We start from the raw sequence: 71,662 nt of genomic DNA on the forward strand, positions 1-71,662 counted from the left end.
TCAAGGGTTATGGAGATAAGGCAGGAACAGGATACTGATTAAGGATGATCAGCCATGATCATATTGAATGGTGGTGCAGGCTGGAAGGGCAGAATGGCCAACTCCTGCACCTATTGTCTATTGTCCGCCTTTCCTGACTGCCACCCGCAGACAGCGTGCAGCCCCAATCCCTTTCTTTCCGCCTTTCTTGCTGATTTTGGCAGCGCTCCGCTCTCCTCCCCTCCGTGTCTCGTGCCTGCAGGAGACTGATGCCAGGCACAGCAGCAGCAGCAAAAATAACCTGCCGCTCCATTGCCTGGCACAAGACAAGTGCAGAGGGGTGACTTGAGCAGCCACTGCTGGCGGAAAAAGCCTACGGCACCTGGTATTCCCAGGCGGTCTCCCATCCAAGTACTAACCAGGCCTGAGTCTGCTTAGCTTCCGAGATCAGACGAGATCGGGCGTTTTCAGACTAGTATGGCCGTAGGCGCTGGCCCCTGCCTTTTCTCCCTACTTCAAGGCGTGCTGGCCAGCCACATTTTCTTTCTTGCTCTTTCTCTTTATCCCCTTTGGCTTTTTTTTCTCTTTTCTCTTTGCTCTTCCTCCTCCGTGCGTGCTTCCCTCCCTCCGTCCCTCCAGCTGCCTTTCAGCCAGCCCTTGCCCACCAGGCTCCTGTAGTCTCCCACATCCCCACACAGGCCAACTGCAAGCCCTCCCCCTGCTTCATAGGGCCGCAGCCTGCATTCTCTCATCCTTCCACACTCCTCCACCCCTCCATTTCGGAATGCCGGGCACTGACCAGTGGGGTACCGCACGGAACAGTACTGGGACCGCAGCTTTTTACAATCTATCTTCAGGATATACAAGATGGTATTAGCAATAACATTCGCAAATTTCATCAGCTGGGTGGCAGGGTGAAATGTGATGAGGATCTTAGGAGATTACAGGGTGACCTGGACAAGTTAGGTGAGTGCTCAGATGCATGGCAGATGCACTTTCACGTGGATAAATGGATCCTTATCCACTTTGGTGGCAAGAACAGGAAGGCAGATTACCACCTAAGTGGAATCAATTTAGGTAAAGGGGCAGTACAGAGAGATCTGGGGGTTCTTGTACACCACTCAATGAAGGTAAGCATGCAGGTACAGCAGGTAGTGAAGAAGGCTAATAGCATGCTGGCCTTCATAACAAGAGGGATTGAGTATAGAAGCAAAGAGGTCCTTCTGCAGCTGTACAGGGCCCTGGTGAGACCACACCTGGAGTACTGTGTGCAGTTCTGGTCTCCAAATTTGAGGAGAGACATTCTGGCTATTGAGGGAATGCAGCGTAGGTTCACGAGGTCAATTCCTGGAATGGCGGGATTACCTTACACTGAAAGACTGGAGCGACTGGGCTTGTGTACCCTTGAGTTTAGAAGACTGAGAGGGGATCTGGTTGAGTAATATAAGATGATCAAAGGATTGGACACTCTGGCGGCAGGCAACATGTTTCCGCTGCGGGGTGAGTGCCGAAACAGAGGACACAGCTTAAAAATACGGGGTAGACCATTTAGGACAGAGATGAGGAGAAACTTCTTCACCCAGAGAGTGGTGGCTGTGTGGAATGCTCTGCCCCAGAGGGCAGTGGAGGCCCAGTCTCTGGATTCATTTAAGAAAGAGTTGGATAGAGCTCTCAAGGATAGTGGAATCAAGGGTTATGGAGATAAGGCAGGAACAGGATACTGATTAAGGATGATCAGCCATGATCATATTGAATGGTGGTGCAGGCTGGAAGGGCAGAATGGCCAACTCCTGCACCTATTGTCTATTGTCCGCCTTTCCTGCCTGCCACCCGCAGACAGCGTGCAGCCCCAATCCCTTTCTTTCCGCCTTTCTTGCTGATTTTGGCAGCGCTCCGCTCTCCTCCCCTCCGTGTCTCGTGCCTGCAGGAGACTGATGCCAGGCACAGCAGCAGCAGCAAAAATAACCTGCTGCTCCATTGCCTGGCACAAGACAAGTGCAGAGGGGTGACATGAGCAGCCACTGCTGGCGGAAAAAGCCTACTGCACCTGGTATTCCCAGGCGGTCTCCCATCCAAGTACTAACCAGGCCTGAGTCTGCTTAGCTTCCGAGATCAGACGTTTTCAGCCTAGTATGGCCGTAGGCGCTGGCCCCTGCTTTTGCTCCCTACTTCAAGGCGTGCTGGCTAGCCACATTTTCTTTGTTGCTCTTTCTCTTTATCCCCTTTGGCTTTTTTTTCTCTTTTCTCTTTGCTCTTCCTCCTCCGTGCGTGCTTCCCTCCCTCCGTCCCTCCAGCTGCCTTTCAGCCAGCCCTTGCCCACCAGGCTCCTGTAGTCTCCCACATCCCCACACAGGCCAACTGCAAGCCCTCCCCCTGCTTCATAGGGCCGCAGCCTGCATTCTCTCATCCTTCCACACTCCTCCACCCCTCCATTTCGGAATGCCAGGCACTGACCAGTGGGGTACCGCACGGATCAGTACTGGGACCGCAGCTTTTTACAATCTATCTTCAGGATATACAAGATGGTATTAGCAATAACATTCGCAAATTTCATCAGCTGGGTGGCAGGGTGAAATGTGATGAGGATCTTAGGAGATTACAGGGTGACCTGGACAAGTTAGGTGAGTGCTCAGATGCATGGCAGATGCACTTTCACGTGGATAAATGGATCCTTATCCACTTTGGTGGCAAGAACAGGAAGGCAGATTACCACCTAAGTGGAATCAATTTAGGTAAAGGGGCAGTACAGAGAGATCTGGGGGTTCTTGTACACCACTCACTGAAGGTAAGCATGCAGGTACAGCAGGTAGTGAAGAAGGCTAATAGCATGCTGGCCTTCATAACAAGAGGGATTGAGTATAGAAGCAAAGAGGTCCTTCTGCAGCTGTACAGGGCCCTGGTGAGACCACACCTGGAGTACTGTGTGCAGTTCTGGTCTCCAAATTTGAGGAGAGACATTCTGGCTATTGAGGGAATGCAGCGTAGGTTCACGAGGTCAATTCCTGGAATGGCGGGATTACCTTACACTGAAAGACTGGAGCGACTGGGCTTGTGTACCCTTGAGTTTAGAAGACTGAGAGGGGATCTGGTTGAGACATATAAGATGATCAAAGGATTGGACACTCTGGCGGCAGGCAACATGTTTCCGCTGCGGGGTGAGTGCCGAAACAGAGGACACAGCTTAAAAATACGGGGTAGACCATTTAGGACAGAGATGAGGAGAAACTTCTTCACCCAGAGAGTGGTGGCTGTGTGGAATGCTCTGCCCCAGAGGGCAGTGGAGGCCCAGTCTCTGGATTCATTTAAGAAAGAGTTGGATAGAGCTCTCAAGGATAGTGGAATCAAGGGTTATGGAGATAAGGCAGGAACAGGATACTGATTAAGGATGATCAGCCATGATCATATTGAATGGTGGTGCAGGCTGGAAGGGCAGAATGGCCAACTCCTGCACCTATTGTCTATTGTCCGCCTTTCCTGACTGCCACCCGCAGACAGCGTGCAGCCCCAATCCCTTTCTTTCCGCCTTTCTTGCTGATTTTGGCAGCGCTCCGCTCTCCTCCCCTCCGTGTCTCGTGCCTGCAGGAGACTGATGCCAGGCACAGCAGCAGCAGCAAAAATAACCTGCCGCTCCATTGCCTGGCACAAGACAAGTGCAGAGGGGTGACTTGAGCAGCCACTGCTGGCGGAAAAAGCCTACTGCACCTGGTATTGCCAGGCTGTCTCCCATCCAAGTACTAACCAGGCCTGAGTCTGCTTAGCTTCCGAGATCAGACGAGATCGGGCGTTTTCAGACTAGTATGGCCGTAGGCGCTGGCCCCTGCCTTTTCTCCCTACTTCAAAGCGTGCTGGCCAGCCACATTTTCTTTGTTGCTCTTTCTCTTTATCCCCTTTGGCTTTTTTTTCTCTTTTCTCTTTGCTCTTCCTCCTCCGTGCGTGCTTCCCTCCCTCCGTCCCTCCAGCTGCCTTTCAGGCCAGCCCTTGCCCACCAGGCTCCTGTAGTCTCCCACATCCCCACACAGGCCAACTGCAAGCCCTCCCCCTGCTTCATAGGGCCGCAGCCTGCATTCTCTCATCCTTCCACACTCCTCCACCCCTCCATTTCGGAATGCCAGGCACTGACCAGTGGGGTACCGCACGGATCAGTACTGGGACCGCAGCTTTTTGCAATCTATCTTCAGGATATACAAGATGGTATTAGCAATAACATTCGCAAATTTCATCAGCTGGGTGGCAGGGTGAAATGTGATGAGGATGTTAGGAGATTACAGGGTGACCTGGACAAGTTAGGTGAGTGCTCAGATGCATGGCAGATGCACTTTCACGTGGATAAATGGATCCTTATCCACTTTGGTGGCAAGAACAGGAAGGCAGATTACCACCTAAGTGGAATCAATTTAGGTAAAGGGGCAGTACAGAGAGATCTGGGGGTTCTTGTAGGGAAGCATGCAGGTACAGCAGGTAGTGAAGAAGGCTAATAGCATGCTGGCCTTCATAACAAGAGGGATTGAGTATAGAAGCAAAGAGGTCCTTCTGCAGCTGTACAGGGCCCTGGTGAGACCACACCTGGAGTACTGTGTGCAGTTCTGGTCTCCAAATTTGAGGAGAGACATTCTGGCTATTGAGGGAATGCAGCGTAGGTTCACGAGGTCAATTCCTGGAATGGCGGGATTACCTTACACTGAAAGACTGGAGCGACTGGGCTTGTGTACCCTTGAGTTTAGAAGACTGAGAGGGGATCTGGTTGAGACATATAAGATGATCAAAGGATTGGACACTCTGGCGGCAGGCAACATGTTTCCGCTGCGGGGTGAGTGCCGAAACAGAGGACACAGCTTAAAAATACGGGGTAGACCATTTAGGACAGAGATGAGGAGAAACTTCTTCACCCAGAGAGTGGTGGCTGTGTGGAATGCTCTGCCCCAGAGGGCAGTGGAGGCCCAGTCTCTGGATTCATTTAAGAAAGAGTTGGATAGAGCTCTCAAGGATAGTGGAATCAAGGGTTATGGAGATAAGGCAGGAACAGGATACTGATTAAGGATGATCAGCCATGATCATATTGAATGGTGGTGCAGGCTGGAAGGGCAGAATGGCCAACTCCTGCACCTATTGTCTATTGTCCGCCTTTCCTGACTGCCACCCGCAGACAGCGTGCAGCCCCAATCCCTTTCTTTCCGCCTTTCTTGCTGATTTTGGCAGCGCTCCGCTCTCCTCCCCTCCGTGTCTCGTGCCTGCAGGAGACTGATGCCAGGCACAGCAGCAGCAGCAAAAATAACCTGCCGCTCCATTGCCTGGCACAAGACAAGTGCAGAGGGGTGACTTGAGCAGCCACTGCTGGCGGAAAAAGCCTACTGCACCTGGTATTCCCAGGCGGTCTCCCATCCAAGTACTAACCAGGCCTGAGTCTGCTTAGCTTCCGAGATCAGACGAGATCGGGCGTTTTCAGACTAGTATGGCCGTAGGCGCTGGCCCCTGCCTTTTCTCCCTACTTCAAGGCGTGCTGGCCAGCCACATTTTCTTTCTTGCTCTTTCTCTTTATCCCCTTTGGCTTTTTTTTCTCTTTTCTCTTTGCTCTTCCTCCTCCATGCGTGCTTCCCTCCCTCCGTCCCTCCAGCTGCCTTTCAGCCAGCCCTTGCCCACCAGGCTCCTGTAGTCTCCCACATCCCCACACAGGCCAACTGCAAGCCCTCCCCCTGCTTCATAGGGCCGCAGCCTGCATTCTCTCATCCTTCCACACTCCTCCACCCCTCCATTTCGGAATGCCAGGCACTGACCAGTGGGGTACCGCACGGATCAGTACTGGGACCGCAGCTTTTTACAATCTATCTTCAGGATATACAAGATGGTATTAGCAATAACATTCGCAAATTTCATCAGCTGGGTGGCAGGGTGAAATGTGATGAGGATGTTAGGAGATTACAGGGTGACCTGGACAAGTTAGGTGAGTGCTCAGATGCATGGCAGATGCATTTTCACGTGGATAAATGGATCCTTATCCACTTTGGTGGCAAGAACAGGAAGGCAGATTACCACCTAAGTGGAATCAATTTAGGTAAAGGGGCAGTACAGAGAGATCTGGGGGTTCTTGTACACCACTCAATGAAGGTAAGCATGCAGGTACAGCAGGTAGTGAAGAAGGCTAATAGCATGCTGGCCTTCATAACAAGAGGGATTGAGTATAGAAGCAAAGAGGTCCTTCTGCAGCTGTACAGGGCCCTGGTGAGACCACACCTGGAGTACTGTGTGCAGTTCTGGTCTCCAAATTTGAGGAGAGACATTCTGGCTATTGAGGGAATGCAGCGTAGGTTCACGAGGTCAATTCCTGGAATGGCGGGATTACCTTACACTGAAAGACTGGAGCGACTGGGCTTGTGTACCCTTGAGTTTAGAAGACTGAGAGGGGATCTGGTTGAGACATATAAGATGATCAAAGGATTGGACACTCTGGCGGCAGGCAACATGTTTCCGCTGCGGGGTGAGTGCCGAAACAGAGGACACAGCTTAAAAATACGGGGTAGACCATTTAGGACAGAGATGAGGAGAAACTTCTTCACCCAGAGAGTGGTGGCTGTGTGGAATGCTCTGCCCCAGAGGGCAGTGGAGGCCCAGTCTCTGGATTCATTTAAGAAAGAGTTGGATAGAGCTCTCAAGGATAGTGGAATCAAGGGTTATGGAGATAAGGCAGGAACAGGATACTGATTAAGGATGATCAGCCATGATCATATTGAATGGTGGTGCAGGCTGGAAGGGCAGAATGGCCAACTCCTGCACCTATTGTCTATTGTCCGCCTTTCCTGACTGCCACCCGCAGACAGCGTGCAGCCCCAATCCCTTTCTTTCCGCCTTTCTTGCTGATTTTGGCAGCGCTCCGCTCTCCTCCCCTCCGTGTCTCGTGCCTGCAGGAGACTGATGCCAGGCACAGCAGCAGCAGCAAAAATAACCTGCCGCTCCATTGCCTGGCACAAGACAAGTGCAGAGGGGTGACTCGAGCAGCCACTGCTGGCGGAAAAAGCCTACTGCACCTGGTATTCCCAGGCGGTCTCCCATCCAAGTACTAACCAGGCCTGAGTCTGCTTAGCTTTCGAGATCAGACAAGATCGGGCGTTTTCAGGCTAGTATGGCCGTAGGCGCTGGCCCCTGCCTTTTCTCCTTACTTCAAGGCGTGCTGGCCAGCCACATTTTCTTTCTTGCTCTTTCTCTTTATCCCCTTTGGCTTTTTTTTCTCTTTTCTCTTTGCTCTTCCTCCTCCGCGCGTGCTTCCCTCCCTCCGTCCCTCCAGCTGCCTTTCAGCCAGCCCTTGCCCACCAGGCTCCTGTAGTCTCCCACATCCCCACACAGGCCAACTGCAAGCCCTCCCCCTGCTTCATAGGGCCGCAGCCTGCATTCTCTCATCCTTCCACACTCCTCCACCCCTCCATTTCGGAATGCCGGGCACTGACCAGTGGGGTACCGCACGGATCAGTACTGGGACCGCAGCTTTTTACAATCTATCTTCAGGATATACAAGATGGTATTAGCAATAACATTCGCAAATTTCATCAGCTGGGTGGCAGGGTGAAATGTGATGAGGATGTTAGGAGATTACAGGGTGACCTGGACAAGTTAGGTGAGTGCTCAGATGCATGGCAGATGCACTTTCACGTGGATAAATGGATCCTTATCCACTTTGGTGGCAAGAACAGGAAGGCAGATTACCACCTAAGTGGAATCAATTTAGGTAAAGGGGCAGTACAGAGAGATCTGGGGGTTCTTGTACACCACTCAATGAAGGTAAGCATGCAGGTACAGCAGGTAGTGAAGAAGGCTAATAGCATGCTGGCCTTCATAACAAGAGGGATTGAGTATAGAAGCAAAGAGGTCCTTCTGCAGCTTGACAGGGCCCTGGTGAGACCACACCTGGAGTACTGTGTGCAGTTCTGGTCTCCAAATTTGAGGAGAGACATTCTGGCTATTGAGGGAATGCAGCGTAGGTTCACGAGGTCAATTCCTGGAATGGCGGGATTACCTTACACTGAAAGACTGGAGCGACTGGGCTTGTGTACCCTTGAGTTTAGAAGACTGAGAGGGGATCTGGTTGAGACATATAAGATGATCAAAGGATTGGACACTCTGGCGGCAGGCAACATGTTTCCGCTGCGGGGTGAGTGCCGAAACAGAGGACACAGCTTAAAAATACGGGGTAGACCATTTAGGACAGAGATGAGGAGAAACTTCTTCACCCAGAGAGTGGTGGCTGTGTGGAATGCTCTGCCCCAGAGGGCAGTGGAGGCCCAGTCTCTGGATTCATTTAAGAAAGAGTTGGATAGAGCTCTCAAGGATAGTGGAATCAAGGGTTATGGAGATAAGGCAGGAACAGGATACTGATTAAGGATGATCAGCCATGATCATATTGAATGGTGGTGCAGGCTGGAAGGGCAGAATGGCCAACTCCTGCACCTATTGTCTATTGTCCGCCTTTCCTGCCTGCCACCCGCAGACAGCGTGCAGCCCCAATCCCTTTCTTTCCGCCTTTCTTGCTGATTTTGGCAGCGCTCCGCTCTCCTCCCCTCCGTGTCTCGTGCCTGCAGGAGACTGATGCCAGGCACAGCAGCAGCAGCAAAAATAACCTGCCGCTCCATTGCCTGGCACAAGACAAGTGCAGAGGGGTGACTTGAGCAGCCACTGCTGGCGGAAAAAGCCTACTGCACCTGGTATTCCCAGGCGGTCTCCCATCCAAGTACTAAACAGGCCTGAGTCTGCTTAGCTTCCGAGATCAGACGAGATCGGGCGTTTTCAGACTAGTATGGCCGTAGGCGCTGGCCCCTTCCTTTTCTCCCTACTTCAAGGCGTGCTGGCCAGCCACATTTTCTTTCTTGCTCTTTCTCTTTTTCCCCTTTGGCTTTTTTTTCTCTTTTCTCTTTGCTCTTCCTCCTCCGTGCGTGCTTCCCTCCCTCCGTCCCTCCAGCTGCCTTTCAGCCAGCCCTTGCCCACCAGGCTCCTGTACTCTCCCACATCCCCACACAGGCCAACTGCAAGCCCTCCCCCTGCTTCATAGGGCCGCAGCCTGCATTCTCTCATCCTTCCACACTCCTCCACCCCTCCATTTCGGAATGCCGGGCACTGACCAGTGGGGTACCGCACGGATCAGTACTGGGACCGCAGCTTTTTACAATGTATCTTCAGGATATACAAGATGGTATTAGCAATAACATTCGCAAATTTCATCAGCTGGGTGGCAGGGTGAAATGTGATGAGGATGTTAGGAGATTACAGGGTGACCTGGACAAGTTAGGTGAGTGCTCAGATGCATGGCAGATGCACTTTCACGTGGATAAATGGATCCTTATCCACTTTGGTGGCAAGAACAGGAAGGCAGATTACCACCTAAGTGGAATCAATTTAGGTAAAGGGGCAGTACAGAGAGATCTGGGGGTTCTTGTTGTGGCATATAAATGAATTAATGTTATTTCTGCAAGTATAAATTCTGATACAGAATAGGAATGAGAAAATACATATTCAGCAAAAAGAAAGCATGAGACATGAATACTGAACAATGGTGGATATATGGGCAAACAGGAAAGCATCTGTTTCCCCTCCTCAAGACACAGGAACTAACCCTAATCAAAGAGGTCAAAGTGGCCTCTGGATGGAAATAGATGCTGATAGAAGAAAAGATATGCCTAATCAATAATCTATAATAGACTGACGTTAAACACCCTTATGGGAGTCAGAGATAAGAGTTTGTCACGGACAAAACAGGATAAACAGAAGTTGTGGGATAAGTCTTAAGGAAATGAGTGATGTAAGCGAAGCAGGGAACAGTCAATGGAATGAGGAAAACATATGGTATAAATTGCGAGGGTTTTTTGGATATAGTGTGCATTTTGTCATTACCTTACCAGGTAGTTAGACAAAGCACCCATCTATAGGTGTACAAATAAATGGCTGATCAGAAATTAGTCTCGGACTGAAATTATTAAAGTGAGTGAGCTTTTGTTTCTCACAATTGGGGGCTCGTCCGGGATTTTCTTCCATCCCCGGGGGGAGTGGCTGGCCTTGGACACTGGGAAGACGCGTCCCGTTCCCCATTGAGGAGCGGTCTCGTGTCCCGGTTTGGTCTGCTCCCTTGGGTGACTGATGTGAATCCTATAAGAGAGACATCTGAATCAGACAGTGATAGGAGCTCGATAGAAAATACGGTGACAAAAGGGGCCAGGCAACTCTGTGCACAGACCAAGGTAAGAAAATTGACTTTTAAGTATTGCCTTGGTGGCCGGGATTGAGTTTTAGTAGTTAATAAGGGACTAACGAAGGAACTCAATATGGCTTGTGCTTTGGGTAAGGAAAAAGCCTCTGGGGAAACAAAGTAAGGACACGGCAATGGAAATGGAGGCGGGGTCCCTTACAACATTCCTCCGGAAAGTCCTTTGGGCAGGATGTTGTGGAAATTGGCAAAATAATACTTGTACAAGGGAGAAAGATGATTAAATATTGTTGCTTTGTATGGACTCAGGACTCCATTCTTCGTCCCGCTGTCTTCTGGCCAAAGTACAGATCGGACGAAGACTGGGTTTGTGAATATCTGAATTTATATGTCAATGTGCGAGAGACAGAGAGAGAGAGAGAGAGAGAATGTAAAGAGCTGTACAGCTGGTAGGAAGTTTAACCCTTTGTGATTTGGTTTGAGTGAACATTTGTTTGTTGGTGATTGAATGTTTGTGTTTTATTCCCGGGAGCTTGTGTTCCAGGACTGTTTTGAATCTGATTTTGTTATGGAAACTTAACATGATTTCTTTTAAGGTTAAGGATTCTATTGTGATTATGAAGAAAAAAAAAAGGAATGATAACTCCTGTTCTTTTTACAGATCATGACTGCCTTACTATCAGTTTCTAACTAATCTCTTTTATCTTTACATCACAGCGATTTATGGAGGACAGTTGAAGTTTCAGTTCAACATTAGATTGTGGTAAAAGCAAAATTCTATGGTTAATATCTGTGACCTTGGATTCAGCCATTGTTCATGCATTAGAAGTTTTTTTTTAAAAAACTTGAGTAGACGAGTTCTTTTAAGGCAAGCTCTGATTATTTTACGACTTATAGTATTGTAATTGAGCAATGATTGGTTAGGACTATTTAAGAAAACTAATTTTGGATCTAAATTAAAGGACTAAAACTGGGTAATTACAGTGAATTGCAAAATTGGGAACTGTATGCATTTTGCATTTTGACTATTAAACACTGAAGAAATGAACGTAAATATATATAAATATATTTATAAGTTAGGAACAGGCTTTGAAGGTTAGTCAAGCATGAATTGATGAATTGGTGTTTGAAGTTATGGGGAGCTAGAAATATTGCAATATTTCTTTAAAAAAAAGATAAAGGGGAAAAGACGTAACGACTTATCCCCTTTGGGAGGTACCCATAGGGGACAAAGAGATTGGGTTTGTAAGTGCCCCCCTCACCAGTGGGGAGGTCAGAACATTTAAAAAGGAAATGAAGGTCCTGGTTGAGGATCCGGTGGGGTTGTCTGAACAAATTGATCAATTTTTGGGGCCCAGTCTGTATGCCTGGGCTGAATTAATGTCTATTTTGAATATATTATTTACTGGGGAGGAAAGGGGACTTGTACGAGGAACTGCCATTAAAATATGGGACAGGGAACACCCGATTGGAGATGGGGATGCTGGACAGGGAGAGGTGAAGTTTCCCCTCAGAGACCCCCAGTGGGAAAACCAAAACCCGGAGCATAGAGAAGAAATGAGGGAATTGAAAGACCTGATTCTAAAAGGAATAAGGGAGGCAGTTCCGAAGTCACAGAATTTGATTAAAGCCTTTGAAATTAGACAGGAGAAAGATGAGACTCCCTCAGCTTTCTTGCAAAGATTAAGGGACTCAATGCGGAAATACTCTGGAATGAACCCTGAGGACCCAGTGGCACAGGGTCTTTTGAAAGTACATTTTGTGACAAGAGCATGGCCAGACATACAGAGAAAGATACAGAAGATAGAAGGATGGAGTGAAAAACCATTAGATGAATTGTCGAGAGAGGCACAGAAAGTGTTTGTAAAGAGGGAGAGGACAAGGGGGAACATTTGATAGAGGGTTTGAGTGACAGGGGCAGAGATGGAAGTCGCTACAGGCAGGATGCTATTATTGTGGAAAGATAGGGCATTTTAAGCGGGAGTGTCCTGATCTACAAAGGGAAGAAAAGGCAATTCCGCTTATGAATTATGATGAAGAATAGGGGTGTCAGGGGTTCCTACCCTCGGGGGCCCACCAGGAACCCTTGATAAACTTGAAGGTGGGACCGTGTAGGGAGGAGGTAATCTCCCTAGTAGATACGGGGGCAGCACGGTCATCGCTGAATTTTAAACCAAAGAAAGTAGAAATGTTAACACGGTCAATTACTGTTTCGGGGGTGAAAGGGGAAGGATTTACTGTTCCAGTATTTGAACCTATGATGATAGAAGGTCCTAAAGGTAGGGTTACAGGGGAACTGCTGTATATCCCTGATATAGGAAGTAACTTACTGGGGAGAGACCTAATTATCCTTTTAGGACTGGAGATTGGAATTCAGGAAAAAGAATTAGTTGTACAACTGGCGATGTTGACAGAGGATGCTGAGAGAAAGATAGACCCCATTGTATGGGCTAGAGAAGGGAATCGTGGAAAACTACAGATCCCTCCCCTTTGAATAAATTTAAATCGGAAAGGGGACATTGTCTGTGAACGACAATATCCTATTTCCATAGAAGGTAAACGGGGACTGCAGCCAGTAATTGAGGGACTGATTAGAGATGGTTTGTTGGAGCCATGTATGTCTCCTTATAATACCCCAATTCTACCAGTGCGGAAATCTGATGGAACTTATCGATTGGTGCAGGATTTGAGAACATTAAATCGGATGGTACAGGTCAGGCACCCAGTGGTGCCAAACCCCTACACGTTATTAAGTAAGATCCCTCATGATCACAAATGGTTTAGTGTGATAGATTTAAAGGATGCCTTTTGGGCTTGTCCCTTGGCGGAGGAAAGATTTGGGACTATCCCCCTATGAAATCTTATTTGAATTACCTTATCTGGGAACGCAGGGAGAATTGCCAATTCCCGAAACTAAAGATTTGTTTTTAAAGAAGTATATACTGGGCTTGTCCTCCTCTTTATCTTTCCTCAGAAAACAGGGTCTATTGGCACAGACTCCGCCCCTTGAATTTGCTGTTCATCCCATCCGGCCAGGAGATTGAGTCTTAAAATCATGGACAGAGACTAAGCTGCAGCCAGACTGGGAAGGGCCGTGTCAGGCTCTTTTGACTACCGAAATGGCAATAAGGACGGCGGAGAAAGGCTGGACTCATTATACTTGGATCAAAGGGCCAGTGGACCCTCCAGTTGAGGAAGAAGTCTGGACGCAATCAACGCAAGACCCGCTGAAACTCAGACTAAAGAGACTTTGAGTAATTGACTATACAGTGGCGACGCGAGCGCGGGATTATTTCTGTAAGATTGTATATTAAGCCTTTTTGTGTTTTAGCATAATGATCAGAATACTGGGAATGCTTAGAGTTATGATGCTAGCCCTCTTCGTATAGGGATTTTGTTACATATCATTTTCATATGTATTATTAATGGTTCCTGAGTCTGATAATCCACAAGTAATAGACACTGATATATGTAGCTTAGTAAATTGTGGGAATGTAGCTAATCAGAGACAATACCGCAACTCAGAGATACATCTTAAGTCCTATGGGGATGGCCTCGGGGATGGTACCTGGTATAATGGTCTTGTCACAATACACCGGGCCCCCTTCCGACCAGCACGCGATTGTCCCGATAAAAAGTGTAACCCCATATATTTAACGATAAGAAAAACCACATGGCACGAAGCAGTTTTGGGAGGTGGCACTTATGAGGTACAATTAAATGAAACATTTGGGATTGAAATGAAAGCAAATGGGAAGGAGTTTGTGGGCTGTTGTTTTCGAATTAGCATAGGACAGGGAAAAATGGGTAGAATTACTGGGTAATGAGATACAACCTTTCACCACTCCCGATGATCCTAAAGTAGTTTAAAATATAGAGGTAAAGGATTTGAAACAGACCATCGAGATAGAGACTGGGTACGGGGATACAAATGCCTGGGTTGAATGGGTAAAGTATACTGTAAAAAGTCTGAACAACAGCAATTGCTATGCATGTGCCTCCGGTAGGCCAGTGGCCCAGGTGGTTCCCTTTCCGCTCGGGTGGAAGCGAGACAGGAAGGGCATGAAATGTATGATAGCCCTGTACCAGGATGAGACTGCATGGAATGATAGGAATTGTACCTCCCTATCTCTGATGTTCCCTCCCTTGGAGGAGAAAGATGCAAAAGTTCCCCCTACATTTTCCGCCGCAGTTGGAAATCACACGTCATGTGTGCACAGGCGAGGTACGAGTCGGTCGATACATTTGGGGGAGCTGAAATTATGTACAGAGATTAAGAATGTTACCGAAACGGAGAAGGGAGGGAACTACTCAGCATTAAAGGTTCCCCGAGCGGATCTGTGGTGGTACTGTGGAGGAAAAATATTGAGACCCACCCTACCTCCGGATTGGAAAGGGATATGCGCAATTGTACAATTGGCAATTCCATTTACCCTGGCATTTGAGAAGGAAAAGATAGTAGGGAAAAAGGGAAGGGGTAAGAGATTACTGTTAGATACTTCTTTTGATGACAGGATTTATCTCGATTCGGTCGGAGTCCCTAGGGGAGTACCTGAATTCAAAGCTCGTAACCAGATTGCAGCAGGCTTTGAGTCAGCTCTCTTTTGGTGGGTAACAATTAATAAAAATGTAGACTGGATAAATTACATTTTTTATAATCAACAGCGATTTATAAATTATACAAGAGATGCGGTTAAAGGAATATCAGAACAGCTTGATGCGACGAGTAGGATGGCATTGGAAAATAGAATAGCCCTTGATATGATTTTAGCAGAGAAAGGGGGTGTATGTGTGATGTTAGGAGGAAGCTGTTGTACCTTTATTCCTAATAACACTGCGCCTGATGGTTCGATTACTCGGGCCTTACGGGGATTGACTACCTTAGCAGAGGAACTGGCTGAGAATTCAGGAGTAGACACATCTCTCACAGGGTGGCTTGAATCCTGGTTTGGAAAATGGAAGGGGGGTGGTGGTTTCTATCCTTACTTCCCTGATAGTAGTAGTCGGGGTATTGGTGGCCAGTGGCTGTTGTATCATGCCCTGTATACGAGGGCTCACCCAGAGGCTGAGTGAAACAGCTTTGATGAAACGAATGCCCCTGAGGGGAATCAGACAGAGGAACTTTATCAACTAAATAATAAGGAGATGAGTGAGACTAAGATGGATGAAATCTCTGAAATGATGCTTGCGAATTTTGTAAACAATGTTAAGAAAAAAAAGGAGACAAAAATGCAGAAGTTAACAGATAGTAATGAAAAGAAAAAGGGGAAATTGTGGGATATAAATGAATTAATGTTATTTCTGCAAGTATAAATTCTGATACAGAATAGGAATGAGAAAATACATATTCAGCAAAAAGAAATCATGAGACATGAATACAGAACAATGGTGGATATATGGGCAAACAGGAAAGCATCTGTTTCCCCTCCTCAAGACACAGGAACTAACCCTAATCAAAGAGGTCAAAGTGGCCTCTGGATGGAAATAGATGCTGATAGAAGAAAAGATATGCCTAATCAATAATCTATAATAGACTGACGTCAAACACCCTTATGGGAGTCAGAGATAAGAGTTTGTCACGGACAAAACAGGATAAACAGAAGTTGTGGGATACGTCTTAAGAAAATGAGTGACGTAAGCGAAGCAGGGAACAGACAATGGAATAAGGAAAACATATGGGATAAATTGCGAAGGTTTTTTGGATATAGTGTGCATTTTGTCATTACCTTACCAGGTAGTTAGACAAAGCACCCATCTATAGGTGTACAAATAAATGGCTGATCAGAAATTAGTCTCGGACTGAAATTATTAAAGTGAGGGAGCTTTTGTTTCTCACATTGTACACCACTCAATGAAGGTAAGCATGCAGGTACAGCAGGTAGTGAAGAAGGCTAATAGCATGCTGGCCTTCATAACAAGAGGGATTGAGTATAGAAGCAAAGAGGTTCTTCTGCAGCTGTACAGGGCCCTGGTGAGACCACACCTGGAGTACTGTGTGCAGTTCTGGTCTCCAAATTTGAGGAGAGACATTCTGGCTATTGAGGGAATGCAGCGTCGGTTCACGAGGTCAATTCCTGGAATGGTGGGATTACCTTACACTGAAAGACTGGAGCGTCTGGGCTTGTGTACCCTTGAGTTTAGAAGACTGAGAGGGGATCTGGTTGAGACATATAAGATGATCAAAGGATTGGACACTCTGGCGGCAGGCAACATGTTTCCGCTGATGGGTGAGTGCCGAAACAGAGGACACAGCTTAAAAATACAGGGTAGACCATTTAGGACAGAGATGAGGAGAAACCTCTTCACCCAGAGAGTGGTGGCTGTGTGGAATGCTCTGCCCCAGAGGGCAGTGGAGGCCCAGTCTCTGGATTCATTTAAGAAAGAGTTGGATAGAGCTCTCAAGGATAGTGGAATCAAGGGTTATGGAGATAAGGCAGGAACAGGATACTGATTAAGGATGATCAGCCATGATCATATTGAATGGTGGTGCAGGCTTGAAGGGCAGAATGGCCTACGCCTGCACCTATTGTCTATTGACCAACACTTTTTAACTTACAAAGTGGATAACCCAACATTGTACTCCATCTGTCAGACCGTTGCCCACTCAACCAATCTAAATCTTAGCAGACCCTCAATCCTCTGCACAGTTTGCCTTTCCACTCAATTTATTGTCATCAGCAAACCTGGATACGTTACCATCTCCTCTTCCAAATTCTTTATATCTATCCTCATCACCCACCCCTGACAGCTCACCACTGATCTCCATCCTGAGAAACAACCATTTATCCTGACTCGCTGCTTTCTGTTGGTTAACCAGTCCTCTATCCATGCTAGTACATTCCACACAACTCCATGCATTCTAATGGATGAATCCAAGGTGTGGCACTTTATTGAATGCCTTCTGGAAATCCAAGTATACAGCATCCACTGGTTCTCTTTAAACACCCCCCACCCCCCCCCCCTTTCCCCCCCGATCACTGTGCTTGTTAAATCCTCAAAACTTCAATGTGTTTGTCAAACACAACCTTCCCTTCTTGAATCCAAGCTGCATCCACCTGATAGGAACCTTTCCGTCCAGATGTTTCACTATTTCTTCTTTCTTGATAGTCTCCAGCATTTTCCCAAGTACAGATGCCAACACCCTTTTTTAAACAGCGGTGTGACATTTGCTGTCTTCAGGTCCACCAGGACCTGCCCAGAATCCAATGAATTTTGATAAATTATCACTAACACATCTTCTAAACTTCTGTCATTTCGTTCAGCATCCAGGGATGTATTCAGTCAGGACCAGGGGACTTATTTACCTTTAGACCCTCAGGTTTGCTCAACCCTACCCTTTAGTGATAACAATTGAATTGAGGTCCTCACCTCCCAATGTATCCTTAACCTCATTCCTTGGCATGATAAGACATATCTTCCACTGTGAAGACTGAGACAAATAGTTATTCAAGGCCTTGATCGTTTCAGCATTACCCAATGTTAATTTCTCTTTCGCATCCTGCAAGAGACTTTAGTCCACTTTAGCCCCACTTTTCCATTTTATATGCATGTATTTATAAAAACTTTTCCTCCCTGATTTTATATTCTGTGCTAGTTTGCTTTCATAATATATCTTTCCTTTCTTTATCCAAGGCTGGCTCTTCCTACCCTTGCTATTCTTGGTTTTCACTAGAATATATTTGCCTTGAGCTCTGGGAAAAATCTCTTTGAAAGGCTTCTACTGTTCCACCATATAACTTGTGTTCCCAGTCTAATTTAGCCAACTCCTTCCAAATCCTATTACAGTCTCCCTTGTTTAAGCATAACACCTTGGTTTTTGATTATATTTTTTCATCCTCCATTTGTATCCAAAATTCGATCATACTGTGATCACTCTGAGAGGATCCCTAACTACGTAATTGTTAATTTTACATGTCTCATACACAGGACCAGATCTAAGATTGCATGCTCCCTTGTGGGTTCAGTGACATGCTATTCAAGAAATTTATCACAGATGATTTCTGTGAGCCCCTGTTCAAGACTGCCTCTACTGACTTGATTCAGCCAATCAATATGCATGTTAAAGCCCCCCCCATAACTACTGCCATTTCATTCTTACGTGCATCAGAAGTTTCTTGATCGCCTGTGCCACTGTAGCACTATTGTTGGGTGGCCGATAGACACTCCTACCAATGACTTCTTCCCCTCATTATTCCTGATGTCCACCCAAATGGATTCAACATTTTGCTCCTTAGATCCTATATTGTGTCTCTCGATAGCCATAATCTCATCGTTATGTAAAAGCGTGACCCCATGTCCCTTACCCTCTTATCCTTCCTAATTATCTGATATCCTTGGATATTTAATTCAGTCATAACCACCCTGCAACCACATTTTTGTAATGACAGCTAAATCATACCCATTTGTACTGATTTACACAATAAGTTCATCGACTTTCTTTTGAATACTTCAGGCATTGGAATAAAGTGCCCTTATGCTCATTGTCCCTTTAGCATTTAGCAATCTCCCTGTCTTCGCATATGATTCTGGCATCCAATTTTACTTTTTTCTAACTTTTGCTCTGGTCTCTGCATTGTTTCCTCCTGCCTTTCTGTCTGTACTCCCATCCACTTGCCATTTAGGCTACCCTTCATCTCACACTCTGCTTCTTGCATCTACCTTTATGCCAACTACTGGCATCTTCTGACCTGACACTCTGGTTCCCACCCAGTTTAAAGCTTCCCCAACAGCTATAGCAAGTCTGTCCGCAAGGATATTGGTCCCCCTGGAGTTCAGTTGTAACTTGTCCATTTTGTGGTCCTACCTTTCCCAGAAGAGAACCCAGTGATCCACAAATCTGGAACCCTGCACCAACTCTTCAGCCACTGGTTTGTCTGCCATATCTTCTTATTCTGCCCTCACTAGCATGTGGCGCAGGCAGCAACCCAGAGACCCTTGAGGACCTTCTTTTTAGCTTCCTTCCTAACTCTCAAAATTTACCTTTTATGACCACATCCCTTTTCTTAGCTTTGTCATTGATACCAACGTGTACCACAACTTCTGGCTGCCTACCCTCCCCTTTAAGAATGCAGTAGACTCGATCCAAGACATCCCTAATGCTGGCAGCCAGGAGGCATCATACCAGCGGGGAGTCTCATTCTTGTCCACAGAGTCTCCTGTCTGTTCCCCTGAACCACAGGGCTAGACTCAATGCCAGAGCCCTGGCTGCTCTGGCTTTCCCCTGGGAGGTTATTCTCCCGCCTTCCCCCAAAAGTATCCAAAACAGTTTTTGTTATTGAGGGGTGCAGGCACAGGGGACCCCTACACGACTGCCTACTCCCTACTCCCTTTCCCTCTCCTGATGGTCACCCAGCTACTTTCATCTTGTAACCGAGGTATGATTACCTTCCAGTGTCTCCTCTATCAACCCCTCAGCCTTCCAAATGGTCCAGAGTTCATTCAGCTCCCTAATGCAGTCTGTGCGGAGCTAAAGCTGGCAGCACTTGCAGGTAAAGTCAGCAAGGACGCTGGTAGTGACCCTGACCTTTTATATCCTACAAGACGAGCATGCAACTGCTCTAGCTTCTATCCCCACTGCTCTTTTTAAAAAGAGGAAAAGAAACTTATCTGAGCTTCACCGTAGCCCTCTCTCACCTCTCTCCATCTCTGATGGTGAAATGTTCCTTCAGTCCTGAAGTCAGCCTTAGTTCTAAGCACTCAAATCGTGACATGAGGCTTGTGCAAACAATTGGGACCTAGCTCGTTCTGATCAATTTAGGATCTGTTGATCCAGGCGATCAAAAAAGGGCAAGTCCTGGGATGTGATAGAAAGCGAATAAGATTGAATGTCGGAAATGTCATGGAATAAAAGGCAAAGAGAATGGTATTGGTTGTAATAAACAAAACATTTATCCAGAGTGAATATGAATATTAGAATAAGCAGCTCATGAAAAACAAGTTTCAGGCCATCACATGGCAAAAAAACTGATTAAAATCAATATTGAGTCCAGAATACAGTAAAGTGCTCAATAAGATTAGATAATGTTCTACTTGCATTGAGTTTCATTGAACACTGCAGCAGACCGAGGACATGCATGAGCGTGTGAGCAAGGTTGAGAGTTTTTTTAAAAAAAAACTGGGGACTTGGCATCAAAGTGTGGAATGATGAGGTTTTCTAGATCTCCCCAAATTGTCTGGCCTGTCCACACAACTGAATTCTTTTTTTTTTCTGATGGCAATCTGAATTTCTCTGGGACCTCCCTGAAGTTTTGTTCTTTTTAAACCTATTTTGCCACCAAATATAGTTGTGACCATCTATGTAATATATTGCACACTTCGGGAAATGCTTTTTGACTGTCCAAATATGCATCAGCCATACTATCCTCACCAATTATATCCATTAACGAATTGAATAAAAATTGGTGCTAGCTTTCATTAGTTAGCCAGAAGCACTAATTATTTTAGTCCTTTTTATTGTTTCTAAATGTCTCACTGACCTTTGGCAGGTTATATATCCTAGGTCTATTCCCTGAACCCTGTGCCCAAAAAAACACCTGACCCATTCAGTGAAGTCATGTGCTTCTACTCCACTTTTCCACCCTCCCATCTTCAACTCGGAGATCAAAAATCAGTAGGTCAACCTTGAAGACACACTCTGGGGCATTCACAATCTCTCAGGTAGAGAATTAGAAAAACATTTATCCCTTTTGAGTAAATGTATTTTTCCTTCTTAGTCTGAAACGATTAGTCCCTTATCCTTATGCTGTACTCCTGTATTCTAGATTCCTCAGCCAGAGGAAACATCTGCCTACTTTGTCAGACTCCTTCAGGTTTTTGTCTGTCTCAATGACTTCACCTCTTACTCTAAATTCCAGAGATAATGGACCCAGTTTCCTCCTCCTGTCAATGGAGAGCAACTTGTTTAACTCGGCCTCGTTTGATTGATCCCTTTGCAGTCCTACCTTCATTGCAAGTATCTTCTTCCTTCGATCTAGATTTTTTGTTGATTGCCTTATGACTCCAGTTTTGCTCGACCTCCTTACATCACACTCTGTCAAATGCTGCCCTGATGTCAAGTGCTGTCACTGTCACCTCACCTCTGGAGCTCAGCTCTTGTCCTTGTTCAGTCCAAGGCTGTGATGAGATCAGGAGTTGCGAACAGATTATTGCAAATCAACTACTGTTTGATTGCACTGACTTCATACGGCACTTGACTGATTGAAAATAAACTGATGAAACAATAATTGATTGGGTTGTATTTGTACTGTTTTCTATGTACAGAACATATTTGGGCAATTTTCTACTTTGCCAAGTAAATGCCACAGATGTGGCTCTACTGGAACAGCTTGATGAGGAACGCAGCTAGTTTTGGAGCACAGGTTTTCAGTACTAATGTTTGAATGTTGTCTGGTCCCAGAGCTTTTGCTGTTATCTTAAGAATGAAAGGTGCTTTGTCAATCTACTTCAATATGTTGCTATATTTTTTAAAAAGATGATTGTTGTGCAAAGATTAAATTTTGAGATAAGTTGTCACTTTTGGAGTCTTTGCAAGACTAATGACAGTTTTTCCTTTTTTTTTGTAGGTTTGAGTGGGACAAGCTATTGGAAAATGTGCATTGTTTGATCATAAGTGTGACAAAGACAGACAGGCAGGAAGCCTATATACTCAGGTATATGAATGTTTTGTATTTTTTATGAACCTAGTTAGAATTGAGCAAGATATGGGTTAGATTCCTAACAGCTGCTTGTTGCAAGAACAATGTTTAGAATGAGGAAAAGCATCAAGAGCTGTAAACCTCTGGTTTCAATGCTTAACTATGATAATTGTATCTGTTTCGAAATTTTAGCTCAATTGGTTATGCTACCGATCAGAGATAAGGGTTTTTTTATGAGACTGAGTTACTGTTGGGATAGTTAAAATAGTCCAAGAGAAAATAACAGTTTGAGTGCATTTCACAAGAGCTCAGAATTGTTAGGGTGCATAAGGAAACCATTTGGTCAGCTGGCTCTATTACCTAGTGCCAAATTCATGTCTTTTCTCCCATATCCATGAACACCACTTCATAGTCTTACAACATGGAAACAGGCTCTTTGGTCTAGTTAGTCCATGCCAACCATATTCTCAAGCCAAACTAATCCCACTTGCCTGCACTTGGCCCATATCCCTCCAAACACTTCCTAATCATGTACTTATCCAAATGTCTTTTAAATGTAACTATACCTGCATCCACCACTTCCTCTAGCAGTTCATTCCGATTATGAACCACTGTTTTTATTTTTTTAAAAATGCACCTCATCCTTTTTAAATCATTCTCCTCTCACATTTAAAAATATGCTCCCGGTTTTGAACTTCCCCACCTTGGGGACAAGAGCTTTGCTATTCATATTGCCTATGCCCCTCATGATTTTCTAAACCTCTATAAGATCACCCCTTAACTTGATATGCTCCAGTGGAAAGTTGCCCCAATCAGTCTTTATGCATAAGCCTTCTATTCCTGGCAACATCCTGGTAAATCTTTTGAGTCCTCTCAAATTTAATGATCTTCCTATAATGGCAACCTGAACAGACTTCACAACCATCCTATACAACCTCAGCACGGCATCCCAACCCCATACTCAAAGGTCTGAACAATGCAGGCAAGTGTGCTGAATGCAGCCTGCCTATCTGTGAAACAAGTTTCAAAGGATTATGTATCTTAACCCTTGGTTCTCTGTCCTATAACATTACCCAGAGCCCTACTATTAATTGTGGAAGTCCTGCCCTTGTTTGTTTCACCAAAATGTAATATCTCACGTTTATCCAAATTAAACTCCATCTGCCACCCCTCAACCTGTTCACCTCTTCCGATGCCCACTTGCTTGCCACAACTGAACCTGCCTCCATTTTCCAATCAGTACATTCCAGGCCCTAACTACTTGCTGTTTGAAAATGTATTTTCTCACGTCATCCACGTTTGGACATCACTTTTGGATTTTTTCCCCTTTTGAGCAAGAAACTGGTTCCAATCTACTCTATTCAGCCCATACATGATTTTGAAAGCTTCGATCAAATCCCCTCTCTCCCTTACGAGAGGAGAACAGTCCCAACATATTCAGTTTATTTGCAAAACTGAAGTTTCTCATACCTTGACCCATTCTTGTAAATTGTTCTGCGTAGTCTCCAATGCCTTCACATCTTTCCTATAATGGGCCCACAAGTGTATAAAGAAACTCGAGATGACATCTAGCAAATGTCGTGTACAAGTTCCACATCACCCCCAGTTCTTGTGCTTTGCTTCTTGTAATAAGGTCGAGAGCACTGTGCTTTAACTGCTGTCTCCCCCTTCCTACCACCTTCAATGATTTGTGCATAGATACACCCACGTCCCTCCGTTCCTGCACCCCCTTTACAATTATATCCCCTGTTTTGTTTTAGTTTGATATTCTTCCAACCAAAGTACATTATCTCACAATTCTTTGTCATCTACCCACATACTCCTCCACTTGGTCATTGTGTGTTTCGAATTCCGCACTATCCTTTTCCACAGTTTACAATTCTTACAAGCTCCATGTCATCTGCAACTGTGAAATTGTCCGTTGCACACCAAGCTCCAAATCATTCATATATATCAGGAGAAGCAAGGATCCCAAATCTCAACCCTGGGGAGAACCTTCACTTGACTGTAAAATATCCATTGACCACCGCTGTTTCCTGTTATCGAGCCAATTTTGTATCCATGTTGTTACTGTCCCTTTCATACCGTGACCTGTAACATTCCTAGAGTCTGTTAGGCACTGTATCAAACAGAAATCATGTATTGCTTTCTTTAACAGTGTTACCCTCATCGAGCCTTTCTAACAACTTCAAAAAACCTCCTAGTTAGTTAAACATGGCTTCCTCTTTAGAATTTTGAGCTGACTTTCCAATCACCCATTAAACTCCCATCTTTTCCACATGATTATTTATTCTACCTATAATAATTGTTTATCGATCCTTAATAATTGTTTGTAATTTGATTCATTCTGAAAATTAAGCTGTGATCATATCAATAATTGCAATTTTAGATTGTGGTTTTAGGATTGAATAAAATGAAATGCGGGAAAGTAAGTTAGAGACATAGTTTCTAGGGACTCTGGAGCACTTATTCTTTAGCTTGAATCATGTTGGTCATTTTAGCTGCACGTGTTCCATGGATTTTTCAGCCTTCAATTCAAACTCAAATTCTATTTTATCTGCCGTAGCTGAGTAAGAACTGGGTTATAAAAATTCTCAGCAGATGTACCTTATCTGAGAAGTCGTCTTGATTGATCCCTTTGTTTCTAACCCTTCTCTTTGAGCATTCAAGATGTGAACTTTGTTTTAAGTCAGCTCTGGCTATTTCTTTCAGTAAAATGAGTTGACAGCTGTATTGCTTCAGCATGTGAAGTCTGCTTGTTCAATTTGATACTGCATAAAGTAGTATACTTAAGTCTAATTTCAAATGTGTTCACGATGGTTGAGTCAATTAGACTCCTGGCTGATATCATATCTTTTAGGCAGAGCTTATTGCATGGTGGTTATAATGTTGAAGATGCATGATGTTATTTAGATCCTGGGTTCTAAAATGGAGGAACCATATGTTGATATGCTATTGATTTGTATTTCTATATTCTGCATGCTGCAAAAGGTAGGTTCAGTTGAGTTTTAGATTTGTTTGGAGTTTGGTGATGAGCAGTCTGAAGTATAGTGATACATGCATTTTTAATAAGTTCAACGTTGGCATAGAGCTTGAGGCAAGCAGTTGACGATGCATTAGAAACAAGGGTAGAAGGAATAACTATCACACCCTAGCAACAGGACGCTGATCCCCCTCAAAGTTAGAACTGTTCAGAAGGTTAAGCAATGCATGCAGGTTCAGTGAAAGTGAAAAGGTGTTGTTAATGGCTATGGAAAAATTCCTGAGTGGTTTATTAGAAAAATATCCAGGGAACAGAAAGCTGCAAGAAGCTGAGGGTGTTCCCTCTGCTCCCTACAGTTGCATGGGCCTCCAAGTTCCATGCTCAACAGCACGTTACCAAACTAGAGGTCATTGCACTTACAAGCCCATCATATGCAAATCTTATGAGCAGCTGTGCAGCTTACCAAGGACATCGTTCTTGAGAATGTTCCATATCTGTTCACATAATGAGCAAATAGGCGATGCATTTTTGTACCATCCAGCTAGCTTTCACTGTCATTTATCCAATGTTTCCAATAGGTGGGAGAGAAGATGTGATCTGAGAAATCAAAATTCATTGAACTTGAGGGGTCTATGAATCTTTTAAAAATGACTGGACCCCAACATAGCTGTATTGGAAGTGAGATCAAGGGCACATAAGATCGCATTATATGCAAATGATTTCTTCTGTTATCATCGAACCTGGCAGTTTCTGCACCCCTTTTAATACAATGTGTTATTTTATTTGGCTCTTTTTCAGGGTATAGGATTAATACCCTGCTTAAGGGTCTTAAGGGAATACCTGATATTGAAGGTGAATTACGATTCCCCTTTAAATGGTTGCAGGGGGCTTTCTTTACTTCGGTATTTTTGTTAGTCCCACCTTTGATCATTTATTTAAGGCTAAGTTTGCTCACTTGACAAGATTAGAGAAGATCTTCAAAGATAGGAGAACATTCCAATATCCTGGTTAGGTCGAATAGCCCTTATCAAAATTAATGTCCTTCCTTGTTTGGTGTATCCCATGTGAATGCCCCCTGTGTTTCCCAAGCAAACATTGTGGAGACTCATTGGTTGGCTTAGTTCTTTTATTTGGCATAACAGGCAGCTCCTCATTAAGCTTGCCAAATTGCAGCTACCCAAAGGGTTTGGGGAGTAGCCTTTCCAGATATTAAGATATCAATGAAGTTCCCTTCTGTCCTTTGTGGGTGACTGGGCTTTTGAGGACCCGAGATCCATATAGTTGAATATTGAGGCCTCCCAGGCAAAGTGCCCCCTTATTGTTTATGGGTAAGATGAGGGCAGTTATGGATTACTGTCTGAATCCAATCGTTATTATTTCAGTCAAAGCGTGGAGAGCAATGTGACAGAGCAAGGACAGATAATCTAAAACCTTCTTTCTTACCCTATAGTTGGTGCGCCCAGATTTCAGCCAGGGATGATGGACCAGAGATTCAAACTTTGGGCAGCTTGGGGTTCCTGTTTGGGAGACTTGGTCCTTCGACCAAATGAGCTGCAAGTATGGTTCGCCCAGCAGAGACCTCTTTCCTTCCTTTCAGTTTAGGGGCTTTATCCAAACAAAAAGACTATGCTTTTTTACCAACCCCTTTGGGTCTGACAGAAGAGAATGCTTCATGCCACAAGCACATACTTGGTTAGTACTGTCTACCACTTACTGGGGTGCGGTGCCTTGAACGATATTGAGCGACTATGTGAGATCTGGGAGCAAGAGTTGGAAGTAATAGAGGGTCCTGGAGACCAACGTTAAGGTAGACACTGTCTCTCTTCTCGGGGGCTTGCCAAATTTATCTCCTTTAGATGCACGTGGGAAAAAGCTATTTAATGTTCTCGCTTTGCGAGGAAGAGCATTCAGATGAGCTGGGTGTCTGAGAACTCTCTGGGCCTGTTGGGGTGGGGTATGCTAATTGTGGAACACAGCCCTTTGGCTTTCCTCTCAAACATGTTGCACCATAAAGCAGAACGATTTTATAAGACATGACAGCCCTTGAATTACCTGGAAGCAGGTACTTTCCTGTCCTTTCCCTGAAACACCTGATTCCCTTACTGATCAGCAATCTATCCATCTTGGCCTCAAGTATACATAAGGACTGTGCACGCACAGCTCTCTGGCAGTGAGTTCCAAAGACTCATAAGCCTCAGAAATATTACCCGTGATCTCAGTCTTAAATTGGTGCCTCTTAATTCTGAGAGGATGTTCTCTGGCACTGGACTCTCCTTTAAGGGGAAACATTTTCAGCATTTATCCTGCGAAGCCATTTAAATACTATGTATTTCAATGAGATCACCTCTCATTCTAAATTCCAATGAGTATTTGTTTTAAACTTTGCTCATAAGACAATTCTTTCATACTGGGGATTAACCTACTGAATCATCTCTAAGCTAATAATGAAGTAAATTGTGTCTACTGTTCTTGCAATTTTTTGTGCCTTTTGCAGTGAGGGTAGTTTTTTTTTAAAACATGCTCCATCTCCAGTATTGCCTTGTTTCCCCACCATTAATTCCCCAGTTTCACCTTCCAAGGATCAACACTCACTTCAGATACTCTTCTTTTTCTATATACATTAAAGTTGCTTGTTGTAATGTTTTCAGCATGTATAAATGCTGGGGCAGAAAGTAGCTTGTGAAGTGCCGTAAGGATTAGACCTCAACTACAATATTTGCGATCTGGGTGAAGGACTGATTGCATTGTTGTCAAAATCATAAAAATAAAATAAGCTTTGAAAAAGCCAGGATATAAAAAGGGGTGTAGATATCTTAATTGAGTATGCAATTTTTTTGCCATTTTGTGTGAGAAATTACAAGTTGTTCCCTTTGTCAGGAATAATAGATAAGCATAATTTAAATGGAGACTGCAGAATGCTGTGATACTGAGAGATCTGGGTGTCATTGTACTCATAAAAGGTTAGAAAGGCAAATGGGAAGTTTGCTGTTATTGCAAGTTGTTGGAATATGAAAGTAGGGAAACCTTTTTACAACTGTACACTGCATTAGACAGACTTCAGCCAAACTCTTGTGGGAAATTATGGTTAACATATTTAAAGAGGCAATAAAATTGCGGTGAGGTCTGCGTGCAAACTTGAGGCTAACCAAAGTGACCCTGTGCAACCCAGTTTGCCTGAAAATACATTCTATCAAAAAATGAAAACTGATGCAGTAAATATATCTAAAACTGTCCACTTTTCCCAATTTGTTCATACTTGACAATGGCCTGACCTTATGCAGGAAACAGCATTAAAATATTGGGAATATGCTCTTCTAATTCTTTTTCTACCTAATGTGCTGTCTTCAACCACTGCATTCAAACAACTTTGTCATGTATTGTGCTGCACTGCAATATCCCAGAGCACCTTGTGGTCTGAACTAAGGAATGAGGCAGGCAAATGACCTTTTCAGGTTTAATGCACATACCTGCAGCTTCCTTAAAGTTTCAGGCAGACAATAGAGCAGAGCACGGACACAAGACATAAAGATTACATAGAATTCACTATCTTTTAAGCTAGTATTCCTAATTCTACTAGTTTAATTGTAATTCAATGAGAAATTAAGTACTGTAAATGATGAGTGAAAATGTGATTGTAGAATGATACTGCATGGCAATTTCAAAGAGCATCGGGATCAGTGGTGCTGGAAGAGCACAGCAATTCAGGCAGCATCTGAGGACAGGCAAAATCGACGTTTTGGGCAAAAAGCCATTCATCAGGAATAAAGGCAGAGAGCCTGAAGCGTGGCGAGATAAGCTAGAGGAGGGTGGGGGTGAGGATAGAGTAGCATAGAATACAATAGGTCAGTGGGGGAGGAGATGAAGGTGATAGGTCAGGGAGGAGAAGGTGGAGTGGATAGGTGGAAAAGGAGCTGAGCAGGTCGGACAAGTCCGGACAAGCCAGGGGATCGTGTTGCTGGAGGTTAGAAACTAGGATGAGGTGGGGGAAGGGGAAATGAGGAAGCTGTTGAAGTCCACATTGATGCCCTGGGGTTGAAGTGTTCCGAGGCGGAAGATGAGGCGTTCTTCTTCCATGCGTCTGGTGGTGAGGGAGCGGCGGTGGAGGAGGCCCAGCACCTCCATATCCTCGGCAGAGTGGGAGGGGGAGTTGAAATGTTGAGCCACGGGCGACTTGGTTGATTGGTGCGGGTGTCTCGGAGATGTTCCCTAAAGCGCTCTGCTAGGAGGCGCCCAGTCTCCCCAATGTAGAGGAGACCGCATCGGGAGCAACGGATACAATAAATGATATTAGTGGATGTGCAGGTAAAACTTTGGATGTGGAAGGCTCCTTTCGGGCCTTGGATAGAGGTGAGGGAGGAGGTGTGGGCACAGGTTTTACAGTTCCTGTGGTGGCAGGGGAAAGTGCCAGGATGGGAGGGTGGGTCGTAGGGGGGCGTGGACCTGACCAGGTAGTCACGGAGGGAACGGTCTTTGCGGAAGGCGGAGAGGGGTGGGGAGGGAAATATATCCCCGGTGGTGGGGTCTGTTTGGAGGTGGCGGAAATGTCGGCGGATGATTTGGTTTATGCGAAGGTTGGTAGGGTGGAAGGTGAGCACCAGGGGCGTTCTGTCCTTGTTGCAGTTGGAGGGGTTGGGTCTGAGGGCGGAGGTGCGGGATGTGGACGAGATGCGTTGGAGGGCATCTTTAACCAGGTGGGAAGGGAAATTGCAGTCTCTAAAGGAGGCCATCTGGTGTGTTCTATGGTGGAACTGCTCCTCCTGGGAGCAGATACGGCGGAGGCGGAGGAATTGGGAATTCGAGATGGCATTTTTGCAAGAGGTAGGGTGGGAAGAGGTGTAATCCAGATAGCTGTGGGAGTCGGTGGGTTTGTAGAAAATGTCAGTGTCAAGTCGGTTGTCACTGATGGAGATGGAGAACCCCAGGAAGGGGAGGGAGGTGTCAGAGATGGTCCAGGTAAATTTAAGGTCAGGGTGGAAGGTGTTGGTGAAGTTGATGAATTGCTCAACCTCCTCGCGGGAGCACGAGGTGGCGCCAATGCAGTCATCAATGTAGCGGAGGAAGAGGTGGGGAGTGGTGCCGGTGTAATTACGGAAGATCAACTGCTCTACGTAGCCAACAAAGAGACAGGCATAGCTGGGGCCCATACGTGTGCCCATGGCTACCCCTTTGGTTTGGGGGAAGTGGGAGGATTCAAAGGAGAAATTGTTAAGGCTGAGGACCAGTTCGGCCAAACGAATGAGAGTGTCGGTGGAGGGGTACTGTTGGGAACGTCTGGAGAGGAAAAAACGGAGGGCTTGGAGGCCCTGGTCATGGCGGATGGAAGTGTAGAGGGATTGGATATCCATGGTGAAGATGAGGCGTTGGGGGCCTTCCGTTTCCCCGGCCCCCAACGCCTCATCTTCACCATGGATATCCAATCCCTCTACACCTCCATCCGCCATGACCAGGGCCTCCAAGCCCTCCGTTTTTTTCCTCTCCAGACGTTCCCAACAGTACCCCTCCACCGACACTCTCATTCATTTGGCCGAACTGGTCCTCACCCTTAACAATTTCTCCTTTGAATCCTCCCACTTTCCCCAGACCAAAGGGGTAGCCATGGGCACACGTATGGGCCCCAGCTATGCCTGTCTCTTTGGCTACGTAGAGCAGTTGATCTTCCGTAATTACACCGGCACCACTCCCCACCTCTTCCTCCGCTACATTGATGACTGCATTGGCGCCACCTCGTGCTCCCGCGAGGAGGTTGAGCAATTCATCAACTTCACCAACACATTCCACCCTGACCTTAAATTTACCTGGACCATCTCTGACACCTCCCTCCCCTTCCTGGACCTCTCCATCTCCATCAGTGACGACCGACTTGACACTGACATTTTCTACAAACCCACCGACTCCAACAGCTACCTGGATTACACCTCTTCCCACCCTACCTCTTGCAAAAATGCCATCCCGAATTCCCAATTCCTCCGCCTCCGCCGTATCTGCTCCCAGGAGGAGCAGTTCCACCATAGAACACACCAGATGGCCTCCTTCTTTAGAGACCGCAATTTTCCTTCCCACCTGGTTAAAGATGCCCTCCAACGCATCTCGTCCACATCCCGCACCTCCACCCTCAGACCCAACCCCTCCAACCGCAACAAGGACAGAACGCCCCTGGTGCTCACCTTCCACCCTACCAACCTTCGCATAAACCAAATCATCCGCCGACATTTCCGCCACCTCCAAACAGACCCCACCACCAGAGATATATTTCCCTCCCCACTCCTCTCCGCCTTCCGCAAAGACCGTTCCCTCCGTGACTACCTGGTCAGGTCCACGCCCCCCTACGACCCACCCTCCCATCCTGGCACTTTCCCCTGCCACCGCAGGAACTGTAAAACCTGTGCACACACCTCCTCCCTCACCTCTATCCAAGGCCCTAAAGGAGCCTTCCACATCCATCAAAGTTTTACCTGCACATCCACTAATATCATTTATTGTATCCGTTGCTCCCGATGCGGTCTCCTCTACATTGGGGAGACTGGGCGCCTCCTAGCAGAGCGCTTTAGGGAACATCTCCGAGACACCCGCACCAATCAACCAAGTCGCCCAGTGGCCCAACATTTCAACTCCCCCTCCCACTCTGCCGAGGATATGGAGGTGCTGGGCCTCCTCCACCGCCGCTCCCTCACCACCAGACGCATGGAAGAAGAACGCCTCATCTTCCGCCTCGGAACACTTCAACCCCAGGGCATCAATGTGGACTTCAACAGCTTCCTCATTTCCCCTTCCCCCACCTCATCCTAGTTTCTAACCTCCAGCAACACGATCCCCTGACTTGTCCAGACTTGTCTGACCTGCCCAGCTCCTTTTCCACCTATCCACTCCACCTTCTCCTCCCTGACCTATCACCTTCATCTCCTCCCCCACTGACCTATTGTACTCTCTGCTACTCTATCCCCACCCCCACCCTCCTCTAGCTTATCTCTCCACGCTTCAGGCTCTCTGCCTTTATTCCTGATGAAGGGCTTTTGCCCGAAACGTCAATTTTGCCTGTCCTCGGATGCTGCCTGAATTGCTGTGCTCTTCCAGCACCACTGATCCAGAATCTGGTTTCCAGCATCTGCAGTCATTGTTTTTACCTCGTTAATTTCAAAGAGCAGTCTCGTTACTGAAGTCTCTTAAGTTGTCAGTCTCATTCTGTCTGGTTAATGGTTTTATGACTCTACTTCTGGGCTAGAAGGTGGGACTTAAGTTCTACTACTGTGAGAGAGAAAATGTCCAAACAGGTTGACTTTTATTGTTTTAAAAAAAACTTGAATCTGATTCCACCACCTTTTTTAGGTAGTGCATTCCAGATGTCATCTTAAATTGGAGCAGAATACTGTGAAGTCTGGAAATGTTCAATCAAATCAGAAATTAATTGAAACCTTAATTATTAAACCTTAATTAGGCAGCATCTATCGGAGAGAAAAACAAAATTTGATGTTTCAACCTCATGAACAGTTCCTGCTTCTGTTCCATTCTAGGCATTGATCGGAGAAGCTTCACCATTCATATTTCCTCCATTCGGGTTCATTCTTTTCGAGATTATTGTCACTTATTGCTTCTGAAGGTGCTGACCTGTACAATTGAGTGCTAAAACCTGTGACTAGGAGAAAGAGGTTAAAAATTGTACAGCCTAAATTAAGATATTTGAAGAATAAAACAGTTCACATACTTGATACAACGTTCACCATCTTCAGTATTCCACCTGCCAATACACAGTGGTAGCTATTAGCACTAGATAAAAGTAAGTTATACCAGATCAATTGTAGCAACTTGGCAAAGTTTTTTGGACAACTCTTTCCAAATTCTTGTCCTCGATTATAAGGATATGGGCAGCAAATGCATGGAATACAACCAATGTGAAAGTGCAGCCAAATCTTTCCCCATTCCACTTTGAAGTTATATTGCTATTTCTGGCTGCTAATCCTAGAAAGCCCTGCCTAATAGCACAGTGTGTCCCCTTGTACCATATGGCTGCGTTGGTTCAAGAAGATAGCTCACCACTTTCTCCAGACGAGTTCTGGATGAACAATATATTCTGGCCTTGCCCGCAATGCTGACATCCTATCAAAATAAATTGCCTATTGGTTCGAATATAATTTTTAAAATCTGTACCATATTTAAACTGTCAGCAGTTCAGAGAGATTTTTGAGAGTTTGGGAACAGTTGACAGTTGACACTTTCTCAGTGATCGTTGTCTCCCAGGATTTTGTTACCTAAATAGGTGTAAGAGAAAACCATGGAGCTCTGAGTCCACTCTGACATTGAGTAAGATTATGGTTTATCTTTGACTTCAACTCTACTTTCCCACCCATTACCACAATCCGTTAATCCCTTAGTTCCTTGAGAAATCAAAGGTCTATCTCTGCTTTAAATATTTTCAATGCTGGCATATCCACATCCTTCAGGGACAGAAGGTTTCACAGATTCACATCCCTTTGAGTAAGAAATCATACCTCATCTCGGTCTTAAATGATTAATCCCTCATCCTGAAATGTCCCATTTGGCTGGAAATCAAGATCAAAGAAATGTCTGTTTACCCTGTCCATCTCCTTCATAATCTTAAATATTTCAACTGATACCCTTTCGTTCTTCTGTTCTTCAAAGAAAGTAGATCCAGTTGAAGCGGCTCTCACTATTTTAAAAAAAACCCACTCGTTCCAGAAACTTTACTCCATCTCTAATGCAAGTATGTCCTTCCTTTAATGTGGAGACCAAAGCGACATATATTACTTTACTCTAATTGGGATGTCATTGCAGCCTCCCTTATTTTGTGCTTATTACCATTTCAAAAGCCAACAAGTAATTTGAATTCCTCATTGCTTGGTATATTGGCACGCTGCATTCTTTATGCAAGTACAGGAATTTGTATACGGAATTAAAGACAGTAAGTACCAAAAACTTTCATGTACTTACCCCCACACTCTGGATTCCTCAACTGTTCCAGAATCTTCCATCGGCCTCCGAAATCAGTCTGGCGCCATTACACATGCGCCCGCTACATCGTCCGCAGCAATAGCCGCTGCCGCGGACGATGACGTCACTTCCGTCCCCACCGACCTCGCAGCCTCCGCGATCGCCGCTCAGACAACCGCCTCCGCGATCGCCGCTCAGACAACCGCCTCCACGATCACCATGAAGACAATTGCCGACAGATTCGCAATCTCCGCGGCTATGGGGAATAACTCTGTCTCTGTGGTCGCCGCAGCCACTTGCGCCCCCAGTGACGTTACTAACCTACACGACCACAATGCCACATGTGTATCCGCCCCCACGCCGATCTCCGTCACCACGCCTAACCCCGCCGAGTTCCGTCACCACGCCTAACCCCGTCCCCATGACTATCTCCGTCACCACGCCTATCCCCGCCCCTTCGCCGATCTCCGACTGCATGTCTAACCCCACCCTCACGCCTATATCCGTCACCACGTCTAACCCCGCCCCTTCGCCGATCTCCATCACCACACCCAACCCCGCCCCCAGGCCTAACCCCGCCCCCACACCCCGCTCCAGCCCCACACCAGGTCCTAGCTCCCAGCCGTGCCGTGTTTTCACCATCCCTCCAGACCTACCCCTCTCTGAGGATGAAAGATCAGTCCTCAGCAGAGTCCTCGCCTTCATTCCCCTACGCTCTCGGATTAATGAGTTCAACACACGGCGTGACATCGAACAATTCTTCCGCCGCCTTCGCCTCCGTGCCTACTTCTTCAACCAAGACTCTCGTCCACCCTCTGACGACCCCTTCTCCTGCCTCCAACACACCCCATCCACCTGGACACCCCGTGCTGGCCTCCTACCTGCCCTCGACCTCTTCATAGCCAACTGCCGCCGCGATATTAACCGCCACCTGAACTCCCCCACCCCTCTCATCCACTCCAACCTCTCACTCTCTGAACACGCAGGCCTCCACTCCCTCCATTGCAACCCCAACCTCACTATCAAACCAGCAGACAAGGGAGGTGCGGTAGTAGTTTGGCGCACCGACCTTTACACTGCTGAGGCCAAACGCCAGCTCGCAGATACCTCCTCCTCCTGCCCCCTTGACCATGACCCCATCCCCCACCACCAAACCATCATCTCCCAGACCGTCCATAACCTCATCACCTTGGGATCTCCCATCCACCGCCTCCAACCTCATAGTCCCACAACCCCGCACCGCCCGCTTCTATTTCCTGCCCAAAACCCACAAACCTGACTGCCCCGGCCAACCCATTGTCTCCGCCTGCTCCTGCCCCACCGAACTCATCTCCGCATACTTCGACACGGTCCTGTCCCCCTTAGTCCAAGAACTCCCCACCTACGTTCGGGACACCACCCATGCCCTCCACTTCCTCCATGATTTTCGCTTCCCCGGTCCCCAACGCCTTATCTTCACCATGGACATCCAGTCCCTGTACACCTCCATCCCCCATCACGAAGGACTCAAAGCCCTCCGCTTCTTCCTTTCCCGCCGTACTAACCAGTACCCTTCCACTGACACCCTCCTTCAACTGACTGAACTGGTCCTCACCCTGAACAACTTCTCTTTCCAATCCTCCCACTTCCTCCAACAAAAGGAGTAGCCATGGGCACCCGCATGGGCCCCAGCTCTGTTGCCTCTTCGTAGGATATGTGGAACAGTCCATCTTCCGCAACTACACTGGCCCCACCCCCCACCTTTTCCTCCGCTACATCGATGACTGTATCGGTGCCGCCTCGTGCTCCCACGAGGAGGTTGAACAGTTCATCCACTTCACCAACACCTTCTACCCCGACCTCAAATTCACCTGGATAGTCTCAGATTCCTCCCTCCCCTTCCTCGACCTTTCTATTTCTATCTCAGGCAACCGAATCAACACAGACATCTACTACAAACCGACCGACTCCCACAGCTACCTGGACCACACCTCCTCCCACCCTGCCCCCTGTAAAAACGCCATCCCATTCTCCCAATTCCTTCGTCTCCGCCGCATCTGCTCCCAGGAGGACCAGTTCCAAAAACGTACAACCCAGATGGCCTCCTCCTTCAAGGACCGCAATTTCCCCCCCCCGACGTGGTCGACGATGCCCTCCACTGCATCTCTTCCACTTCCCGCTCCTCCGCCCTTGAGCCCCGCCCCTCCAACCGCCATCAGGACAGAACCCCACTGGTCCTCACCTACCACCCCACCAATCTCCATGTACAGCGCATCATCCGCCGTCATTTCCGCCATCTCAAACGGACCCCACCACCAAGGATATATTTCCCTCCCTCCCCTATCAGCATTCCGTAAAGACCACTCCCTCCGTGACTCCCTCATCAGATCCACACCCCCCCCACCAACCCAACCTCCACTCCCGGCACCTTCCCTTGCAATCGCAGGAGGTGCAAGACTTGCGCCCACACCCCACACACACCCCACCTCCCTCCAAGGCCCCAAAGGAAACTTCCATATCTGCCACAGATTCACCTGCACCTCCACACACATCATCTATTGCATCCTCTGCACCCGATGTGGCCTCCTCTATATTGGGGAGACAGGCCGCCTACTTGCGGAGCATTTCAGAGAACACCTCTGGGACCCCACTCCGGCCTATCACCCTCACCTTGACCTCTTTCTACCTATCGCATTTCCGACGCCCCTCCCCCAAGTCCCTCCTCCCTACCTTTTATCTTAGCCTGTTGGACACACTTTCCTCATTCCTGAAGAAGGGCTTATGCCCGAAACGTCGATTCTCCTGTTCCCTGGATGCTGCCTGACCTGCTGCGCTTTTCCAGCAACACATTTTCAGCTCTGATCTCCAGCATCTGCAGACCTCACTTTCTCCTCAGGATTTTGTATACATCAACCTTTGTGTTTAATGCCATTAAAAATGATTTTCTCTTCATTTAACTCAAATAAATGGTCTTTCATTTCTCCATCAACCACCTTGTTGCCTGACACTTTACCTGTCTCTCAATTTGCTGTACCCTGCAGCTTCAATTGCAACTAGCTTCATACCATTAGCAAACATAGATCAAACAAAGTAATGTATCTAAGTTATTAATATAGAATGTTAATAGTTAAGCGTGCGGCACTCTGTGGTTCACTGTCTGTCAACCTAATACTCCATTTTCTACTTCCTCCCCAGCGATTGTCAATGTAATGGCCCTGTAGTTTTCTCTTTTCTCTTGCCGCCTTCCAGGCATAGCTAGCTAGCTTCCAAGCTGCTGACACCATCCCAAAATCTAGAGATGTGAAAAGTCATAGCTGTGGTTACACCATTTCTGTAGCTATCTCTTTTAGTACAATGATGCAGCACACTGCTTCTGCAAGGTTCGACCTTCACTTTTAGTGCACCCACACTGCCAGTGACCCTCTGTTTCTTGTATGTGATTTGTGTCTGTTTTCACAACAGAAGACATAAAATATTTGTTCCATGTCTGTCCCAGTTCCTCATGATCATGTCACCTGCCTGCTTCAAAGTGACTTTATTTCATATACTTATAGAAGCTCTTGCAATCTATTTTTATGTTTCTGGTTACTTTGATTAAACATGAAAAAAATAGAATCAACAGCCTTCTAACTTCTAAAACACTTGCAATCCTAAATCCTGATGTTTTTTCAGTAATTTAAACCACATCTCTTATATTGGTGCCATCTATATTTTAGTCTGTTTACCCAATCAACAATAGCCAGCTCTTCCCTCATATCTAACTAATGTTCATTTTTAATCTTCATAGCTGACAATATTGTTTTCAAACTTAGTGTGGAATTCAGTTGTGCTATTGTCATTATTTCCCCAGTGGATCTCTTGCAATACTCATTAATTCTGCTAATTGTGGAATACTGGATTTTTTTATAAAACTTGATCTCTATTTTATTCCGTAGTGTATTATTCCAGGAAATAGTCACAAGCATTCTCCAAACCTTCGAAAATTTGACCGACCCAATCTATATTCAGGTTAAGGTTTCCATTACTATTTGTTTTTGTGACAAATGCTAATAATTCTTCTTTAATATTGTATCCAAAGATCTAATGCTTATTTAAGTGCTCCATCCACAATGGAGGCTGGGCCAGTGAATTTGTTCAAGGCTGAGATAAATTTGTTTTTAATAGACCAGAGAAGTCGAGAGTTTCTGGAGAGATTTGGAGACAAGAACAGGACAATGGAGTTGAAACCAGCAGCTGTGACCTTCTAGATTGGGGAGTAGGCTTAAAGGAATGAATGAGCCAGTCTTGCACCCAAGCTCTGTTAGGGAGCCCAAGAGCTACTACTCAGTGGCATATTGTGGACCAGCAAGTTACGAGAGGGAAAGTGTCTGAATTTGAAACATTTCTTTCCAACAATTTGTTTGGAGGCAGAGGGGACACTTGTAACTTGTGTTGGCAAAGGTGGAGAATTAACTGTGGGTCAGACTCAGAGTCATAGAGATGTACAGCACGGAAACAGACTTTTGGTCCAACCCATCCATGCCGACCAGATATCCCAACCCAATCTAGTCCCACCTGCCAGCACCCAGCCCATATCCCTCCAAACCCTTCCTATTCATATACCCATCCAAATGCCTCTTAAATGTTGCAATTGTACCAGCCTCCACCACATCATCTGGCAGCTCATTCCATACTCGCACCACCCTCTGCGTGAAAAAGCTGCCCCTTAGGTCTCTTTTATATCTTTCCCCTCTCACCCTAAACCTATGCCCTCTAGTTCTGTACTCCCCAACCCCAGGGAAAAGACTTTGCCTATTTATCCTATCCATGTCCCTCATAAGTTTGTAAACCTCTATGCGGTCACCCCTCCGCCTCCGACGCTCCAGGGAAAACAGCCCCAGCCTGTTCAGCCTCTCCCTATAGCTCAGATCCTCCAACCGTGGCAACATCCTTGTAGCGCCAGAGACCCGGGTTCAATTCCCGCCTCAGGCGACTGACTGTGTGGAGTTTGCACATTCTCCCCGTGTCTGCGTGGGCTTCCTCCGTGTGCTCCGGTTTCCTCCCACAGTCCAAAGATGTGCAGGTCAGGTGAATTGGCCGTGCTAAATTGCCCGTAGTGTTAGGTAAGGGGTAACTGTAGGGGTATGGGTGGGTTGCGCTTCGGCGGGTCGGTGTGGACTTGTTGGGCCGAAGGGCCTGTTTCCACACTAATGTAATCTAATCTAATCTAAATCTTTTCTGAACCCTTTCAAGTTTCACAACATCTTTCTGATATGAAGGAGACCAGAATTGCAGGCAATATTCCAACAGTGGCCTAACCAATGTCCTGTACAGCCGCAACATGACCTCCCAACTCCTGTATTCAATACTCTTACCAATAAAGGAAAGCATACCAAACGCCGCCTTCACTATCCTATCTACCTGTGACTCCACTTTCATGGAGCTATGAACCTGCACTCCAAGGTCTCTTTGTTCAGCAACACTCCCTAGGACCTTACCATTAAGTGTATAAGTCCTGCTAAGATTTGCTTTCCCAAAATGCAGCACCTCTCATTTATCTGAATTAAACTCCATCTGCCACTTCTCAGCTCATTGGCCCATCTTGTCCAGATCCTGTTGCAATCTGAGGTAACCCTCTTTGCTGTCCACTACACCTCCAATTTTGGTGTCATCTACAAACTTACTAACTGTACCTCTTATGCTCGAATTCCAATCATTTATGTAAATGACAAAAAGTAGAGGACCCAGCACCGATCCTTGTGGCACTCCACTGGTCACAGGCCTCCAGTCTGAAAAACAACCCTCCACTACCACCCTCTGTCTTCTACCTTTGAGCCAGTTCTGTATCCAAATGGCTAGTTCTCCCTTTATTCCGTGAGATCTAACCTTGCTAATCAGTCTCCCATGGGGAACCTTGTCGAACGCCTTACTGAAGTCCATATAGACCACGTCTACCACTCTGCCCTCACCAATCCTCTTTGTTACTTCAAAAAACTCAATCAAGTTTGTGTGACATGATTTCCCACGCACAAAGCCATGTTGACTATCCCTATTCAGTCCTTGTCTTTCCAAATACATGTACATCCTGTCCCTCAGGATTCCCTCCAACAATTTGCCCACCGACGTCAGGCTCACTGATCTATAGTTCCCTGGCTTGTCCTTACCGCCCTTCTTAAACAGTGGCACCATGTTTGCCAACCTCCAGTCTTCCGGCACCTCACCTGTGACTATCGATGATTCAAATATCTCGGCAAGAAGCCCAGCAATCACTTGTCTAGCTTCCCACAGAGTTCTTAGGTACACCTGACCAGGTTCTGGGGATTTATCTACCTTTAACCGTTTCAAGACATCCAGCACTTCCTCCTCTGTAATCTGGATATTTTGCAAGATGTCACCATCTGTTTCCCTACAGTCTATATCTTCCATATCCTTATCCACAGTAAACACTGATGCAAAACATTAATTTAGTATCTCCCCCATTTTCTGTGGTTCCACACAAAGGCTGCCTTGCTGATCTTTGAGGGGCCCTATTCTCTCTCTAGTTACCCTTTTGTCCTTAGTATATTTGTAAAAACCCTCTGGATTGTCCTTAATTCTATTTGCCAACGTTATCTCATGTCCCCTTTTTGCCCTCCTGATTTCCTACTTCCTTTATACTCTTCTAAGGATTCACTCGATCTATCCTGTCTATACCTGACATGTGCTTCCTTCTTTTTCTTAACCAAACCCTCAATTTCTTTAATCATCCAGTATTCCCTATACCTACCAGCCTTCCCTTTCACCCTGATAGGAATATACTTTCTCTGGATTCTTGTTCTCTCATTTCTGAAGGCTTCCCATTTTCCAGCCGTCCCTTTACCTGTGAACATCTGCCTCCAATCAGCTTTCGAAAGTTCTTTCTAGGTGGTAGCTTTGTATGACGCTCAGGTGGTAATGAAGATGGTGAACAATATCCTGTTTTAAAAGTTTGTTTAAATTGCCAAAGAACTCGAAAAGTTGAGATGTGGGAGATCATCTTTAATTTTTTAATTTTGTCTGTTTTACAGTGAGAGTAGCATGTTTGTCTCCAAGAGACGTTTCATTTTGAAGACATGCGGTACCACCCTCTTACTGCAAGCACTGGAACCCCTGTTGGAACTTGCTCGTGAGTACTGCGGCTTTGATTCCATTCAGGTAACTTTGACATTGTTTTGTAGGTCTTGCACGTAATCCACATTTGAACATAGAACATTACAGCGCAGTACAGGCCCTTCGGCCCTCAATGTTGCGCCGACCAGTCATACCAATCTGAAGCCCATCCCACCTACACTATTCCATGTATGTCCATATTCTTGTCCAATGACGACTTAAGTGCACTTAAAGTTGGTGAATCTACTACCGTTGCAGGCAAAGCGTTCCATACCCTTACTACTCTCTGACATCTGTCCTATATCTATCACCCCTCAATTTAAAGCTATGCCCCTTTGTGCTCGCTGTCACCATACTTAGAAAAAGGCCTGTCCACCCTATCTAACCCTCTGATATCTTGTATGTCTCTATTAAGTCACCTCTCAACCTTGTTCTCTCCAACGAAAACAGCCGCAAGTCCCTCAGCCTTTCCTCGTAAGACCTCCCCTCCATACCAGGCAACATTCTAGTAAATCTCCTCTGCACCCTTTCCAAAGCTTCCACGTCCTCCTTATAATGTGGTGACCAGAACTGTACACAATACTCCAGTTGCGGCCGCATCAAAGTTTTGTACAGCTGTAGCATAACCTCATGGTTCCGGGACTCGATCCCTCTATTAATAAAAGCTAAAACACTCTATGCCTTCTTAATGACCCTGTCATCCTGGGTGGCGACTTTCAAGGATCTGTGTACCTGGTCACAGAGATCTCTCTGCTCATCTACACTACCAAGAATCTTACCATTAGCCCAGTATTTTGCATTCCGGTTACTCCGACAAAAGGAATCACCTCACACTTGTCTGCATTAAACTCCATTTGCCACCCCTCAGCCCACCTCTGCAGCTTATCTATGTCTCTCTGTAACCTACAACATCCTTCGTCACTATCCACAACTCCACCGACCTTAGTGTTGTCTGCAAATTTACTAACCCACCCTTCTACGCCCTCATCCAGGTCATTTATAAAAATGACGAACAGCAGTTGACCCAACACCAACCCTTGCGGTACACCACTAGTAACTGGACTCCAAGATGAACATTTCCCATCAACCACCACCCTGTGTCTTTCAGCAAGCCAATTACTGATCCAAACTGTTTTATCTCCCACAATCCCATTCCTCCGCATTTTGTACAATAGCCTACTGTGGGGAACCTTATCGAATGCCTTGTCAAAATCCATATATGCCACATCAACCAGTTTACTCTCATCTACCTGTTTGGTCACCTTCTCAAAGAACTCAATAAGGTTTGTGAGGCACGACCTACCCTTCACAAAACTGTGCTGACTATCCCTAATCAAATTATTCTTTTCTAGATGATTATAAATCCTATCTCTTATAACCTTTTCCAACACTTTACCAATAACTGAAGAAAGGCTCACTGGTCTATAATTGGAAGCACACTAGCTTTCGGAGCAACGCTCCTTCATCAGGTGATTGTCAGACAATCTTGCCCAGTGGTATATATCTATCCCTTTCTATCATTAAATTAAACATAACAGAATTGTGATCGCTGACACCAAAGTGCTCACCTACTTCCAAGTCTAACCCCTGGCCGGGCTCATTACCCAATACCAAATCTAATGTGGCTTCGCCCCTTGTTGGCCTGTCTATATACTGTGTCAGGAAGCCCTCCGCACTCTGGACAAAAACTGACCCATCTATAGTACTCGTACTATAGTGTTCCCAGTCAATATTTGGAAAGTTGAAGACCCCCATGACAACTACCCTGTCTCCCTCACTCCTATCGCGAATCATCTTTGCAATCCCTTCCTCTACATCTCTGGAACTATTCGGAGGCCTATAGAAAACTCCCAACAGGGTGACCTCTCCTTTCCTGTTTCTAACCTCAGCCCATACTACCTCAATTGACGAGTCCCCAAACATCCTTTCTGCAACTGCAATACTGTCCTTGACCAACAATACCACATCTTTCCCCCCCCTTTTACCATCTTCTCTGTTCTTACTGAAATATCCAAATTCTGGCACCTGCAACAACCATTCCTGTCCCTGCTCTATCCAAGTCTCCAAAAAGGCCACAACATCAAAATCCCAGGTACCACCCCATGCTGCAAGTTCACCCACCTTATTTCTGATGCTCTTGGCGTTGAAGTAGACACACTTCAAACCAATTCTTGCTTGCCGGTGCCATCCTGCATCCCTGAAAATTGATTTTGGACCTCAACCTTTTCTATACTCTAACTACAATTTTGGTTCCCATTCCCCTGCTGGATTAGTTTAAACCCACCCCAATATAGCCTTCGCGAATTTCCCCCCCAGGATATTGGTACCTCTCTGGTTCAGATAAAGACCATCCTGCTTGTAGAGGTCCCACCTATCCCAGAAAGAGCCCCAATTATCTAAGAATCCAAAACCCTCCCTCCTGCACCATCCCTGTAGCCACGTGTTCAACTCCTCTCTCTCCCTATTCCTCGCTTTACTAGCATGTGGCATGGGCAACAAACCAGAGACGACAGCTCTGTTCGTTCTAACTCTTAAGCTTCCATCCTAGCTCCCTGAATTTCTGCCTTAAATCCCCATCTCTCTTCCTGCATATGTGGACCACGACTTGGGGCTGCTCCCCCTCCCCCTTAAGGATCCCCGAACCCTGGCACCTGGGAGGCAACACACCAACCGTGAGTCTCTCTTGTCCCCACAGAACCTCCTATCTGTCCCCCTAACTATGGAGTCCCCAATGACTACTGCTCTGCTCCTCTTCCCCCTTCCCTTCTGAGCAGCAGGGACAGACTCTGTGCATGAACCCTGTGCCCCACAGCTTTCCCCGGTAAGTTGTCCCCCCTCAAAACGGTATCCTTATTGTTGAGGGGAATGGCCACAGGGGATCCCTGCACTGCCTGCCGGTTCCCTTTCTGTCCCCTGACTGTAACCCATCTGCCTTTTTCTTGTACCTGAGGAGTGACTACCTCCCTGTAACTCCTCTCAATAACCCCCTCTGCCTCCTGAATGATCCAAAGTTCATCCAGCTCCAGCTCCAGTTCCCTAACGCGGTTTTCGAGGAGCTGAAGTTGGGTGCACTTCCTGCAGATGTAGTCAGCAGGGACACCCTTACCTCCCATATTCTGCAGGAGGAACATTCAACTGTTGTAATGGGTATAGCTAACAAGTGAACTAGTGAAAGTTAGAGTGGTGGCACAAGAAACTGAAATGCAAACGATTGTAATGTATATACAGGGGATGAAATGATATCTGTTATAATGATTTCGTTCTAATAGTGTGTTTGGCATGCAGCATAGTATAATTGACATACTTCACAATTCAGAGTTTCATAATCCTTAAATCACATCTGCACAAATTGGCTTCTGTCAATCTCTGGAACTTCCTGACTGCAGCCAAACATTTTAAAAGAAAACTGACACTAGCACATTGTTAGGAAGTAACACCATATGTCTTGTCTTCACCATTTGTTGAACATTTAGCAGCTAATTTTAAGAGTCACTACTTGTGTTGTAAAAGCTCTAAATCCACCTAATTGAAATCTGTGCGTGTAACTTAAATACAGGATTTCTTCTATTCCCGCAAAAACTTTGTGAAGCCAGCACATCAGGAATACCCACATAGGAACTTTCAGGAGGAGGTAGAATTTCTGGATATGGTGTTCCCAAGTAAGTTCAACTCAGAAATTATTGAAGCTAATAAAATCTTCAGTGCTGAATCTGTTTGCAAATGTGAACATATGTGAAGCAAGGTTGAAGAGTGGTGCAGGAAAAGCACAGCAGGTCAGGCAGCATCTGAGGAGCAGGAAAATCGATGTTTTCCAGGGGTGTTCCATGAAGCACTCTGCACATTAGCGTCCTGTCTCCCCAAAGTAGTTGAAAATGAGGGGAAGTGAATGGTAGAGAAAAGTGAACTGAGGAATAATTCAGCAATCGAGACTCAATATTACTTCGATAACAAAAAGACTGATCTAAAGACTGCATCTGTAGGTGTATATCACTTGTAACAGAGTAGACATATTGATGATAAACATTGAAGCAAATAAATATAATGTGCCAGCTGTTAGAGATGAGGCTGCAGGATGCCAGATTGTGTGCTGAAGTTGAAGAATAGTGACATTCAAAAAAAAAATTGGAAGCAATTTGGAGGGGGTAGCATTATTCAAGGGTAGCATTTATGTAACAGATTCAGGAGATTGGGATGTAGAATCGACAGTGAAGACAATGACATTTAATTGGAAATTTCTCAGTTTAATAGTGGATGTTACACATGCAGTTAGTAATTCTGGAAGAGTTGAGTGAAGTAGAACTGGATATTGTCAGCGTACAAGGGGAAAACATGTTACTATTTCAGTGTTTAAGGGCCACATGTAGGTGGGAGATAGGTAGTGAGGGACACTGGTGGTCATGGCGTTGGAGCAGCAGAAAGCCATAACCAATAGAAATGAGCTCATGTTTGGTTGTTGCAGCCAGTAGTGGCTGGAATGTATATCTAACTTATTTGAACACAACAGATGATTGTCTAATCACATTTCACCCAGTATCCTGAGTATTTTTTCAGGAGAATTTGGATATGTCAAAACTGCTATAGTCTGTTCAGTTGCCTACCTGTATCAAAACATTAAAAGTTTGTTATCTGTGGCCACCTATCAATCTTGCTTTACAAGTCAATTCAAAAAGATGGTGCTTGACTTGGAAACTGAAATTATTGTAGCATATTGGTCTCTAACCGTGAGCATTTATTCACTCCAGATGGGGCGGCCTATTGCATGGGACGTATGAATTCTGATTGCTGGTAAGCTGAAATCTTCCTGCAAATTTTTATGGACATGGATCCAATTAATTCAGTGCTCTGATTTGACCTTTTAACCATTGTTTTGGAGAAGTTTCAGGAAAATGCCATCAGAACAAAGGAAAGAGAACAAGACAATAAGTCACGTATGACTTTACCAACTCTCTGTCCCAGCTTATTGTGAAGTTAGGTTAGTTACAGATGACTTTGGCTGTGTCCAGGTTGGTGCAATTGTGTTGTACTTCAGAATGACAACTTTTTTGTATTTCAGACACTGAAAGTCAGCCTTAAGCTCAAATCATAATCATATTCCCACATGGTTCTGTTTACAAGTCTTAAGCAGTTGTTCTGTTCTAAGTGATAGGTCTCATAGTTGAGTTCTGTAGAAGTGCATTTTGCTGAATGCTTACCAATTATGAATTTTTAATGTAAAGTTTCATTCAAATATTGTCATTTATGTTTGATCTAGGTATCTTTACACTCTGGATATGCCAGAGGATAGTGGGATCAAACAGCCGGATCAGACACTTGAGGTTCTGATGAGCGAGCTTGATCCAGTTGTCATGGACCAGTTCTTCATGAAAGATGGTGTTACTGTAAATGATGTCACTCGAGTATGTATGAAATAAACTTTAAAGGTTAAAAACATTTTTTTTAATCTCTGGAAGCTGAAACATGGTGTTTTTTTTTAAGATGAGTGGAATTCGTGACCTGATACCAGGTTCAGTCATTGATGCCACACTGTTCGATCCTTGTGGGTATTCAATGAATGGAATGAAAGTGGATGTAAGTTTGCGTCCTATCTTGAACTTCTAATTTTTTCCTATCTGTGTCTCTTCTCCCTCCTGCCCTCCCCTTCCCTCATCATCAAATAAAAATGTCTCAAAGTTAGAAGGCATTGCATCTCACGAGCTTGCCTTGACTTATTCTATAAGCACCCAAAGTTTAACTGACTAATACAAATGAAATGTTTTTAGCCAAGAGAAATCATTTTGTAAGAGTCAATGACAGTTGTCCATTGTGTGAAATACTGTGCCCTTTTCACATTTTCTGAATGAAGTGTGCTCAGACAGCTTTTTAATCAGCTATGCATTTTGTTCAAGGTTTATACACTTGACAAGCATTTCATTTGAAAAATCATTTTGGGATGCCGGCTATTAAGAGTAGTTTTGATGGCCTAGACAAATGTAGCTTGTTCAGGTTGCAGTCTTTAAACATGAGACTTACCATATCTCTCAAGCTGAAGTGTATTGCAAATGAAGATTCTTTTCCTTGTTTTGGAAATGATGCTTTTGTGAACTTCGAAGTAAGGGTGTTCACATCTCAGACCAGTATATTTTCTGATCTTGCAGACAAGATAGTTGCAAAGTGATCTGTGCACTCACAGGATATAGCTGTCCTGAATGCAAAAGGAAATCACACTTGGCTACTGTTGGCTGCAGATCATACTGTGTTGAGAACAATTGTGGATTACAATGTGTCCTACCAGAGTTGAGTTTTTATGGAATGAGGATCTTTCTCTTCAAAGTTACGGGACAGATCTTTAAATACATTTTCCTGTGGGATTACGTGGGATTCTTTTAGTACATAAAACATCTTTTTAATAGCATACATTGCTGTTTTTAACAACCTAGCTGAATGAGCTTACCAGTTGCTTAGAAATTAATTTTTAAATGCAATCATCTGACAATATGAATATATCAAAATCCTGAAGGAGAAATGAAAACATTTGAAGGTTCTGATATGTTATTGAAATCTGGAGTAGGCGAAGGAACAGGCTTTAAAATTCACTTGGCTGTTTTGTGCTACTTCAGGACCACTAATGTAATATGCAAATAATGCAGGGGAAATGTTTGACTTTAGAATCTTTTCTACGGAATTAATAAAGTAATTATAACTTAACTGAAATGAGTCATATAATGCTTTGTCTTTTTAGGGAACTTACTGGACAATTCATATCACCCCAGAGCCAGACTTCTCCTATGTTAGCTTTGAGACTAACCTGGCCCAGACTTCTTACGATGACCTAATCAGAAAAGTGGTAGATGTCTTCAAGCCAGGGAAATTTGTCACAACCCTTTTTGTTAATCAGGTGAGATTCTAGGTTTTTCTGTAAAACGAGTATATGGTTGACCTCTGAAATAAAGTAGACAAATGCTTAGAGCCCTCAGGCGAGAGCAGTATTTGTGCCAGGAGAAACTAGAGATAATATTTCAGGTGATCTTTGATTGAGAGAAGACCAAGTGTATTGGACCACTTATGCTCAAATCCCGACCATGGCAGGTTCAAATTTTGAACCATCGCTCTCAAATCAGGAAATAAAATGATATATTTAAGTAACAAAGGAGTCATCAGATTGCTGTTAATATTCAGTTATTTCACTGACGTCTTTTAAGTAGCCTGTTGTCCTTAAAAGTCTGCTCTGTTACAGTCCACACAACAGGGAATGAGTATTAATTTCTGACATTCCCAATAATGTATATATTTCAGGACTGGATTACTTTTAAAAAGATTTGCCAATATTTCTTCCGAATACTGTTAGAAGCATCGGAGTTTAAAAAGCATTTAGAATAGAAGTTACAACAAGTGCAATGTGACAATGGCTACATAGTTTGTTGCAACTTGACTAGAAATGCAGAAACTCGACATGAGGCTCAGATGGAGCACTGGTGGTGTAGCCCGCTTTCTATTTGTTTGGGTGTCCTTAGGTTGGTGCTGTCATTTCCTGTGGTGATGTCATTTCTTATGGTGGTTATTTCCTGTTCTTTTTCTCAGGATAGTAAATGGGATCCAAATCAGTGTTTGTTGATAGAGGCTAATCATCTCAGCACCCAGGTGCTGCTGTTTGATCAAGGACATTCTCTTTATAACATCAGTAGTGGGCATGTTTACAGATGATGAGTGTTCGCTTCCATTTGCATCTCCTCAAATAGTGAAGCAGTCGATCTCTATACAGAGCAATACAAAAAAAGGAAAGGTGGCTCAACCAGTATGAGATCAAAGAATTGAAACACAATTGCCATGAAAAGTCACAAGACTAAGGACTGGTAGCAGTTTTAAAGTTAGCAAAAGAGGAAGGGAAGGATCAGGGGATATGGGATTGGAGTATGAGTAAACTTGTATTAAAAGTTAAAACTTATCTAAAAATGTAAAGAAAAAGGTATTTGTAAAGACAAATGCAAGTTCCTTACAGTCGGGTGGCACGGTAGCTTGATGGTTGTGCTGCTGTCTTACAGCGCCAAGGACCCAGGTTCAGTTTCAGCCTTGGCCACCTGTGTGTGTGGAGTTTTCACATCCTCCCCATCTCTGCATAGATTTCCTCCCACAGTCCAAAGATGTGCAGGTTAAGTGGATGGGCCATGCTAGTCCATAGTGTCCGAGGATATGCAGGCTAAGTAGGTTAGCCATGGGGAAATAGGGTAGGGATGCTCTTCGGAGAGTTGGTGTGGACTCAATGGGCAGAATGACCTGCTTCCACACTGTAGGGGTTCTATGATAGAATGAGGGGAATTATAATGGAACAGGAAAGACCGAAGAATTGAACCCATTTTGCTCCTTGTCACAAGAAAGGACCCAATTTCTAAGATATGTTAGTGAGCCAAAGTTATGATGCGGGGGAGGAATTGAAGAAAATCAACATTAATTCAATTTTAAAAACAGTGCTGTATGTTTATAGGGCTAAAGACAGATAAATCCTGGGACTTGCCAATCTGCAGTGCAGAGTACGGAATGAAACAGCCTTGAGGTAAAATAGGTTCTGGAGCAATTCCTGTGAGTTGGAGGGTGGCAATTGTAAGCTACATACTTTTTAAAATGAAAGAACAGAATTACGGAGCAGTTAGCCTCCCCTCAGTATTGGAGGCAATGCTGGAGTTTAGATATTTTGTTAACTACTCACACATGTTATCTACTAATGGAGTAGGTAGGACTTGAACTTGGACCTCCTGGCTCAGTGGTAAGGACACTAGCACTGTGCCACAAGAACTCTAAAGTTATGTACCTACATCAATGAGCCTGCTAAGCAGCAAATGCTCACTCTTATAAGGTAGGTGATAACATTTGGAACAATTGGAAAGCATTCATGTGATTAAGGTCATAGGGTCATAGAGATTTACAATATGGAAATAAGCCCTTTAGTGCAACTCATCCATGCAGACCAGATATTCCAAATTAATCTAGTTACATTTTCAAGCACTTGGCCTGTATTCCTCTAAACCCTTCCTATTCATATAGCCATCCAGGTGCCTTTTAAATGTAGTAATTGTACCAGCTCTCCATGAAAGAAAGGGAATTCATGGTTCACAAATCTTCGAGTTTTTTTGACAATGTAATTAATAGAATTAATGTGTGGGAGCCAGTGGATGTGTATTTGGACTTCAGGAAGGCTTTAGACAAGGTTCCACATCGGCTACTGGCCAACGTTAAAGCATGTGGATTAGGATAATGTACTGGCACAGTTCACAGACCAGAAACAGGATGGGAATAAATCTGTCTTTTTCCAGATGGCAGGCGGTAACGTGCTGCAAGGGTCAGGTCATTGACTGCAGCTATGGGCAATACATATAAATGACTTGGATAAAGGATCCAATTGCAATATTTCTAAGTTTGGGAACAAAACCAGGTGGGATTTAGTTGTGAAGATGAAAGGACGCTTCATTGTGATCTCAGCAAGTTGAGTGTAGGAGGAAACACATAGCAGGTACAATATAATGTGGATAAATGTGACATGCACATCAGTGTGAAATGCAGAAGTGCAGACAATTAAATAGTGATATATCAGAGGGTGTGTATATACAAAAGAATGTGTTCTCAAATAGCAGTCATTGAGGACTGAAGTTATGGGCATTTCGTTCATAGGGTGGTCAGCTGTAGAATTTGCTGCAAGTCTGTGCAGGTGGGGCACTCAACTATATTTGAGAGATTGCTAATTTTTTTGGATTTTAAAAACATAGGGAGAAAGTGGAATTATGGCATTGAAATTGCACATGAGCTGTGATCATATTGAATCTTCTGTTCTTAGTTTCTATCTTTCCACGAAGTGGTCAGCATTCCAGTTTGGTTGCATGTGTGGTAAGTAACAGTTGATCCCAGACAATGGCCCATTTGCCCGAAGAGATTCGGTGATATTGCCATCGCTCAATTCTCGTCTGAGCATTGCAAGAGATACCTTTGACCAGAAACTGAATTGGACTAGCTGTAAATTCTGAGCTGTCAGGAACAAGACAGATGCTGTAACAAACAGTGATCATCGGAACTACCCAAACTTGGACACCATCTACAAAGTCCAAATCAGGAATCTGTTGGAATAGTCTTCATTTCCTAAATGAGGCTTTTTAACCTCATCTAAGAGACCGTGGGTTACTTGTGCACAGTGGCAGCTAAATGTTCCAGTTAAAAGATAAACTGCAGCAACTCACCAAGGTTTCTGCAATTGAACTTTGTGGATGTGACTGTTGCCACTTAGGCCAAGGCCTGCAGACATATTGGAACCATATTTAAAGTATTTTTAACCTTTGTGACTTGGAACGATGTTGTCCTTCCTTCACTTGCTGGGTCAGGAGCCTACAACTCTAATATTCGGTGGAACCTACACTGCAAAGTGGGGAAGTTGAATAAGGTCACGCCATCTTGGGTTTTCAGGGATTGGCAGTGCTTACATCTGAAGGAATAAAAAGTCGAGCAGCCTCATCTACTGCAGGCTAATCCATTTTTTGAAATTTTTCAAACTCTTTATAAAAAGTGGCAACAACTATTGTGTTCTTTTCCATGGAACTTTTGTATAGCATTCACTGGATGTTTGAGTTTATAAATTGTGAGACCCACCTTTGTTGTAATGCGTTGTTTTTGTTTCATTGCAGAATTCCAAATGTCGCAATTCATTTTCTTCTCCCCAGAAAATTGAAGGATTCAAGCGCCTCGATCGCCAGTGTGCCCAGTTCAATGATTACAATTTTGTCTTTTCTAGTTATGTCAAGAATTGTCAGAGACAGCAGAGTTGAATAACAAAGATGAAAAAACGTAAAAAAATGTGCAAGGTAAATGGTGGCTGTCCTCTAGTTCAGGCTAGTAAGGGCCACACCTCACACTGCCACCATTTCATCCATTTTGTAGGCCCTGTATGTAACCACAATAGAATTGTGTCAAGTTTGAAATGTAACTGTCCTTGTAACAAAGAGTTGGAAATCTTGCATGGATGCCCTTTTCTCTGTTTAGTTATGCTAGGTCATTCTTGCTGTAATATTGAAGTGCATGTAGTGCAGTTTGGTGCTTATTGTTTACAATTATATAACACTTGCAAGTTTAAAAATGTACAACATATAGGTTTTCTACAAGTGACGCCAAAAATTCTCCACAGACAAGGTTTCCGGCCTCATTAGGTGAGGGCCCTGGTTTGTTTAGAACAGTTTATTTGCTTGTTTCCTCTCCATCAGATGTCGTTAAAGAATCGGAAGTTCTTCATTTGTTCATGTTGACCGTATGCCCAGACAGCTTGTCAGGAATTTGAGCAGACTCCTAATATGACTAGTATATTATGTTAGGATTCTTGTTTAGCTTTAATTCTTTAGCAAACTAGTTTCTCACGGGGGAAATAATGGATTACTTCATGAGTAGAAGTATTCATTGGCTGAGAAAACTGCGCATTCTACTTTAAGCACGCCAGGGATCACCGACTCCAGTTGTTTCATATGATTTTCCCCATTTAAAAATGAATAGGCAATATAGAATCTACTTGTTCAGTTACAGTCACTTTTGCTGTAAGTAACCATAATTCCTTGTGTATTGTGAACATCCCATGATACCTTGTGTATTTTTTTTCCTGTCTCACTTAATACATGATTTCTGTTAATTTGTTACGGTGTGTGCAGATAGTATGGACACTAGAAATGGCATGGCCATAAAATATAATCAGGAAGATGGGGTATTAATTATAGGTGTTAAAAATACCTTCACTGTTTTAGTTCATGGTTACTGATTTTTGGAAATTTGGCCTAACTTGTAGCAGGGGTTCTGAGTTTTGATAAGCACGCATAGGAACATGATATGGCATTTTTCCCAGGAATGGGGGGAATGCTCTTGGTTGGTTGGTACCATTTAATTACAGATCTGTTTGTTTAAATGGTTGGTATATTTCACCACATTTATTAATTATAAGGTTCTATTTATAAACTAAAAGTTATTGGCAGTGATTACTGTGGCATTGAAAACATCTGTAAAGACTGCCAGCTCGTTGTGGACCAATCATTCTTTATTAATGAAGACATTCTATTCTTCAGTGCTGAGGTTCCATAGTTTTCCATTTCCAAAATGTTTTATTCCAGTTTGATATGGATTGAGGTGCTTATACCTATTACAGTTAACTAAAACAGTTATTACATTTTTGATAGAGAATTTGAGTACTGATTTGTAGCCTTTACTGTGAAAGATGAAGTTAATTTGCTCATTACATTTCATTGTATCTGTTAAGGGGGAAATTTTGGCGCCATTAGAACTTTGTTGCCAAGTTGTTTAAAATATTTTAATTCAACTTCTGAAATCTTTTGTCTATACTGCAAACAAAATGCTTAAATAAAATTAAGATTTATGGAATCTATTAATTTGACATCTGCTTTGTTCATTTCCTCAGTATTTATCTCAGTGCAGTGAACTCACACCAACTTAGTTATTTTGTCTTGCATGTTAAATGTGGGGTTAATACAATATTAGATGTACAACAGCCAAGTAACATTTGAAAGAATATAATCTGATTACAGTAAAATCTGGATAATTTGAATCCTGGGGATCTGCCCACATGCTAATATTAGGCAGAGCTTTGTAATAGCTGGGGAGGCCCTATCCTGGCATGAAGTCAATTCACCTCCAAATGCTGTTCTGTGTCAAAACCAATGGGTTTAACTGCAAATTTGGAGCAGGCCCTTTGCACCTTGAAATTGTTCAGCCTTTCTGTAATGATTACTGCACAGGCCTACCTACCCAGGATAACGTTTCCTCCGATTGTTAATCAACAATCTACCTTCCAGTAATATCTACCTTTCTTTTTTTAAAAAGAAGCACAGCTTCTGCTTACATCACCTTTAGAATTCTAAAGAGTCACTCGTCTCTGAGAGAAGGTTTCTGTTTGTCTAAAGTGGGCAGTGACTCAGTTTGAAACAGTAACCCTGGACCTAGACTTTCCAACAAGGAAACATTTCACAGGAATTAGGTGTACAGGACAACCTCGATTATCTGAACGACATGGGCAGGGTGTATTTTTTCAGATAATCAAATGTTTGGATAACAGTTTGCCGAAGCATCAGGACCTTTGAGAGGGACCGTATTGTTGAAGAGGAGAGTATGAAACGGACTGGTAAGCTAGAGGAGATACTTGTTAGGAAGGAAGATGTGTTGGACATTTTGAACAACTTGAGGATAGACAAGTCCCCCGGGCCTGACGGGATATATCCTAGGATTATGTGGGAAGCAAGAGAGGAAATTGCAGTACCGTTGGCAATGATCTTTTCGTCTTCAGTGTCAACGGGGGTGGTACCAGGGGACTGGAGAGTGGCGAATGTTGTGCCCCTGTTCAAAAAAGGGAATAGCGATAACCCCGGGAATTACAGGCCAGTTAGTCTTACTTCGGTGGTAGGCAAAGTAATGGAAAGGGTACTGAGGGATAGGATTTATGAGTATCTGGAAAGATACTGCTTGATTAGGGACAGCCAGCACGGATTTGTGAAGGGTAGGTCTTGCCTTACAAGTCTGATTGAATTCTTTGAGGAGGTGACCAAGCATGTGGATGAGGGTAGAGCAGTGGATGTAGTATACATGGATTTTAGTAAGGCATTTGATAAGGTTCCCCATGGTAGGCTTATGCGGAGGCAGGGGATAGAGGGAAATTTGGCCAATTGGCCAAATTTGGCCAACTGTTCTCTGATGTACTGCCTCTCCCAACTTTGATGCCTTGTCACGATGCTTGAAATGTAAATCCTCTGTCCCTCTCCAGGAATGAAACAGAAGAAACACCAGGCCTGGTGTGGTTCAGGAGCAGACCACATCGCTGGGTCACATCCAACTGTCCACAATCTGCTGTCAGTCCCCCACAACCCAGAACTGAGTTGTAACATGTCAGAACACTGAGTGGTCTTTTGCATTTAAAGCTAGTCACCTTTGACTCCAGGAAACTCTCATGGATTCACACTGAGGCTGGCAAATGTTTCTTCAGCAATTAAGCAGAAATGCAAAAGAAATATGGGTGGAAAATTGCGCTGAATCGGTTCCGAACCGTTTATGTCTGTCCTGAAATACTGGAACAAATCATCTACACATTACTCCGAAGGAAGCATTCAAACGCTATAGTATCATCTCCCTGTTTTTGGATGCATACACTCAAGGCGTTGAGCAACATGAAACCACAGTGAAGATCAAACAAAAACGTAAGATATCTTCGACATGATTTCAAAATGTCTGAGCTCTGACACTAAATGCACTCGGGAAGTAGGGGCAAGGGCTGGCTGAAAGGCAGCTGGAGGGACACGGAGGGGAGGAGAGTGGAGCGCTGCCAAAATCAGCAAGAAAGGTGGAAAGAAAGGGATTGGGGCTGCATGCTGTCTGCGGGTGGCAGTCAGGAAAGGCGGACAATAGACAACAGGTGCAGGAGTTGGCCATTCTGCCCTTCGAGCCTGCACCACCATTCAATATGATCATGGCTGATCATCCTTAATCAGTATCCTGTTCCTGCCTTATCTCCATAACCATTGATTCCACTATCCTTGAGAGCTCTATCCAACTCTTTCTTAAATGAATCCAGAGACTGGGCCTCCACTGCCCTCTGGGGCAGAGCATTCCACACAGCCACCACTCTCTGGGTGAAGAAGTTTCTCCTCATCTCTGTCCTAAATGGTCTACCCCGTATTTTTAAGCTGTGTCCTCTGTTTCGGCACTCACCCATCAGCGGAAACATGTTGCCTGCCGCCAGAGTGTCCAATCCTTTGATCATCTTATATGTCTCAACCAGATCCCCTCTCAGTCTTCTAAACTCAAGGGTACACAAGCCCAGTCGCTCCAGTCTTTCAGTGTAAGGTAATCCCGCCATTCCAGGAATTGACCTCGTGAACCGACGCTGCATTCCCTCAATAGCCAGAATGTCTCTCCTCAAATTTGGAGACCAGAACTGCACACAGTACTCCAGGTGTGGTCTCACCAGGGCCCTGTACAGCTGCAGAAGAACCTCTTTGCTTCTATACTCAATCCCTCTTGTTATGAAGGCCAGCATGCTATTAGCCTTCTTCACTACCTGCTGTACCTGCATGCTTACCTTCATTGAGTGGTGTACAAGAACCCCCAGATCTCTCTGTACTGCCCCTTTACCTAAATTGATTCCACTTAGGTGGTAATCTGCCTTCCTGTTCTTGCCACCAAAGTGGATAAGGATCCATTTATCCACATGAAAGTGCATCTGCCATGCATCTGAGCACTCACCTAACTTGTCCAGGTCACCCTGTAATCTACTAACATCCTCATCACATTTCACCCTGCCACCCAGCTGATGAAATTTGCGAATGTTATTGCTAATACCATCTTGTATATCCTGAAGATAGATTGTAAAAAGCTGCGGTCCCAGTACTGATCCGTGCGGTACCCCACTGGTCAGTGCCTGACATTCCGAAATGGAGGGGTGGAGGAGTGTGGAAGGATGAGAGAATGCAGGCTGCAGCCCTATGAAGCAGGGGGAGGGCTTGCAGTTGGCCTGTGTGGGGATGTGCGAGACTATCCCACAACTTCTGTTTACCCTGTTTTGTCCGTGACAAACCCTTATCTCTGACTCCCATAAGTGTGTTTGACGTCAGTCTATTATACATTATTGATTAGGCATATCTTTTCTTCTCTCAGCATCTATTTCCATCCAGAGGCCACTTTGACCTCTTTGATTAGGGTTAGTTCCTGTGTCTTGAGGAGGGGAAACAGATGCTTTCCTGTTTGCCCATATATCCACCATTGTTCTGTATTCATGTCTCATGCTTTCTTTTTGCTGAATATGTATTTTCTCATTCCTATTCTGTATCAGAATTTATACTTGCAGAAATAACATTAATTCATTTATATCCCACAATTTCCCCTTTTTCTTTTCATTACTATCTGTTAACTTCTGCATTTTTGTCTCCTTTTTTTTTTAACATTGTTCCCAAAATTCGCAAGCATCATTTCAGAGATTTCATCCATCTTAGTCTCACTCATCTCCTTATTATTTAGTTGATAAAGTTCCTCTGTCTGATTCCCCTCAGGGGCATTCGTTTCATCAAGGCTGTTTCAATCAGCCTCTGGGTGAGCCCTCGTATACAGGGTATGATACAACAGCCACTGGCCACCAATACCCCGACTACTACTATCAGGGAAGTTCGGATAGAAACCACCACCCCCTTCCATTTTCCAAACCAGGATTCAAGCCACCCTGTGAGAGATGTGTCTACTCCTGAATTCTCAGCCAGTTCCTCTGCTAAGGTAGTCAATCCCCGTAAGGCCCGAGTAATCGAACCATCAGGCGCAGTGTTATTAGGAATAAAGGTACAACAGCTTCCTCCTAACATCACACATACACCCCCTTTCTCTGCTAAAATCATATCAAGGGCTATTCTATTTTCCCATGCCATCCTACTCGTCGCATCAAGCTGTTCTGATATTCCTTTAACCGCATCTCTTGTATAATTTATAAATCGCTGTTGATTATAAAAAATGTAATTTATCCAGTCTACATTTTTATTAATTGTTACCCACCAAAAGAGAGCTGACTCAAAGCCTGCTGCAATGTGGTTACGAGCTTTGAATTCAGGTACTCCCCTAGGGACTCCTACCGAATCGAGATAAATCCTGTCATCAAAAGAAGTATCTAACAGTAATCTCTTACCCCTTCCCTTTTTCCCTACTATCTTTTCCTTCTCAAATGCCAGGGTAAATGGAATTGCCAATTGTACAATTGCACATATCCCTCTCCAATCCGGAGGTAGGGTGGGTCTCAATATTTTTCCTCCACAGTACCACCACAGATCCGCTCGGGGAACCTTTAATGCTGAGTAGTTCCCTCCCTTCTTCGTTTCGGTAACATTCTTAATCTCTGTACATAATTTCAGCTCCCCCAAATGTATCGACCGACTCGTACCTCGCCTGTGCACACATGACCTGTGATTTCCAACTGCGGCGGAAAATGTGGGGGGAACTTTTGCATCTTTCTCCTCCAAGGGAGGGAACATCAGAGATAGGGAGGTACAATTCCTATCATTCCATGCAGTGTCATCCTGATACAGGGCTATCATACATTTCATGCCCTTCCTGTCTCGCTTCCACCCGAGCGGAAAGGGAACCACCTGGGCCACTGGCCTTCCGGAGGCACATGCATAGCAATTGCTCTTGTTCAGACTTTTTACAGGATACTTTGCCCATTCAACCCAGGCATTTGCATCCCCGTACCCAGTCTCTATCTCGATGGTCTGTTTCAAATCCTTTACCTCTATAATTTTTACTACTTTAGGATCATTGGGAGGGGTGAAAGGTTGTATCTCATTACCCAGTAATTCTACCCATTTTTCCCTGTCTTATGCTAATTCGAAAACAACAGCCCACAAACTCCTTCCCATTTGCTTTCATTTCAATCCCAAATGTTTCATTTAATTGTACCTCATAAGTGCCACCTCCCAAAACTGCTTCGTGCCATGTGGTTTTTCTTATCGTTAAATATATGGGGTTACACTTTTTATCGGGACAATCGCGTGCTGGTCGGAAGGGGGTCCGGTGACAAGACCATTATACCAGGTACCATCCCCGAGGCCATCCCCATAGGACTTAAGATGTATCTCTGAGTTGCGGTATTGTCTCTGATTAGCTACATTCCTACAATTTACTAAGCTACATATATCAGTGTCTATTACTTGTGGATTATCAGACTCAGGAACCATTAATAATACATATGAAAATGATATGTAACAAAATCCCAATACGAAGAGGGCTAGCATCATAACTCTAAGCATTCCCAGTATTCTGATCATTATGCTAAAACACAAAAAGGCTTAATATACAATCTTACAGAAATAATCCCGCGCTCGCGTCGCCACTGTATAGTCAATTACTCAAAGTCTCTTTAGTCTGAGTTTCAGCGGGTCTTGCATTGATTGCGTCCAGACTTCTTCCTCAACTGGAGGGTCCACTGGCCCTTTGATCCGAGTGTAATGAGTCCAGCCTTTCTCTGCCGTCCTTATTGCCGTTTCGGTAGTCAAAAGAGCCTGATACGGCCCTTCCCAGTCTGGCTGCAGCTTCGTCTCTGTCCATGATTTTAAGACTCAATCTCCTGGCCGGATGGGATGAACAGCAAATTCAAGGGGCGGAGTCTGTGCCAATAGACCCTGTTTTCTGAGGAAAGATAAAGAGGAGGACAAGCCCAGTATATACTTCTTTAAAAACAAATCTTTAGTTTCGGGAATTGGCAATTCTCCCTGCGTTCCCAGATAAGGTAATTCAAATAAGATTTCATAGGGGGATAGTCCCAAATCTTTCCTCCGCCAAGGGACAAGCCCAAAAGGCATCCTTTAAATCTATCACACTAAACCATTTGTGATCATGAGGGATCTTACTTAATAACGTGTAGGGGTTTGGCACCACTGGGTGCCTGACCTGTACTATCCGATTTAATGTTCTCAAATCCTGCACCAATCGATAAGTTCCATCAGATTTCCGCACTGGTAGAATTGGGGTATTATAAGGAGACATACATGGCTCCAACAAACCATCTCTAATCAGTCCCTCAATTACTGGCTGCAGTCCCCGTTTACCTTCTATGGAAATAGGATATTGTCGTTCACAGACAACGTCCCCTTTCCGATTTAAATTTATTAAAAGGGGAGGGATCTGTAGTTTTCCACGATTCCCTTCTCTAGCCCATACAATAGGGTCTATCTTTCTCTCAGCATCCTCTGTCAACATCGCCAGTTGTACAACTAATTCTTTTTCCTGAATTCCAATCTCCAGTCCTAAAAGGATAATTAGGTCTCTCCCCAGTAAGTTACTTCCTATATCAGGGATATACAGCAGTTCCCCTGTAACCCTACCTTTAGGACCTTCTATCATCATAGGTTCAAATACTGGAACAGTAAATCCTTCCCCTTTCACCCCCGAAACAGTAATTGACCGTGTTAACATTTCTACTTTCTTTGGTTTAAAATTCAGCGATGACCGTGCTGCCCCCGTATCTACTAGGGAGATTACCTCCTCCCTACACGGTCCCACCTTCAAGTTTATCAAGGGTTCCTGGTGGGCCCCTGAGGGCAGGAACCCCTGACACCCCTATTCTTCATCATAATTCATAAGCGGAATTGCCTTTTCTTCCCTTTGTAGATCAGGACACTCCCGCTTAAAATGCCCTATCTTTCCACAATAATAGCATCCTGCCTGTAGCGACTTCCATCTCTGCCCCTGTCGCTCAAACCCTCTATCAAATGTTCCCCCTTGTCCTCTCCCTCTTTACAAACACTTTCTGTGCCTCTCACAACAATTCATCTAATGGTTTTTCACTCCATCCTTCTATCTTCTGTATCTTTCTCTGTATGTCTGGCCATGCTCTTGTCACAAAATGTACTTTCAAAAGACCCTGTGCCACTGGGTCCTCAGGGTTCATTCCAGAGTATTTCCGCATTGAGTCCCTTAATCTTTGCAAGAAAGCTGAGGGAGTCTCATCTTTCACCTGTCTAATTTCAAAGGCTTTAATCAAATTCTGTGACTTCGGAACTGCCTCCCTTATTCCTTTTAGAATCAGGTCTTTCAATTCCCTCATTTCTTCTCTATGCTCCGGGTTTTGGTTTTCCCACTGGGGGTCTCTGAGGGGAAACTTCACCTCTCCCTGTCCAGCATCCCCATCTCCAATCGGGTGTTCCCTCTCCCATATTTTAATGGCAGTTCCTCGTACAAGTCCCCTTTCCTCCCCAGTAAATAATATATTCAAAATAGACATTAATTCAGCCCAGGCATACAGACTGGGCCCCAAATATTGATCAATTTGTTCAGACAACCCCACCGGATCCTCAACCAGGACCTTCATTTCCTTTTTAAATGTTCTGACCTCCCCACTGGTGAGGGGGGCACTTACAAACCCAATCTCTTTGTCCCCTATGGGTACCTCCCAAAGGGGATAAGTCGTTACGTTTTTTCCCCCTTTATCTTTTTTTTTAAAGAAGTATTGCAATATTTCTAGCTCCCCATAACTTCAAACACCAATTCATCAATTCATGCTTGACTAACCTTCAAAGCCTGTTCCTAACTTATAAATATATTTATATATATTTACGTTCATTTCTTCAGTGTTTAATAGTCAAAATGCAAAATGCATACAGTTCCCAATTTTGCAATTCACTGTAATTACCCAGTTTTAGTCCTTTAATTTAGATCCAAAATTAGTTTTCTTAAATAGTCCTGACCAATCATTGCTCAATTACAATACTATAGGTCGTAAAATAATCAGAGATTGCCTTAAAAGAACTCGTCTACTCAAGTTTTTTAAAAAAAACTTCTAATGCATGAACAATGGCTGAATCCAAGGTCACAGATATTAACCATAGAATTTTGCTTTTACCACAATCTAATGTTGAACTGAAACTTCAACTGTCCTCCATAAATCGCTGTTCTGTAAAGATAAAAGAGATTAGTTAGAAACTGATAGTAAGGCAGTCATGATCTGTAAAAAGAACAGGAGTTATCATTCCTTTTTTTTTCTTCATAATCACAATAGAATCCTTAACCTTAAAAGAAATCATGTTAAGTTTCCATAACAAAATCAGATTCAAAACAGTCCTGGAACTCAAGCTCCAGGGAATAAAACACAAACATTCAATCACCAACAAACAAATGTTCACTCAAACCAAATCACAAAGGGTTAAACTTCCTACCAGCTGGACAGCTCTTTACATTCTCTCTCTCTCTCTCTCTCTCTGTCTCTCGCACATTGACATATAAATTCAGATATTCACAAACCCAGTCTTCGTCCGATCTGTACTTTGGCCAGAAGACAGCGGGACGAAGAATGGAGTCCTTAGTCCATACAAAGCAACAATATTTAATCATCTTTCTCCCTTGTACAAGTATTATTTTGCCAATTTCCACAACATCCTGCCCAAAGGACTTTCCGGAGGAATGTTGTAAGGGACCCCGCCTCCATTTCCATTGCCGTGTCCTTACTTTGTTTCCCCGGAGGCTTTTTCCTTACCCAAAGCACAAGACATATTGAGTTCCTTCGTTAGTCCCTTATTAACTACTAAAACTCAATCCCGGCCACCAAGGCAATACTTAAAAGTCAATTTTCTTACCTTGGTCTGTGCACAGAGTTGCCTGGCCCCTTTTGTCACCGTATTTTCTATCGAGCTCCTATCACTGTCTGATTCAGATGTCTCTCTTATAGGATTCACATCAGTCACCCAAGGGAGCAGACCAAACCGGGACACGAGACCGCTCCTCAATGGGGAACGGGACGCGTCTTACCAGTGTCCAAGGCCAGCCACTCCCCCCGGTGATGGAAGAAAATCCCGGACGAGCCCCCAATTGTGAGAAACAAAAGCTCACTCACTTTAATAATTTCAGTCCGAGACTAATTTCTGATCAGCCATTTATTTGTACACCTATAGATGGGTGCTTTGTCTAACTACCTGGTAAGGTAATGACAAAATGCACACTATATCCAAAAAACCCTCGCAGTTTATACCATATGTTTTCCTCATGCCATTGTCTGTTCCCAGCTTCGCTTACGTCACTCATTTCCTTAAGACTTATCCCACAACTTCTGTTTATCCTGTTTTGTCCGTGACAAACTCTTATCTCTGACTCCCATAAGGGTGTTTGACGTCAGTCTATTATAGATTATTGATTAGGCATATCTTTTCTTCTATCAGCATCTATTTCCATCCAGAGGCCACTTTGACCTCTTTGATTAGGGTTAGTTCCTGTGTCTTGAGGAGGGGAAACAGATGCTTTCCTGTTTGCCCATATATCCACCATTGTTCTGTATTCATGTCTCATGCTTTCTTTTTACTGAATATGTATTTTCTCATTCCTATTCTGTATCAGAATTTATACTTGCAGAAATAACATTAATTCATTTATATGCCACAACAAGAACCCCCAGATCTCTCTGTACTGCCCCTTTACCTAAATTGATTCCACTTAGGTGGTAATCTGCCTTCCTGTTCTTGCCACCAAAGTGGATAAGGATCCATTTATCCACGTGAAAGTGCATCTGCCATGCATCTGAGCACTCACCTAACTTGTCCAGGTCACCCTGTAATCTCCTAACATCCTCATCACATTTCACCCTGCCTCCCAGCTCATGAAATTTGCGAATGTTATTGCTAATACCATCTTGTATATCCTGAAGATAGATTGTAAAAAGCTGCGGTCCCAGTACTGATCCGTGCGGTACCCCACTGGTCAGTGCCTGGCATTCCGAAATGGAGGGGTGGAGGAGTGTGGAAGGATGAGAGAATGCAGGCTGCGGCCCTATGAAGCAGGGGGAGGGCTTGCAGTTGGCCTGTGTGGGGATGTGGGAGACTACAGGAGCCTGGTGGGCAAGGGCTGGCTGAAAGGCAGCTGGAGGGACGGAGGGAGGGAAGCACGCACGGAGGAGGAAGAGCAAAGAGAAAAGAGAAAAAAAAGCCAAAGGGGATAAAGAGAAAGAGCAACAAAGAAAATGTGGCTGGCCAGCACACTTTGAAGTAGGGAGAAAAGGCAGAGGCCAGCGCCTACGGCAATACTAGTCTGAATACGCCTGATCTCGGAAGCTAAGCGGTTTCAGGCCTGGTTAGTACTTGGATGGGAGACCGCCTGGGAATACCAGGTGCAGTCAGCTTTTTCCGCCAGCAGTGGCTGCTCAAGTCACCCCTCTGCACTTGTCTTGTGCCAGGCAATGGAGCGGCAGGTTATTTTTGCTGCTGCTGCTGTGCCTGGCATCAGTCTCCTGCAGGCACGAGACACGGAGGGGAGGAGAGCGGAGCGCTGCCAAAATCAGCAAGAAAGGCGGAAAGAAAGGGATTGGGGCTGCACGCTGTCTGCGGGTGGCAGTCAGGAAAGGCGGACAATAGACAATAGGTGCAGGAGTTGGCCATTCTGCCCTTCCAGTCTGCACCACCATTCAATATGATCATGGCTGATCATCCTTAATCAGTATCCTGTTCCTGCCTTATCTCCATAACCCTTGATTCCACTATCCTTGAGAGCTCTATCCAACTCTTTCTTAAATGAATCCAGAGACTGGGCCTCCACTGCCCTCTGGGGCAGAGCATTCCACACAGCCACCACTCTCTGGGTGAAGAAGTTTCTCCTCATCTCTGTCCTAAATGGTCTACCCCGTATTTTTAAGCTGTGTCCTCTGTTTCGGCACTCACCCATCAGCGGAAACATGTTGCCTGCCGCCAGAGTGTCCAATCCTTTGATCATCTTATATGTCTCAACCAGATCCCCTCTCAGTCTTCTAAACTCAAGGGTACACAAGCCCAGTCGCTCCAGTCTTTCAGTGTAAGGTAATCCCGCCATTCCAGGAATTGACCTCGTGAACCTACGCTGCATTCCCTCAATAGCCAGAATGTCTCTCCTCAAATTTGGAGACCAGAACTGCACACAGTACTCCAGGTGTGGTCTCACCAGGGCCCTGTACAGCTGCAGAAGAACCTCTTTGCTTCTATACTCAATCCCTCTTGTTATGAAGGCCAGCATGCTATTAGCCTTCTTCACTACCTGCTGTACCTGCATGCTTACCTTCATTGAGTGGTGTACAAGAACCCCCAGATCTCTCTGTACTGCCCCTTTACCTAAATTGATTCCACTTAGGTGGTAATCTGCCTTCCTGTTCTTGCCACCAAAGTGGATAAGGATCCATTTATCCACATGAAAGTGCATCTGCCATGCATCTGAGCACTCACCTAACTTGTCCAGGTCACCCTGTAATCTCCTAACATCCTCATCAGATTTCACCCTGCCACCCAGCTGATGAAATTTGCGAATATTATTGCTAATACCATCTTGTATATCCTGAAGATAGATTGTAAAAAGCTGCGGTCCCAGTACTGATCCGTGCGGTACCCCACTGGTCAGTGCCTGGCATTCCGAAATGGAGGGGTGGAGGAGTGTGGAAGGATGAGAGAATGCAGGCTGCAGCCCTATGAAGCAGGGGGAGGGCTTGCAGTTGGCCTGTGTGGGGATGTGGGAGACTACAGGAGCCTGGTGGGCAAGGGCTGGCTGAAAGGCAGCTGGAGGGACGGAGGGAGGGAAGCACGCACGGAGGAGGAAGAGCAAAGAGAAAAGAGAAAAAAAAGCCAAAGGGGATAAAGAGAAAGAGCAACAAAGAAAATGTGGCTGGCCAGCACACTTTGAAGTAGGGAGAAAAGGCAGAGGCCAGCGCCTACGGCCATACTAGTCTGAAAACGCCTGATCTCGGAAGCTAAGTGGTCTCAGGCCTGGTTAGTACTTGGATGGGAGACCACCTGGGAATACCAGGTGCAGTCGGCTTTTTCCGCCAGCAGTGGCTGCTCAAGTCACCCCTCTGCACTTGTCTTGTGCCAGGCAATGGAGCGGCAGGTTATTTTTGCTGCTGCTGCTGTGCCTGGCATCAGTCTCCTGCAGGCACGAGACATGGAGGGGAGGAGAGCGGAGCGCTGCCAAAATCAGCAAGAAAGGCGGAAAGAAAGGGATTGGGGCTGCACGCTGTCTGCGGGTGGCAGTCAGGAAAGGCGGACAATAGACAATAGGTGCAGGAGTTGGCCATTCTGCCCTTCCAGCCTGCACCACCATTCAATATGATCATGGCTGATCATCCTTAATCAGTATCCTGTTCCTGCCTTATCTCCATAACCCTTGATTCCACTATCCTTGAGAGCTCTATCCAACTCTTTCTTAAATGAATCCAGAGACTGGGCCTCCACTGCCCTCTGGGGCAGAGCATTCCACACAGCCACCACTCTCTGGGTGAAGAAGTTTCTCCTCATCTCTGTCCTAAATGGTCTACCCCGTATTTTTAAGCTGTGTCCTCTGTTTCGGCACTCACCCCGCAGCGGAAACATGTTGCCTGCCGCCAGAGTGTCCAATCCTTTGATCATCTTATATGTCTCAACCAGATCCCCTCTCAGTCTTCTAAACTCAAGGGTACACAAGCCCAGTCGCTCCAGTCTTTCAGTGTAAGGTAATCCCGCCATTCCAGGAATTGACCTCGTGAACCTACGCTGCATTCCCTCAATAGCCAGAATGTCTCTCCTCAAATTTGGAGACCAGAACTGCACACAGTACTCCAGGTGTGGTCTCACCAGGGCCCTGTACAGCTGCAGAAGGACCTCTTTGCTTCTATACTCAATCCCTCTTGTTATGAAAGCCAGCATGCTATTAGCCTTCTTCACTATGTTAAGACGGACCCGGAGGGTCCCGTCTTTGCGTGTTCTTTTGGAAGGAGAGACTCACACTGGCAACTATGATTAGACGCAGACAGCAGTTTATTCACAGAATCCTAACTGATACAACGAATCTACAAGCATGCATTCGTTGGAGAAGGCGTTCTCCCTTCCCGTTCAAAGTTGACACAATTATACTTCGCGCTGCCTGGAGTCCCCGGTCAGTTCGCCTTCCCCATTGGTCCATTCATCTGTGCGCGCTGGGGATCCGTCCTCCTATTGGCCGCATCGAAGTGCCTGTCCAGCTCCTGCTGTGCTTGACAATGGCTCAGCCATCCCCGGGTGCGGTTCCAATCCCGTATTCAATAGTCCATTGTGTCAAGGAATTACTATGCGTCTGACAGGCTAGCCATTTTCAATAGTTTTAGTTTAACTAAATTGTCAATTACACTTATCAACTTTAGACTTAAATAGAGCCATTCACACTCACTAGTTACAGGTTCCGATAGAGCAATTCACACTTGTCTAACAGTTACAGATTCCGATCAGTTTCTTTATTAATCCCGAGTTTCGATGGGGCAATTGATACTGGCTGGTATTTACAGGCTCCAAGATTTAATTAACATTATGCATATCCCTTACAAGCTCCAGCAGTCATGCAGTCGCCTGCAGCAGCTCGCTTGGCTGTTGTTAACCATTTCAGGGCTGGAAGTGTCACCCTCCCTAGCCCTACATTAAACACCGCAGTGAAATCTCCCCAACAACTACCTGCTGTACCTGCATGCTTACCTTCATTGAGTGGTGTACAAGAACCCCCAGATCTCTCTGTACTGCCCCTTTACCTAAATTGATTCCACTTAGGTGGTAATCTGCCTTCCTGTTCTTGCCACCAAAGTGGATAAGGATCCATTTATCCACGTGAAAGTGCATCTGCCATGCATCTGAGCACTCACCTAACTTGTCCAGGTCACCCTGTAATCTCCTAACATCCTCATCACATTTCACCCTGCCACCCAGCTGATGAAATTTGCGAATGTTATTGCTAATACCATCTTGTATATCCTGAAGATAGATTGTAAAAAGCTGCGGTCCCAGTACTGATCCGTGCGGTACCCCACTGGTCAGTGCCTGGCATTCCGAAATGGAGGGGTGGAGGAGTGTGGAAGGATGAGAGAATGCAGGCTGCGGCCCTATGAAGCAGGGGGCGGGCTTGCAGTTGGCCTGTGTGGGGATGTGGGAGACTACAGGAGCCTGGTGGGCAAGGGCTGGCTGAAAGGCAGCTGGAGGGACGGAGGGAGGGAAGCACGCACGGAGGAGGAAGAGCAAAGAGAAAAGAGAAAAAAAAGCCAAAGGGAATAAAGAGAAAGAGCAACAAAGAAAATGTGGCTGGCCAGCACGCCTTGAAGTAGGGAGAAAAGGCAGGGGCCAGCGCCTACGGCCATACTAGTCTGAAAACGCCCGATCTCGTCTGATTTCGGAAACGAAGCAGACTCAGTGTTAGAAACGAAAATCGCTTCTCAATAATCGCTCTAGACAAATTCAGGAAAACAAAGTTTTATTAACAAGTCTGCAGAGTTGGGCATCCTTGAAAAAAAAGGCGCGCCAGGCTAACAATGTTTCTGATTAAATACAGTACAAGTCCCTCCCCCCTATAGCTCTAAAGAGTCACGAGGTTCACATTCTCACAAAGTCTGCAACAGTTTCCCGAGTTGTTTTTCTACCCTGTAGTCTTATCAGTCAAGGACTTATTCTTCTCTGTCAGAGTTAGTGGTCTTATCAATCAAGGACTTGTTTTTCTACTCTGTAGCAGCAGATGTCTCGTCCTTTATTATAGAGAAGCATGTTTTACCCTACCCCCACGGCTCTATTCCCCTTAGACTCTGAGGTCATGCACATCTTAACTATTTGTACCGAAATCGTCTCTCACAATTCCACCCTTTCTGTTTTTAAGATGTGCATGACAAAGATAAGCGTCCTCCCATCAGGGGCCCGGGAAATCCTTGGTCTTTCGCAGCAACAGCACCTTACGTTCCTGCGTTCCATGTTGGGGTACCGCCACTGCCTGGAGTTGGGAAATATTTTTCTGGATTAAAGATTGAACACAGGGGATCAGGCAGGGTAAGATGAGTAGAAGCATTACGCCCCCCCCAGCCACCAGTAACGCCGTGCGCCACCAACTACCACCTAGGAGACCATCCCACCATCCGATGCCACCAAGAGGGCGCCAGGATTGAACCGGCACATGGGCCAGTTTCCGAATTTCATCGGAAATCTTCAAAACCGCTTTACCATTATCGTCAATTTTCAGACAGCAGTTAGTCAGGTTAAACTTCCCGCACACGCCCCCTTCCGAGGCCAACAGATAATCCAAGGCAAGCCGGTTTTGGTATATAGCAGCCCTCATCTGATCCTGCTGCTTAGCCAGCAACTCCAGGGCCAGGGCGGTCTGATTAGTAATGACCTCTACGACTGCTTGGAGCCTGATAATTCGGTTTAACATATAGATAGGAGTACGGTATCCCCATGATCCATCCTGTGCCCACGTAGCAGGCCCGTAGTATTCAATAATCCGGGCCGGTGACCACTCATCCCCCCAATCACCGACTTGGATATCCCTTGGCGACCTACGCAGGGAGTCAAAGAGTTTAACTCCCAAATCATCGCCTTCCTCCTGGGGTAATAGGAAGAATTCAGGTCTTATTAGACCCAGGAAGCATACTCCAGACCATCCCATGGGCAGTTTGGAATATGCCTGATTACTGCATATCCAAAATAGGCCATCTGGAGCAGGCCCTCCCTGCCTCACAACGGCATCCCACAACTCCTTTACCCCAGGGACGCCCTCATAAGGACCAGGACCACTGCAATTCCAGTATTCGGATTGTTGGCCCCGTGGCAGAGTCTGGACAGGATTATTCCAGCATTGATTCCCCTGACAACCACCGCTCCACACTCTTTTCATGCCATCGGAAGGGTCAGCCATCGGTAAGAGGAGGAATCAGAACGTAACCGAATGCAATTTTGACGATCTCGGTTTGCAATGTACCAAGCAATACTCTCAGGCCACCATACTTGTGTGGTGGCATTCAATACACTCTGACAGGGACTAATTCCTACCTCCACGGTCCCCTTGCCTTCAACACATAACTGGCCCTCAGGGCTATTTGTCAGTCTTCACCCCTGGCTTTTCCTTTCGTTGACATGTGTCCAATTGTATTGAAGCAATTCCCATATGTCTAAGCTTTGCCCAGTCCACGGCCATTGTTCTGACATATGTGCCCCCCCACAAACCCAGCAATTGCTAACATTTAAAACAGTGGCAATCCTAGAGGTGAGATCAATAAACAGGTTTTGTGTTGCATCAGGGAGCTCAATCTGCTCTTCGACCTCTTTGTATATAGATGGCACTTTAGAGACAATGACCGTTCTCTGACGGTCGTTCTCTTTCTCTAACTCCCGTTCAGTGTTCTGAACTCTGGTCTCCTTGACTCTGTCAATCTGCTCTCTGAGCAACACGGAGGGTAGGCCCCACTGCCCATCTTTGTTAACACACACCCAGCGGTCATTTTTAGGGCATCCACGGACTTTGCCACTGTACCCTTTATTATACACTTGATAATAGGGTTTTCCACCCTCCCAACATTCTTGCCGTGCATTCACATCGTAACACCAATCGTTCACATGGGAGTGAGACACAAATGATCCCGTGTAGATCTGACTCCCAAGCCTCACCGTAGTCCGACATTTGTCACATCTCCCCTCGCCCTCCCCCACATACAGGAGTAAACTGATCAATATCCCCACCAATACAGTCCAGGTAGAGTTCATTGTCGCTGTCTTTTCAGCTTTACCACCAATGGCTTGTCCCCTGGCCCGCATGTCCAAGTGCTCTCTCCTTCTGGCGGAACAGGCCCCTTTATCCTCGATGCATGGGCCCAACCTTTTTCTTTCGTCCGAACAGCGGCTTCAGTTGATAACAGGACCAGGAACGGTCCTTCCCACTGCGGCTGGAGCTTTTCGGCCCTCCAGGTCTTTACAAGTACCCAATCTCCGGGCTCCACCTTATGTAAGAGGAAGTCGAGCGGCGGAGTTTGAGCCAGGAGACCCTTCCTCCGGAGTTCTGCAAAAGAACGGGATAAGGCCAGTAAATAGTCTCTGACAAATACATCTCCCCCTTGTAGAGTGGGACACCCATCAACCTTACTCCAATATGGTAATCCGAACAGCATCTCATAGGGGGAGACCCTGATATTCCGGGGAGGTGCTGTACGTATTCTCAATAGGGCAATAGGAAGGCACTTTGGCCATGGTAACTTAGTTTCTAACATCAGCTTAGACAATTGGGTCTTGAGTGTGCCATTCATTCTCTCCACTCGACCCGAGCTCTGGGGATGCCAGGGTGCATGGAATTTCCATTGGATACCCAGGGCAGTACAGATCAAATGGTGTAGCCGAGAAATAAAATGTGTCCCGCAGTCTGAGTCTATAGATTCCATCATGCCATATCTCGGGATTATGTTCTCTAACAATAGACGGGCCACGGTTGGTGCATCGGCTTTGGCGGTTGGGAAAGCCTCTACCCAGTGAGTGAAATGGTCTACTATTACTAGCAGATACTTCCATCTCTGTACTGGGGGTAAGTCTGTAAAGTCAATTTGGATCCTCTGAAATGGCCTAATCGCTAGGGGCTGACCACCAGCTGGCATAGAACGCATGGCTTTCTTGTTAATTCGCTGGCAAGTGGGGCATCCGACTACCTCTTGTTGGGCTAATGTGTATATCCCCCTGCATACATAGTCTCTCAGGATCGTGTCACACATGGCTTGCACCCCCCAGTGGGTCTGATGGTGTAATCGGTGCAGAATACTCCGGGTGATCTGTTTGTTTAGTACTTGTCTCCCATCAGGAACCGTCCACTTCCCGTTAGTTTCTAGCCGGGCACCCAATTGATCCATTTTATCAATCTCCCCCTGGGTGAAGACGGGTTGTTTAGCGAGCCCTTCCCTCAACGGTATTAATGTTAATAATTGGACGGATTTTTCGACCGCTGCCCGCTTGGCTTCCTCATCTGCCAGCCGGTTTCCCACCGCTTCCGGTGTCGACCCCTTCTGGTGACCGGGTACATGGACTACTGCGAGTTCTGTAGGCAACGCCAGGGCTTCCAACGTGAGGCTGATCATTTGTTCGTGAGCTAATTCTTTTCCCCGGGAAGTTATCAATCCTCGCTCTTTCCAGATTTTCCCGAAAGTATGAACAATTCCGTATACATACTTTGAGTCAGTATATATGGTCCCCACTTCCCCCTCCAACAACTTCAGGGCCCTCTGGAGGGCGTACAACTCACAGGATTGGGCTGACCACTTCCCGGGCAGTCGTCCGGACTCGATCGTCCGTTTCGTTGCGCCATCTACGACCGCACTTCCCGCTTGTAGCGGGGGCACTCTCGCTTAAAATGTCCCTCTTCATTACAGTAGTAACATCTGAGTATCCTCTTCATTTCCCTGTCGCGGCCTCGAGTTCCTCCACCCTTCCTTTGTTCCGGCCCCGGTCCTCTTTTTCTCTGCTCTTGAGACGACTCTCCCCTTTCCGGTTCCTGCCACGGCTCCCCCTTTTCCCTCCTTCCAGCTGTCACTTGTTGCACCGTCTGCATCATTATCTTTGTCGCCTTCTTTTGCTTCTCATCGTCCCTTCTCACAAACAC

At 45.3% G+C, this 71,662-nt stretch overlaps 1 protein-coding gene, 3 non-coding genes and 4 pseudogenes across 6 annotated transcripts; 2 read left to right on the top strand and 6 right to left on the bottom strand.

Annotated features, from left to right (window-relative positions):
* Positions 1-349: 349 nt before the first annotated feature.
* LOC148151149 (5S ribosomal RNA) lies at positions 350-468 on the bottom strand. The gene has a single exon (XR_015755909.1). It is a non-coding gene; the product is annotated as a 5S ribosomal RNA (ribosomal RNA).
* Positions 469-2,014: 1,546 nt separating this feature from the next.
* LOC148151150 (5S ribosomal RNA) lies at positions 2,015-2,123 on the bottom strand (annotated as a pseudogene).
* A 1,546-nt stretch (positions 2,124-3,669) lies between these two features.
* LOC148151151 (5S ribosomal RNA) lies at positions 3,670-3,788 on the bottom strand (annotated as a pseudogene).
* A 1,533-nt stretch (positions 3,789-5,321) lies between these two features.
* Positions 5,322-5,440, bottom strand: LOC148151152 (5S ribosomal RNA). The gene has a single exon (XR_015756450.1). It is a non-coding gene; the product is annotated as a 5S ribosomal RNA (ribosomal RNA).
* Positions 5,441-6,986: 1,546 nt separating this feature from the next.
* Positions 6,987-7,105, bottom strand: LOC148151153 (5S ribosomal RNA; annotated as a pseudogene).
* A 1,546-nt stretch (positions 7,106-8,651) lies between these two features.
* LOC148151154 (5S ribosomal RNA) lies at positions 8,652-8,770 on the bottom strand. The gene has a single exon (XR_015755385.1). It is a non-coding gene; the product is annotated as a 5S ribosomal RNA (ribosomal RNA).
* Positions 8,771-20,973: 12,203 nt separating this feature from the next.
* Positions 20,974-53,177, top strand: LOC148151155 (S-adenosylmethionine decarboxylase proenzyme-like). Of its 3 annotated transcripts, none has more exons than XM_087983197.1 (9): positions 20,986-21,106; positions 21,721-21,807; positions 40,723-40,849; positions 44,361-44,463; positions 45,547-45,589; positions 46,056-46,200; positions 46,280-46,372; positions 47,523-47,678; positions 51,445-53,177. In XM_087983197.1, the coding sequence occupies exons 1-9, from the start codon at positions 21,018-21,020 to the stop codon at positions 51,583-51,585; spliced, it is 984 nt and encodes a 327-aa protein (XP_087839323.1). In that variant the 5' UTR covers positions 20,986-21,017; the 3' UTR covers positions 51,586-53,177. The 3 variants fall into 3 exon arrangements, with proteins under 3 accessions (XP_087839330.1, XP_087839323.1, XP_087839335.1); XM_087983209.1 differs by lacking the exon at positions 20,986-21,106 and adding an exon at positions 37,633-37,705 and having other exon boundaries at positions 21,739-21,807; XM_087983204.1 differs by lacking the exon at positions 47,523-47,678 and having other exon boundaries at positions 20,974-21,106.
* Positions 53,178-64,980: 11,803 nt separating this feature from the next.
* LOC148151156 (5S ribosomal RNA) lies at positions 64,981-65,089 on the top strand (annotated as a pseudogene).
* The last annotated feature ends 6,573 nt before the right edge of the window (positions 65,090-71,662 follow it).

This window comes from Chiloscyllium plagiosum, unplaced genomic scaffold (genome assembly GCF_037043375.1).
Source record: "Chiloscyllium plagiosum isolate Xiang-an unplaced genomic scaffold, Cpla_swu_hap1 HiC_scaffold_3, whole genome shotgun sequence".
NCBI classification, from domain to species: domain Eukaryota; kingdom Metazoa; phylum Chordata; class Chondrichthyes; order Orectolobiformes; family Hemiscylliidae; genus Chiloscyllium; species Chiloscyllium plagiosum.

Coding starts and splice junctions, on each gene's coding strand:
- LOC148151155 (XM_087983197.1), top strand. CDS start 21,018: ATGGACCCAGTTTCCTCCTCCTGTCAATGGAGAGCAACTTGTTTAACT. Junction 21,808..40,722: donor CAGGAAGCCTATATACTCAG/GTATATGAATGT, acceptor TCTGTTTTACAG/TGAGAGTAGCATGTTTGTCT. Junction 46,373..47,522: donor TGAATGGAATGAAAGTGGAT/GTAAGTTTGCGT, acceptor TTGTCTTTTTAG/GGAACTTACTGGACAATTCA.